The sequence below is a fragment of the Jaculus jaculus genome, chromosome 13 (assembly GCF_020740685.1).
Source record: "Jaculus jaculus isolate mJacJac1 chromosome 13, mJacJac1.mat.Y.cur, whole genome shotgun sequence".
Classification (NCBI taxonomy): Eukaryota; Metazoa; Chordata; class Mammalia; order Rodentia; family Dipodidae; genus Jaculus; species Jaculus jaculus.
The window spans coordinates 16,235,477-16,307,565 of NC_059114.1; the positions used below are offsets into that span (position 1 = coordinate 16,235,477).

Here is a 72,089-nt window from a genome sequence, read left to right on the forward strand (position 1 = left end):
ATCAAAGATTTCCTGAAATTTACTAAGACAAAAAAAAAAAAAAATTAGATGGAAGAGTGAAACAAATCCCATGAAACATAGCTAGTTTATTCCCAAACTTGGGATGGAGCGGGTGGGTATGGGAGAGCCTGGAGTTGGCCCCTACATGCACTCTTAGACTCTGCGTGGACAATGACATTGTGGCCAAGGAGATGGATGCAGTTGCAAGCAAGAGATGGGGGTTCCGAGGAAAAGTAAGACCAGGAAGTTGGGGTGAACTCTAGGAAGAGGAAACCTCTGCAGAGGAAATAGCTGAAGACTGAAGAGAATCTACAAGACAAAAAGGAAAGGAAAAAACTCCACAAGTTCAACTGTACTCGACACGACTTTAAGCATGCTGTAAATGTTTGTACTTGACATTGTAAACACCAGCATTCACTGTTTCCCCTGGAAACCTCCTGTCTGCCCTCCCCGCCCCCCCACAAGTCTAGACCTTTCCCACCCCAATGAAAAGCAATGAGATTTATGGAGTTCATCTCTGGAGAAGAGGAATGGACGCAAAGAACTTTGCTTCATGGAGACAGTGAGACACCATCTTCTTTTTCACCCATCGATGACTCTGGCGGCTGTGGCTGGACTGCTTGGACTTCCTAAAGTTTGGACTTTTTGATGGTGGTGTTCATTTGCCAGGGACCTGCCTCTGGAGGGTCCTGGAGGAACAGACCTCACAGTCCAAAGTCAAGGATCCATTCCTCAGAAACTTCTTTGGGGAGTGTGTGGGTGAGGACCATCCTCCGTGCTCCCAGCTGGCCAGCCGTGGGCTCCTCAGGAACTGTGTGATAGAGAGGGAAGGAAGGGAAGGGAAGGAGAAAAAGGGAGAGAAAGAAAAAGAGGGAGAGGAAGAGAGAGAGAAAGAGGAGAGAGAATAAGAAGGAATGAGAGAGAGAAAAGGGGAAGGAGAAAGAGAGAAAGAAAAGGGGATAAAGAAAGAGAAAATGTGAGAGAAGGAAAGAGAGGGAAGGAGGGAGGGGACAAAGAGAAAGGGAAGGGGAGGGCAAGAAAGAAAGAAAGGGAAAGAAAGAGTGAAAAAAGGAAGAAGAAAATAAGAGAGAAAGAAAGGGAAGGATGGCGAGAGACAGAGGGAGGGACAGAGAGGAGAGAAAGGGAAAGAGAGAGCCAGAGAGAAAGAAAGGGAGAGGGAGAAAAAGAGAGAAAGGGAAGAGAGTGAGAAAGAGAGGGAGAGTGAGAAAGGGAAGGAGGGAGTGAGAGAGAAAAAAAAAAGGGAGGGAGAGAGAGAGAGAGAGAGAGAATTGAGCTTCCATGGCATTCAGGATGTGCCACCAGTCTCCTTGTATGACGGAAATGATTACCCTGGCTGGACAGATGCCAATGCTCACACGTGCTGGCAGGCCGTGGACTTGGTTTGAAACGCGTTTTCTTCTTTTTAAAAATATATTTTAGAGCTGGAGAGATGGCTTAGCGGTTAAGCGCTTGCCTGTGAAGCCTAAGGATCCCGGTTCGAGGCTCAGTTCCCCAGGTCCCACGTTAGCCAGATGCACAAGGGGGTGCACGCGTCTGGGGTTCGTTTGCTGAGGCTGGAAGCCCTGGCGCACCCATTCTCTCTCTCTCCCTCTATCTGTCTTTCTCTCTGTGTCTGTTGCTCTCAAATATAAAATAAAATAAATTAAAAATATATTTTACTTATTTGTTTGAGAGTGAGTGAGAGAGAAAGAGGCAGATATAGACAGAATGGGTGCTCCAGGGCCTCTAGCCAATGCAAACGAACTCTAGATGCACATAGCATGTTAGTGCACCTGGCTTTGTGTGGTTACTGGGGAAATGAACCTAGGTCCTTAGGCTTTGCAGGCAAGTGCCATAACTGCCAATGCATCTATCTGACTCTGAAATACATTTTCTATTTGGAAAATCTATTTTATTTTGCACATGATGCATGCAAAAAAAAAAATGATATCAATGCAACCAAATACCTTGGGCATTTCGGAATCTCACTCGTTTCCCTACAAGTTTTTAGTTAGCATTGCTGGTAATAGTCTAATGCACCCGCCAGACACTTTCCTCTGTGTTTACAACCATAACTATGCATATAGAAGTTATATATATATCCAGGACTGGAGAGATGGCTTAGTGGTTAAGGCACTTGCCTGTGAAGCCTAAGAACGCATGTTTGAAGCTTCAGGTCTCACGCCCCCAGGATGCACTGGACTCCAGCTATTGGGCCAGACACTGGTAGGCTTTAGGGCTCACTACATGATTCTCATGTGCAGCCAAGGCTGGGAGCCACAGATGTGCAAGGATGCTTCTAGAAATTTTGCTTGAAATAAGGAGCTTCTAGACCTCTCAGAATCTCCTGGATAATGAAATCATCTTTTATTCTAGCAGATGACTCTTGGTCCTTCATATCCTTGGGATTAGGGAATGAGGGCTGGTTTCCATAGGAACCAACCAACCCTGAGGAGGGAAGAGGAAAGGAGCTGAAGGCAGAGTTGGTCACGTGGCTGATGATGTCACTATCCTTGTAAACACATGCCTGGAGGGTGTTGTGCATGCAAAAGGGGTTCCCACAGCTTTCCTGCACATTTTACCCTATATGTTTCCTCCATCTGGATGCTCCCCCACGTTTTTGGGAATGCGCTTCATAGTAAGTGAGTAAACATCAGTATTCCCCCGAGTTCTGTGAGCCCCAGGAAGTGGACCACCAGGGATCTCAGCCATCTGAGCTCCTATCTCCATGTTGGTTAACCGTTTTCTTTCAAAACATTATTTTATTTATTTACTCGAGACAGAGAGAAAGAGAATGGGCTTGCCAGGGCCTTTCAGCTACTACAAATGAACTCCAGATGCACGCACCACTTTGTGCATCTGGCTCTATGTGGGTTCTGGCGAATCAAACCTAGGCCAACAGGCTTTACAAGCAAATACCTTTAAGCACTGAGCAACCTCCCCAGCCTGGTTATCATGTTTTTTAAAAAATTATTTATTTGTTTATTATTTCAAAGTAGGGTCTCACTCTATCCCAGGCTGACCTGGAATTCACTATATAGTCTCAGGGTTGCTTTAAACTCATGGCAATCCTCCTACCTCTGCCTCCTGAGTGCTGGGATTAAAGGCGTGTACCACCATACTTGGCTTAATATTTGTATTTATTTATTTTCAAGCAGAGAAAGATGAGAGAGAGAGAGAGAGAGAGAATGGGTGCTCTGGGGCCTCTAGCCACTGCAAACAATCTTCAGATACATGTGCCACTTTGTGCATCTGGCTTTATAAGATCCTAGAGAAATAACCTGGGTCATTAGGCTTTGTGGGCAAGCACCCTAACCACTGAGCATCTCTCCAGCCCCTGAGCATGTGCTTAGCAGCTATATTCCAAGCCAAGACTAATCTTTTTATTGAGACAGGGTCTCAAGTAGCCCAAATTAGCCTTGAATTCATTATGTAACTGGGGATAAACTTGAATCCCTGATCTCCGTGCCTCTATTTCTCATGTGCTGAAGTTGTAGGCATGTACCACTATGCCTGGTTACTAACTTAAATTTTTTAAAATTTATTTTGAGATAGAGAAAGAGAGAGAGAGAGAGGAAGAGAGAGAGGCAGATAGACAGAGAGAGAATGGGCATGCCGGGGCCTCTAGCAAACGAACTCTTGATGCATGCACCATCTTGTGCATCTGGCTTATGTAGGTCCTGGGGAATCAAACTGGGATCCTTTGCTTTGCAGGCAAACACCTTAACTGCTAAGCCATCTATCCAGCCCCAACCCCCATTTTTATGTATTTATTTTTGTTTTTTTTGAGGCAGGGTCTCCCTCTAGCTGGGGCTGACCTGAAATTCACTATGTAGTCTCAGACTGACCTCAAACTCACATCAATCCTCCTACCGCAGCCTCTCCCCACCTTCCAGTGCTGGGAGTAAAGGTGTGAGCCACCACACCAGGCAGAGAGAGAGAGGGGATGGGCACACCAGGATCTCCAGCTACTGCAAACAAACTCCAGATGCAGGCGCTACTTTGTGCATCTGGCTTTATGTGGATACTGGGGAATTGAACTCGGGTTGTTATGTTCTATGGGCAAGCGCCTTACCTGCTAAGCCATCTCTGCAGCCCCAAGACTAACGTTTCGAAGGCAAAGACATCATAGTTTTTAAAAGATGGTTTAGTGGTTAAGCGCTTGCCTGTGAAGCCGAAGGACCCCGTTTGGGGCTTGATTCCCCAGGACCCACGTTAGCCAGATGCACAAGGGAGCTCACATATCTGGAGTTTGTTTGCAGTGGCTTGAGGCCCTGGTGCATCCATTGTCTCTCCGTCTGTTGCTCTCAAATAAATAAATAAATAAATAAATAATTTTTAAAAAGGCAGCAGTTTACTCCTGATGGTATGTTTTGACTCCTGCTCAGAAAACTCACTTTCCTTGCTTCTTGTCTCATCCCCAGACCGGATGCCCTTGGCAGTTGCATCTTCCTAGTCCTTTCATGAAAGCCTCGCTGCTCTCCAGACAGTTACAACAGAGCCTGCTGTGGGGACATCTGCTGGGCAGTCAGTCACCTGATTCCTCTCCTTGGCACTAACTTAGACATCACAGAATAGGTTGAGGCGTTTGCTGATGGAAGTGAAAACTGAACACGCAGTGAGCAGCCACCCTGGTAAAGTCTTCCTTTTGAAATTGGGGAGGCAGGGGGGAGAAGCTTTGCCAGGATTGGACAGCGAGAGTTATTATGCTCATGCCGTGCACCCGAATCCCCTGGGGGGGAGGTCCAGGAGTGGAAGACTTACATCCCACCCATTTAGTGAGTTGGAATCTTTGGAGGTGGGACTTTGATGAGAACTTCTTGAAGCCTCCCTAAGTAATTCTTATGCAGTTCAAAATCTGGGGGCCTCTACCCCTTAATACTTTATATAGCCATTCGATCCTTAGAGTAAAGTCGGGCTGCGAAATTTTATTTCAAAGGATTACCAAAAAATTGGTCATATTATTCAGCTTAATGGAAGATTGGAAGATAGAATTGATTTTTTTCACTGTATGGGCTACTCTCTCTGTCTCTGTCTCTCCTTCTCTCTCGCTCTCTCACACACACCAAAGCATTCATTTGGTACAGGGATGTATGTAGCCTGGGTTGTTGGTTTCTCTCTCTCTCAGAGTGTAGGCCTTAAACTTATTTTCCTACTTCAGCCTCCTGAGTGGGTCATGATACCTTTAAATTCGAGTTTCACCATTGGATTCTGTGCTAGAAACCTTTTTTGTTTCCTTTCATATCATAGAGGGAAAGGTATCTAAAAGGAATGTGACCTTATAGACAGGAAAATAATCCTATATTTTATAACTAGGAAGAGGAATCACTGAGGTTTTTTTTTTTTTTTTTTGGTTTTTCGAGGTAGGGTCTCACTCTGGTCCAGGCTGACCTGGAATTAACTCTGTCATCTCAGGGTGGCCTTGAACTCATGGCAATCCTCCCACCTCTGCCTCCCAAGTGCTGGGATTAAAGGCATGCACCACCACGCCCGGCTAAGGAATCACTGAGTTTTTAATAACTTTCCCAAATGGTCTTTTGTGTTATAAATAAAAATTGGGGCTGGAGATATTGCTTAGTGGTTAAGGTGCTTGCCTGCAAAAGGACCCAGGCTCATTTCCTCAGTACCCATGTAAAGCCAGAAACACAAAGTGGCACGTGCATCTGGAGTTAGTTTGCAGCAGTTGGAGGCCCTGGTGTGCCCATGCATTCTCTTTCTCTCTCTCTCTCTCTCACTCTCTTTGCTTAAAAATAAATAAATAAAAATATAGAAAAGAACTAACATTTGAATCCCAGTGAAGCTGATACCAAAATCCAGGCTCTAATACTGTGAGACACAGCTCTTTAGATCGAAGGAATGGAGAGGTGTTCCCCCAATCCCTTCTCAAACCTTTTATTCCCACCAAGAAAAGTTCAACCATAGCATATGTACATCAATATGTCACCTCCGGATGGAGAAGTTTATATTAAGAATGAGGAAAGTAGGGTCTGGATAGATGCTCAGCAGTTAGGGCACTTGCTTGCAAAACCTGATTGCCTGGGTTCCATTCCCCAGTACCTACATAAAGGCAGATATACAAAGTGACTCATGCATCTGGAGTTTGTTTGCAGTGGCAGGAGACCCTAGTGTGCCTATTTCTCTGTGTCTCTCTCTCACTCTCTCTCTCCTTGCAAATAATCAATAAAAATATATATATATTTTTAAATTATTTATTTATTTATTTATTTGAGAGCGACAGACACAGAGAGAAAGACAGAGAGAGAGAGAGAGAATGGGTGCGTCAGGGCTTCCAGCCTCTGCAAACGAACTCCAGATGCGTGCGTCCCCTTGTGCATCTGGCTAACGTGGGACCTGGGGAACCAAGCCTTGAACCGGGGTCCTTAGGCTTCACAGGCAAGCGCTTAACCGCTAAGCCATCTCTCCAGCCCTATTTTTTTTTTAAGGATAAGAAAAGTCCTCAATGATGTCTTTTAAGTCCCTTGTTTAAAAAAAAAGCTTGCTTAGCATGGTGGCACACACCTTTAATCCCAACATTCCGGAAGCAGAGGTAGGAGGATCGCTATGAGATTGAGGTCAGCCTGGGACTACAGAGTGAGTTCTAAGTCAGCCTGGGCTAGAGTGAGACCTTACCTCAAAAAAAAAAATAAATAAATAAATAAATAAATAAATAAATAAAAAAGACAAAAGAGGGGGGCATTGAATACTACCTTATGAACAGATTGATCTTTGAAAGCCAAATGTCCCCTACAGATTGCAATGCAGACAGTATCCAGGCTGGAAATATAGTTGTTTTCTGTTTCAATGTTGGCCCTTACTAAGTGTTTTTACAATATGGATTTGTTGTCAACATCTAAAAAACTCAAGACTTTACATAAAAAATCAAATCTCTAGCGCCTCTTAAAAATTGGAGCCAACTTGCTCAATGTTGGCCGCTTTCTCTAAACTGTGCTGAAATTCACCATAGCCCTCACTGCTTCCTATTGCCCTCTAAATAAGGCTCATTTGCACGTGACCTGCCCAACCCCTCAAGTCCTCTGAGGCTGTGACTTGGCTCTGACATCACACATTGAAACCTCCCTACACCATCCCCCTCATCCATGAATGGCCAAGTGAGTTGTAAGGCCAGCCCTGTTTTGTCTGCGTTACGCCAAGCACCCATGGAGGTCTGCTGTGAAGTGTGGCTAAGAACACAGCATGAAGAGCTACATTTAAACCCTATCTCTGTGTCTCTGTGTCTGTGTGCGTTCATGTGTGAGAGGCACATATAAGTGCAGGCACACATGCACATATGTGTCATGTGTGTGGAGGCCAGAGGTCAATGTTGGGTTGTTTCTCCACCTTTTTGTTTTCTTTCCAAGGTAGGGTCATGCTCTCTAGCTTGGGCTGACCTGGAATTCACTATGTAGTTGCAGGGTGGCCTTGAACTCACAGCCTCCTAAGTGCTGGGATTAAAGGCGTGTGCTACCATGCCCAGCTCCTTCACCTTTTTTTTTTTTTTTGATTTTATTTTATTTTTTTTAAATTTTTTTTAAAATAGATACAAAGTTTATTAAAAATAGGCTGCATACTATATGATTTTTTTTTAAAATTTTTATTAACATTTTTCATGATTATAAAATATATCCCATGGTAATTCCCTCCCTCCCCACCCCCACACTTTCCCATTTGAAATTCTATTCTCCATCATATTACCTCCCCATTACAACCATTGTAATTACATATGTACAATATCAACCTATTAAGTATCCTCCTCCCTTCCTTTCTCTACCCTTTATGTCTCCTTTTTACCTTACTGGCCTCTGCTACTAAGTATTTTCATTCTCACACAGAAGCCCAATCATCTGTAGCTAGGATCCACATATGAGAGAGAACATGTGGCGCTTGGCTTTCTGGGCCTGGGTTACCTCACTTAGTATAATACTTTCCAGGTCCATCCATTTTTCTGCAAATTTCATAACTTCATTTTTCTTTACCGCTGAGTATAACTCCATTGTATAAATGTGCCACATCTTCATTATCCACTCATCTGTTGAGGAACATCTAGGCTGGTTCCATTTCCCAGTCCTTCACCTTTTTAAAAAAATTATTTATTTATGAGAGGGTGCAGATAGAGAGAGATAGAATGGGCACACCAGGCCCTCTAGCCTCTGCAAATGAATTCCAGATGCCTGTTCTACCTTGTGCATCTGGCTTACGTAGCTACTGGGGAATCAAACCTGGGCCCTTAGGCTTCACAGGAAAGTGCCTTAACCACTAAGCCATCTCTCTAGCCCTTCCACCTTATTTTTTATGAGATATAAACCTGACACTCACTGATTCAGCTAGACTAAGCTTGGGTCTCTGTTTTATCAGTACTGGGATTATAGGTGCATGCCTAGAATTTACACAGGTGCTGGGGATCCAGATTCAGGTCCTTCATGGCAAGTACTTTATCCACTGAGCCATCTTCCCAGTCCTTAAATCCTACCTTTTCTAGAAATTATCTTTGAAAGTTATTATTATTTAGAACATATTTTATTTATTTATTTGAGAGAGAGAGGGAGAAAGAGAGAGAAAGAGAGAATGGGCACGCCAGGGCCTCTAGCCACTGCAAATGAACTACAGACACATGCACCACCTTGTGCTTCTGCCTTACATGGGTTCTGGGGAATTGAACCCGGGTCCTTTGGCTTCCTAGGTAAGTACCTTAACCACTAAGCCATTCCTCCAGCACCTATTATTATTGTTGTTTTAAATATTTTATTTATTTATTTATGAGAGGGAGAGAAAGAGAGAGAATGTATGTGCCAGGGCCTGTAGCCTCTATAAACGAAGTCCAGGCACATGTGCCGCCTTGTGCATCTAGCTTGTGTGGGTTCTGGGATAATGGAACCTGGGTCCTTAGGCTTCACAGGCAAGTGCCCTAACCGCTAAGCCATCTCTCCAGCCCTGTGAAATTTATTTTATAAGACAAGTCATTCTGTCCTTCTGGGCCTCAGTTTCCTTCTCTACACAATGGGGGTGATCATATATCTGGGTTGCTGGGAGGATTTGATGAGGATTCATGATGGGAGAGCTCTGAATGGCACCTGGCACATGGCAAGCTTCATGGCCACATCAGCTGCTATTATTATAACAGACTGAGCTCAAACACTGATCCGGGCAGTGTGTATTTTCACAAGGCTCCAGGAGAGAAGCCAAGGCCTGGCCTCTTTCCCTTGGAACAGGGCTTTGGAACTCGGCTCATGGGTACAAAGCCTTGAACTCTCTTGACTTGTAGTCATAGGGTTAATAAATGGTCTGCATTATTATAACTACTATTATTAGTACACCAACTAACAGACAGTTACCAGCTGTATATATTCCATATATTTCAAGGGTCAAGGGTCACCTTCTTCTTTTTCTGTTTTTTGGCTTTAAGGTAGGGTCTCACTCTAGCTCTCGCTGACCTGGAATTCACTATGGAGTCTCAGGGTGGCCTCGAACTCATGGAGATCCTCCTACCTGTGCCTCCCAAGTGTTGGGATTAAAGGCATGTGCCACTGTGCCTGGCTTTCTTTTCTTTTCTTTTCTTTTCTTTTCTTTTCTTTTCTTTTCTTTTCTTTTCTTTTCTTTCTTTCTTTCTTTCTTTCTTTCTTTTTTTTTTGGTTTTTCGAGGTAGGGTCTCATTCTAGCACAGGCTGACCTGGAATTCACTATGTAGTCTCAGGGTGGCCTTAAACTCACAGTGCTCCTCCTACCTCTGCCTCCCGAGTGCTGGGATTAAAGGTGTGAGCCACCATGCCCAGCTCTTACCTTCTTTTTTTAAAAAAAATATATTATTTATTTATTTGCAAGCACAGAGAGATAGAAAGGAGACAGACAGAGAACATGGGCACACCAGGGCCACTAGCCACTATGAACAAACTCCAGATACATGTACCACTTTAAGCATCTGGCTTTATGTGGGTGCTGGGGAATCAAGCCAGGTTATTAGGCTTTGTAGGCAAGCGTCTTAACCACTGAGCAATCTCTCCAGCCTAAGGGTCACCTCCTTAACCTTGATGGCAGCTTTATGAAACAGAGGCTCTAATCAATTTGATGACATTGGCATCAAAGTCCTCCAAGGCAATAAACCTGGAGTTTCCTTTGATGTCTTAGTGTTCTTTTCTCTCTTCTTTGGACATGCTACCTATTTTGCCCTGGGATACATCCTGTTAGGGTAAGAGCTCCCCTTCCCTCCACCTGCCCCAGGATGCTCCTGGATCTGGCTCGTTCTACAGGAAGTCGGTCTCCTGTGACATCCACTAAACCTCTTGATTGCCAAGGTTGGGCTGGCTGATCTGACAGGAGGAAGGGCGTCAACGCTCTCCCTCACTCACCCAGGTGAGTCAACCAAGCCAACATAAAGGTTAGCCATCTCAGCTCAAGAGACAAAGTGCTTTGCTCAAGGGCATAGAATGAGCTGGGCTGCCCAGGCAGAAAACTGAAAGATCTGGGAGTGGTGGCGCACGCCTTTAATCCCAGCACTCGGGAGGCAGAGGTAGGAGAATCGCCGTGAGTTCAAGTCCACCCTGAGACTACATAGTAAATTCCAGGTCAGCCTGGACTAGAATGAGACCCTACTTCAAAAAAGAAAAAGAAAAAAAAAAAAAAAAAAAAAGGAGAGAGCTAGCTGAGTAGACGCATTCATCTCCCTCTACTTCCTGCCTGCTGATGTGACAATGTGATGCCAGCTTCCTGTTCCTGTCATGCTTTACCCTCCATGATGGATTCTGCCCTTTGGAACTGTAAGTCAAAAACCCCTTCCTTTCATAAGCTGCATCTGGTCAGGTATTTTGTCCTGCCATAGAAAAGTAACTGAATCTGGGCGTGGTGGCGCATGCCTTTAATCCCAGCACTTAGGAGGCAGAGGTAGGAGGACCACTGTGAGTTCTAGGCCATCCTGAGAATACATAGTGAATTCCATGTCAGCCTAGAGTGAGACTCTATCTTGAAGAAAAAAAAAAAACAACAAAAATAAAAGGAAAGTAACTTATACAGTTGTCCATTGTATTACCTTGTCCTCTGTCAAGACTTTGATGGAAAATGCCACCAATTCTAACAGGAGACTCCTGCCTTATCACCCTGAACATGCCCAATCTCATCTGATCTCAGAAGCCAAGCAAAATCTGGCCTGGTTAGCACTTGTAAGGGAGATTCCAATAGGAGATGCTCATCTTGGCTAATCAGAAAAATCAAAAAATGAGAAATACGAAAAAAAGCCCAAATACAAAGAAGCCTACCAGCAGAATCCATTTCTTCCTGAGATGAGAGTTCACTGGTGATGCCCACAGCACACAGTGCTTCTGACCTTGAGCTAAAAGCAGAGGCTACTTTAATGTAAAAGCATGTAGGGAATGGTTTCACAGGTACATGTTAGGACAATCCTAAATTTACCATTCGGTCCCTCAGTTTTCCTACCCTCTGACAGACAGGTGGGACTGGTTTTAGTCATTTCACTGTGAGCCCAAGTGAATTGGTGACAACTGCTCAGGTAAAGAAAAGTCTACATGGCTTCACTGACTTTCCTCACTCCCCACTTTAGTGTGAAGACATCATTCTAGGTCAGAGATTGGCGAATTGTAACTCACAGACAAAAATGCTCATGATGGGCTGGAGAGACGGCTCAGTTGTTAAGGTGCTTGCCTGTGAAAACTAAGGACCCATGTTCGACTCTCCAGGTCCCACATAAGCCAGACGCACAAGGTAACATAAGCACGTAAGGTTTCACATGCCCACTAGGTGGTGCAAGAATCTAGAGTTCGGTTGCAGAGGCTGGAGGCCCTAGTGCACCAACTCTCTCTCTCTCTCATAAAAACGAACAAACAAAAAGTCTATTTTTAGCCAGGTATGGTGGTGCATACCTTTAATTCCAGCACTTTGGAGGCAGAGGCATGAGGATCGCTGGGAGTTCAAAGCTGGAGGTTTTATCTTTTTGGAGTTTGCTGGGAAGCTGAGAAGGAAAATGGACTAGGGTCATTCCCTTCAGTTGTGGTGTGGAATGGCAAGATGGCTACAGTCATGTCAAGCTGATTTTTTTTTTTAATTTTTATTTGAGAGCGACAGACGGTGGGGGGGGGGGGCACGCCAGGGCCTCTAGCCACTGCAAATGAACTCCAGACATGTGCGCCCCCTTATGCATCTGGCTGATGTGGGTCCTGGGGAATCGAGCCTCGAACCAGGGTCCTTAGGCTTCACAGGCAAGTGCTTAACCACTAAGCCATCTCTCCAGCCCTCAAGCTGAATTTATACAACCCTTCTCTGGATAGAATAGCTACAGGGCGGTGTCGTCTAAGGTCAGCCTGGGTTTCTGGATGACTATATGGAAGGGAGAACTTGTTCCCCTTTATGTAGTCCATGTAACGTGAAGAAAACATGAAGACCCTATGGTTAGGAGCTGTCACCAAAGCATATCCTAAACTATTCTAATAGATCCTGGCGGGCATTCAACAAAAAGCACTGCACATGGGGAGGGGGTCAGGAAGCCCACTTACTTCCTTGTGAAGTGCACCACACAAGAAATACCGATGATGAGGAGGCCGATGATGATGGAGGCGATGGCTACCCACTTGGCATTCCGCCCCAGCCGCCTGGCTCCTTCATAGTCTCCGTCGTTGTAGCTGTTCAGAGACTGGGGGACACAAGGGAAGAGCTGGTGAGCACAGAGGCCCCTCAGGGGAGGGCGTGAGGGTTCGCAGGCTGGCCTGCTGAAAGGGACCCGAGGGACCTGTTGTCACTTCTCATCTCAGTGGAAGACTTAGCCTGATTATTTATCGCACAGTACAACACTTTAACGGCTAGGAGAAGCTTGTGAAATATGCGTGGATTGAATGCATGTCTATTTCTCTATAGTAGGTGAGTTTATGGAGGGTATCTTGGGGTTTTTGGAAGTCAGGCTGCACGCTCAAGTCCCTGGATTTCCTGGTTACGTCTTTCCTTTTAGCATCCACCACAGCGTGTTTTAGAAGAGGGGTGATTTGGGGTCTGGGGAGATGGGGGTAGATTGTCTTGAGTTTGATTCCCCAGCATCCTCGTCAATAGCTGTGCATGGCCACACATGTCGGTAAGCCCACTCTGATAGGGAGCAGAGACTAGAGATTTGCTGTGACTCAAAAACTGCATTTTTTTTTGTGTGGGGGGGGTTCAGAGGGAGGCTTGTCCTAAGGAAATCAGTAAGTGATAGGAGGAGGATATTCAACATTCTCCTCGGGTCTCCACTTAAGGGGTGTGCACATCTGCACACACATGTGCGTGTAATACTTGCACTACATCACACATGTACACACACAAAAGGAAAAAAAAAGCTTAAAAATAAAAGGATTTGCTAGGTGTGGTGGCACACACCTTTAATCCCAGCACTTGGGAGGCAGAGGTAGGAGGATCGCTGTGAGTTTGAGGCCAGCCTGAGGCTACATAGTGAATTCCAGGTCAGCCTGGACTAGAGTGAGACCCTACTTCTTAAGACCAAAAAAAATAGAAATAAAAAATAACTAAATAAAAGGAATGATTTGGTCTTTCTCACTAGAACATCCTGACTGTCTGAGCAAGGGATGTTGGTACCAGTGGAATGCCTGTCCTGTGGGAGATGTGTAACGCGCATCTGCAGAATGATGTGTTTGTGTATTTTTCTGAGTCGGGGTCTTGCTCTGTAGTCCATGGCTGGTCTGGAACTCACTATGTAGTCCAGGTTGGCCTTAAACTTGCTGTCCATTCTCCTGCCTTAGTCTCAGCTTCTAAGGCTGATTTATTGCTTTGGGTCTGGGGATTGAACCCGGGGCCTTACACATGGTAGAGAGGTGTTCTACCAGAGTCACATCCCTAGCCCTCATACATGTAGAATGAAAGCTATGTCTGTCATATCTACTAGAGCAAACGTTGCAGGCTATGACCCATGACTCAGGCCAGCCTTATGTCAGCTGAAATGATTTCTTTGGAGCAAGGCCAACTCCGCTTTTCTTTCTTTCTTTCTTTCTTTCTTTCTTTCTTTCTTTCTTTCTTTCTTTCTTTCTTTCTTTCTTTCTTTCTTTCTTTCTTTCTTTTTTTTTTTTGGAGGTAAGGTCTCACTCTAGCCGAGGCTGACCTGGAATTCATTATGTAGTCTCAGGGTGTCTTTGAACTCGTGGTGATTCTCCTACCTCTGCTTCCCCTGTGCTGGGATTAAAGGTGTGTGTCACCACGACCGGCTCCACTTTTTTACTGACAGAAGTGAGTTTTTGGAACAGAGATTGTAGGGTCATAGAGTCTAAACCGTAATTTATAAACAAAAAGTCCACTCTTGCACTAGGTCAGGAACTTTGTGGTTTGGACTGAGTTTGGATCAATTGTTTATCTCTATGCCCAACCCACACTCATTTAAAAAGTATTTATTTATTATTTTTGAGAGAAAGAGGCAGATAGATAGATGATAGACAGAGAGAATGGGCACGTTCAGGCCTCTAGCCATTGCAAACAAATTCCAGACGCATGTGCTACTTTGTGCATCAGGCTTTATGTGGACACAGGGTAATCACGCCCTGGGGGTCCTTAGGCTTTGCAGGCAAGTGCTTTAACCACTGAGTGATCTCTCCAGTCCCTACATTCATAACTGGTACCCTCAAACAGTTCTAGCCATTAAAGTGTTGTACTGTGTGATAAATAATCAGGCTAAGGCTTTCATCTCCTTCCTCAATCTTCCAACCGTCCGGCGGCTCCTCTGCATCTCCCACAACTTGACCTCTCCATGCTAAGGGTTCTTTTTTAGGCTCAGGGGAGCTTCAGTTCTGGCTGTGTCCAGGCCAGACTTGTTAAATATTTTAAATATTGTCCTGGTTACTAGCACTTTGAGCAGTGTGTTGGGCGGAGCGCAGAAGCTTGTGAAATATGTATGGATTGAATGCATGTCTATTTCTCTATAGTAGGTGAGTTTATGGAGGGTATCTTGGAATTCTCCAAGCAAGTACAGTGTCCAGTACACAGAGAACCCTGGCTGCGGAGCTGAAGGCCAACTCTGTTCAGTGACTCCTCCTTGCCTTCTGCTGTAGTTCCGTTTATGTTGCAGACCAAAAGCCGTTGCTGGGAGGAAAGTTGTTCATTTTGGCTTACAGTCTCAAGGGCAAGCTCCATGATAGGAGGGGACAGCATAGCATACACAGAAGTTGGACATCATGTCTGCCACAGCAGATGGAACATGGTACAGTATGAGACTAAGCCTTCTCACAGGCTTAGGCAGACAAAATAAAAAAAAAATTCTCATGGTCCAACCCCAGCAACACACCTCCTCCAGCAAGGCTCCACCTCTCAAATTGCCATCAGCTGGGGTCCAAGCATTCAGAATATATCAGTTTATTGGGGACACATGATTCAAATCTCTATACTGCCTCATGCTGAGCATCACCAGTAAATTGTTCTTCAGATCTAGAAGTTTCCATCAGCTTTCCAAAGCATACCTCCATACCTGCTAAATAACTCTCCATTTTGTCTTCCCTTTGATTCCCAACAACCACCACTCTACTTTTGGTACTGAGTTTCAATGTTCTGGGTACCACCTACACATATAAGCATATTGTATTTGTCTTTTTTATTTATGGCTTTTTAAAATTGATAGCTTGCATTTGTCCTTTGATGGCTGGCTTCTTTTACCTAATATAATGTCTCCTCTGTTCATTCATACATTTGGATTCCATCTCTCTCCTCCCTCCCCCTCTCTGTGTTTTCAAGGTAGGGTCTTGCTGCAGCCCAGGCTGACCTGGAACTCACTCTGTAGTCTCAGGCTGGCCTCAAACTCAAGACAATCTTCCTACCTCTGTCTTCCAAATGCTGGGATTAAAGGTGTGTGCCACCATGCCTAGCTGAATTCCTTTCTTTTTTTTTTTTTTAAGTTAATTTATTTGAAAGTGAAGAGCCCAGACCAAAGTAACACCATGATAGACTTTAAATAAATATATTAATAGGCCTAACTTTCTGTTTCCCTACAAAGTACTGACACAGCACTTTGCAGTGACTGGGAAAAATAACCACAAACTTCTCAGTACCCAAAATAATCCCTGTAATGGGCCAATCAAAAAGGAACAAGTAAATGTTATACATTCCTGTGGCTCTTGTGACTATAGATAAATTTGCTTAACGGTCCTCAGCTACTATGTAACCAATCAGCTTGCAACATATATGCTCTTGCTAAATGTCAACCAATCATGTAACTGCTATGTGGGAAATTCCCCTTTTCTTTGTTTGAACCTAATAAAAGCTCCTCCCAGATGCCATTTGGGGCTCTTAGATGGACCCACTGTGTTGGTAAAGTCTGAAGCCCGAGCTTAAGACCAAAATAAAGCTCTTTGCTGTTTCATACTTGTCTGACTCTCTTGGTGGTCTATGGGGACTCCGTGATCTGGGCATAACATTTGGGGGCTTGTCCAGGATCCCAAAGACCCCTGAGACCCCCCCCACCACAACATGCAGAGCTGAACTGCTGGCTGGTAAGTGTCTATGGTTTGTTGGGTGGCTGACTTGAAGGCACTTTTGACGTACTGATAATTGTTTTAGGTCAACTTCAACTTACATAGAGGATTATTAAAAACAACAGAATTCCCTCTGAAGAGGTAACTTATAACTTGTCAGGTATTAAAAAAAAAGTTGTAATGTCCTCTTACTTAAAAGGAGGAGGCAACTGACCTGACTTCTAGGCCAGCCTGCCTCAAGAGAGCAACAAAATTTGCCTTAATTACTCCTAATAAAATCATTTCCAAGTGTGTTATTGGTATTAATGACATAAAATTGTCTTTAGACTATTTTCTTGTTAGTGAGTAATAGCACTAATCAATTTTGTGTAATTTTTCTTAATAGCCTTATAAGAAAGTTGGTTAATAATGGGGTGAGATGAATTGATTGAAGGAACTGGGAAGGAATTTTTCAATGTTGGGACATAGAATGCTTGTTAAAAATGCTTTTTGAGTGGTACTTAGATCAGAATGTTAAAGGTGTGCAGATGTAAAAATGAAATTTTCAGGCTAAACCTAAACACCATGCCTAATGTTAGAGATTTTTCAACTGTTTACAAACTCTTAAGAAACAAAAAACTAATTTTCAGGCTAATATGTGTTGGGATAGCTTTCTTAAGCTTTATCAAATTTAAGTCATGGGTAAAACAAAATTGTTTTATGTTAATAAAAATTTCTGTGGTACATGAAATCAATAGCTATCAAGTTTAAGCCAAAATCATTGGTTGTCAAATAATGTTTTATCTTTCAAAAAGATTTATCAAGGGTTATATTAATATTTAGCTAGCTGTTTTGGCTCAGAAAAGACCAGATTCTACTCTATTGTATGCAAAGTAACTGTTTCATTTTTGGCATCTTCAGTCCAGTGCTTATAACAAAATTAACTCTTAAGACATATTCCCTACTTTAGGGCACAGCCTCATGCTCAAACAATGGTCCTCATCTAACAAAACTAATTTCAAGCTCTATGGTTCTGTTTCCAAGGTTCTATGAGTAATTGGTACCCACACAGGTATCTGAACTAATCAAAGATGTTTTCAAACACAAGTGCTACGAGTTTATATTGTTTTTTTTTTGTCCTTTTCTAACAATTTCTAGGTTAAATTAATTAGTTAATTTATAAATTAATTAGTATTATTTTCAAGACTGGTAACAGGTTTTGCCTATATTTATAAATGTTAGATATTTAAAATGTGAGATGTGCCTACTTTCTATACCTCAGATATATGGCTTATGCGGCCACAGTACAACAAAAATTTAAAAGATTGGACAAAATGATTTTAGAAGCCCTTGTGCCATTCTTTAACTAAGTCTATTTCAGTAATCAAATGTGCTCTATATGTACATACATCCAGGCTGGTGTAACTTCCTTTCTAAGTGTGATAATTACCTATGTAGAAGCCAAAAGCCAATTGGAATCATCAGAGAAAGAGGTGCCAACATTTTGGCCCGTGCTCCCAGGTCATGAGGCCACTGGAGGTGATGGGACACTTCTACACTGGCCCCCTGGTAAGTCACGTGTCTTCCTGAGCAGGGAGGACACGGAGACCCAAACAAAACTGGTGTACAGTCTGAAATAGGAGAGTCATAATTGAGGAGCAATCAGTCCTCCTGACTTCCCAAAGAAGGGAAAACTACTTGGCCAGCATGGCCCTGACTCATCCTAACAGACAGAAAACATCAGTAAGCTACAGGGCTACTCCTGGGTCCCTAAAGTCTCTTTGGAGAGCCATTAATGACCTTCAAAATCAATCCTTAATTAAATTTTGGCCATCTGCATGATCTGAAACCCTCAGAGAGAAATGTATAACCAAAGATAAAAAATACCTTAAATATATGAATGGCCTATTAAGTAATACAACAAGAGCTTTTCAAGAGGGGAACTGAACAAACTTTAAGAGATCTTTTCCCCATAGTTCTAATTCTATAATAAAGAAAAACAACTATAGATGTCAAAAGGGTTATTTTCAAATCTAGAATGTATAAGTAAATTCAGAGACCAAAACAATATATTTGTACAGCCTTTAATGACACCCAATAGCTATCCATTATCAAGGGTAAATGTTATATATATGTTTCTGATAACTCTGCTAATATCTCATCTGTTTTATAAGCCATGTCGAATACTACTGTGCCATTTAATGAACAGTTCTGAAAGAAAATCCCAGCCAGCTCATCCTCAGATGGTCCTGAGATGATCCAAACCTGTCTACCTGAATTCCCTTGACCTCCAAAAGGACCAGTTTACTATGTGCTCACTTCTCATTAACTCCTTACTTTTATTCTTTCTCCCCATGTCTTCTTCCAAGACTATCTTCCTACACTCTGGGTCCATTACAATAGTTCTTCTTTCTGGGAGAGACTCTCTACCTGCAACAAGTCCCCACTTCATGTCCCATTCAGCAGGAGACAGTAAATAATCTGATGTCTTCGTCCCAGTCCCCTAAAAGCAGTTGGAATGTCTTCTCATGAGAGGGAAAAATAAAGGAAAATAAAATTAGGTGACTAGACCACCACCAACACCCCACAATTACCAACCAGAGAACTGGGTCTTCATGCGTCGCCATTGCCGCAAGATCCTTAAACCTCGTTGGAAAGGGCTAAGGCTAGACAACAAAATCAAAATTGGTAACAACCTTGCTTTCAGCCATGGCTGGACCCCTGGTTTGACTATTATTATTATTATTATTAACCCTTGGACCCTGCATAATCAATAAATTAATCTCCTTTGTCAGGGAACAAATCAACACAGTGTGACTCATGGTTCTTAGGACACAGTACCATCCCTTGCAACCTCTCCCCTAGTAAGGACCCAAGATTGGGTTCTCTTAAGTTACAAGCAGAGAGGGGAATGAAGAGCCCAAACCAAAGCAATGCCATGACAGACTTTAAATATATTAATAGGCCTAAGTTTCAGTTTCCCTGAAAGGCCCAAATTACTGACACAGCACTTCGCAGTTACTGGGAAAAAACGACCACAAACTTCTCACTACCCAAAAGAATCCCTGTAATGGGCCAATCAAAAAGGAACAAGTAAATGTTATACATTCCTGTGGCTCTTGTGACTATAGATAAATTTGCTTAACGGTCCTCAGCTACTATGTAACCAATCAATCAGCTTGTAACATATATGCTCTTGCTAAATGTCAACCAATCATGTAACTGCTACATTGGAAATTCCCCTTTTCTTTGTTTGAACCTAATAAAAGCTCCTCCCAGATGCCATTCGGTGAGAATCAATCTCAGCATGTTTGCATCTCACCTCTCCCTGGGCCAGGACATTCCCTTCAAAGAGCCACTCCCAGGAGGAGTGGAATTGAGCCCTATTTCTGCCTAACTGATGGCGATGTCAGGAATGTTTCTGAACCTTCTTCATTCTCAGAAATGGGGCTATACCTCTCCTGCTCTGCCTGGGGCCTTCAGCATGTCTCCTCAGTGGATGATTACCATAGTGAGGTGGGGTAAGGTCAGACTTGAGCAGAGCCTGTGCAGTCACTGGGTGTAGGGTCAGGTCAGGAAACTTCCTGGACTAAGATAGATAAGGATTAACATAAGAGAGAGAGAGAGAGAGAGAGAGAGAGGAGAGATGTAACCTTCAAGGACCCCACACCGCAAAGGTTCCATAATCGCCCAAAGTAGCTAGGAGCAAGTGTTCACACATACGAGTCTATGGGAGATGTTTCACATTAAAATCCTAACAGTGGAGAACTCACAACAAAATGACAGCAATCTTCCCCTGCCTGGTGCTGGGGAAGCCAGGGCCAGCAGCACCTCGGACAAGTGCGGGACTATTGCTGAGCTACATCATCGCTCTCAGCTGTAATTCCTTTCCTCTTCCTCCTCCTCCTCTTCTTCTTTTGAGGTAAGATCTCGCTCTAGCCCAGGCTGAACTGGAATTCACTATGTAGTTTCAGGGTAGCCTTGAACTCATGGTGATCCTCTTACCTCAGGCTCCCAAGTGCTGGGATTAAAGGCGTGCACCACCACCCCAAGCTATTTATTTATTTGGGCGGGGGGCGGAGGAGAGAGAATGGGTGCACCAGGGCTTCTAGCCACTGCCAACAAACTCCAGATGCATGCACCACCTTGTGCATCTGGCTTACATGGCTGCTGGGGAATCAAACCTGGATGCTAGGCTTCTCAGACAAGCGCCTTAAGTGCTAAGCCATCTCTCTGGCCCTGTAATTCCTTTCTTCTTCCAGTTGGAATGTCACACTGAGAATCCCTGGGAAGACCGGAGAGACAGAGTGGTGGCAGTGAGTTCTAGAGAAAAGCATACTTTACAGATTTTTTTTTTTTTCTGAGCTTAGAATACAAACTGTTCCAGGTGGGATGAAGAAACCAGAAAGAATCCTGGATGACATTAGATATTTAAAATTTATAGGATCCTATTTATTCTTTCCTTAAAAATAATAGTTTTTTTATTTGAGAGAGAGAGAGAGAATGGGTGCACCAGGGCCTTCAGCCACTGCAAACAAACCCTAGATACATGTGCCACCTAGTACATCTGGCTTATGTGGGTCCTGGAAAATTGAGCCTGGGCCCTTTGGCTTAGCAGGCAAGCGCCTTGACCACTAAGCCATCTCTCCAGCCCTTATGTATTCTTTTAAAGCAATGGCTAATGCGATTTGTGCACAGGTGAGGCATTTAATCTAGACAGAAGCACACATAGGAAACAGTGAACTTTTCCTTTAATCTTATTTTCCAGCTTTAGCACTTGGTGCTTTTTGTTTTGTTTTCCCCGTCAGTCCTTTGTTGAAAACACGGACACTCTCCCTGCTTCCATGATGGTGAAGCCACATTATGGATCACAGAGAAAGAAAGCAGTTTGTGCCCCGGGATAAAAGCAGAACAGAATCAGTGTTCCGTCAAGGCAGCTTCCTCCCCACATCTGGCAAGATTGATGTCAGAGCCTGGGCTGCTTCCCGTGGGATCCCATAGACTCTTGAAAGAGATGATTTTCTTTTCATGAAGATCAGATTCCCATCCAACTGGGTAACCTGAGCAAGGCTGCCTTTGCTGTTTCCTTTAAATTTTTGTCATGTGCTTTGCATGTGGCTAGATGGACGTTTTGATGATCTTTTTTTTTTTCTTCCGAGGTAGGGTCTCACTCTAGCCCAGGCTGACCTGGAATGCACTATGTAGTCTCAGGGTGGCCTTGAACTCATGGTGATCCTCCTACCTCTGCCCCCCGAGTTCTGGAATTAAAGGCGTGCACCACCATGCCCGGCCACAGATGGACGTTTCAAATTGGACTTCTCTGCATTTCTTTTGTAAGTAAAATATTTTCTTTTAAAAATACTTTTGCCGGGTATGGTGGTGCACACCTTTAATCCTAGCAATTGGGAGGCACAAGTAGGAGAATGGCTGTGAGTTCAAGGCCAGCCTAGGACTATAGAGTGAATTGCAGATCAACCTGGATTAGAGCAAGACACTAAACCAAAACCAAAATTATCTATTTATTTGCAAGCAGAGATAGAAAGAGAAAGGTAGAGAGAGAAAGAGAGAGAATGGGTGTGCCAGGGCTTCTTGCCAGTGCAAACGAACTCCAGAGGCATGTGCCACTTTGTTCATCTGGTTTTATATGGGTACTGGGTAATCGAGCCTAGATGATCAGGTTTTGCAAGCAAGCAAGCACCTTTATCCACTGAGTCATGTCTCCAGCCTATCTTCTTGGTCTTTTAATTTTTCCTCTGGGATGCCACTGTGCCTTCATCCGAATATAGAACAAGTGGAGTCTCATCACACAGTTTGCAAGATGCTCAAGAACCCCATGTTGAGCTGGGCGGGGTGGCACGCGCCTTTAATCCCAGAACTCAGGAGGCAGAGGTAGGAGGATCGCCGTTAGTTCGAGGCCAACCTGAGACTACCTACTGAATTGCAGGTCAGTCTGAGCTAAAGTGAGACCCTACCTCAAAAAAAAGAAATTAAATAAAATAAATAAAGAACCCCTTGCAGCGCCCTTTCCCTTTTCCTGCTTGGCAAAGTTTAATAGTTGTCACATAGCCTAGCTACGGCACTTGAGTCTTGGTCAGGTGCCTTGAATTTATAAAGGTCACACTAGAACAGAAACGCAGGCAAGGCCTCTCTGCTGTAGTAATCTGATGGTCACCGCGTAGTTACTTCAAGCTTATTTGCACACGCCTCCCATGGACAGACACACACCCCTTCCAGAATGGACACACGATACTCCCAACACCAAGGAAAGGAGAGCTGGTCGGGAGCCTGAAGTGGGGGAAGGGGTGACTGTTTCTAGCTGAGCCTCAAGAAGGCTGCAGCAGAGGGCAGCTAGCCAGTCGTGGGCCTCTGCGGTGGTGACTTCTGGATCCTTCTAAGAGGGTCCGGGCAGCTCCCGGCATTGGACCTCAGATGAGGGACACCAGAATAACCCTGTATATTTTGATAACTGAATATGGATACCAGTGGATCTGCCTCCCAAGTGCTGGGATGATAAGCATACACCATTACACCCAACTGCCTAAAAAAAAAAAAAATATATATATATATATATATATATATATATATATACACACACACACACACACACACACACACACACACACACACACACCACACACATATATACTGAGAGAAAGAGAGAGAGCGCTCTCCCAGGTCATTTTGGAGTGGCCAGATTGACAGCTACTGTCTTAGATGGACAAGCATTCATTCATTTCATTCATTCATGCATCCATCCCCTCCATTCTCCATGTATGCATTCATTCATTCGTCCAGGAGCAGGCAGACTGAGAGGCGAAGGTCTGAGGAGGCAGGCCTGCAAAGAGCAGGGGACGAAGAGCCCCGTCAGGGACAGCAGTTAGTTCAGAGGCCTGGAGGTCAGAAGCAGCTTTTCTGTGAAAGCAGCCAAGAAAACCCAGTATGGCTGAAATGTAAAGCGGGGAAGGGAAGGGAGAGAGAGGGCTGAAGGGGGAGGAGGAAGAGGAAGCAAGAGTTGTATTAATAGTAATTATCAGCTGGGTGCAGTGGCACACACCTTTAATCCCAGCACTCATGAGGCAGAGGTAGGAGGATCGCTGTGAATCTGAGGGACTACAGAGTGAGTTCCTGGTTAACCTGGGCTAGAGTGAGACCCTACCTGGACACCTGCCCCATCCTCCTCCCCCCAAATCCACAAAATAGTAATGATTATGTTAACATGAACGTTCATATTTACTGAATATCTATTCCCTGCACTAATCATTTAAGTCCTATGATGCAAATCAGAAAAGCAGACTCAGAGAAAGGAATTGTAACAATGCTACTGCTTTCAAAGGCAACATATTATGGGGTCTAAACACTTAAGCCCAAGATGCATTGACTAAACCCTACCATAGCTGCTTCAGCCTGCCTTCCAGAATCTAAGAGTTAAATGGGACATCCTGTTTGATGTGCCAGCACCAGGTAGCCAACTTGATTCGAACTCAGAAAAACTTTGGCCGCTCATCAAGAAGCCTGGGGAAACATTCCAAGCTGAGCATCTAATCTCACTGTGTGGACAGTCATTCATTTCTTTGTTCTTGCCTACTATGAAATTTCTGGGTTTTTTTGTTTGTTTGTTTGTTTGTTTCTTTGAGGTAGGGTCTTGCTGTAGCCCAGGCTGACCTGGAATTCACTATGTAGTCTCAGGGTGCCCTTGAACTCTTACCTCTGCCTCCCAAGTGCTGGGATTAAAGGTCCATTGAACCTGGAACTCATTGATTAGGTTAGACCAGCTGTGATCAACCCCCCACCCCAAGTCTCCCTCCCGTCTTTGGCTCCCAGGGCTGGGATTACATACTTGTGCCACCATGCCTAGCTTTTACGTTGGTGCTGGGGATCTGAACTCAGGTCCTCATGCTTACATGGCAAATGCTTTACGATTGAGTCATCTCCCCAGCCCCTAAATACACTTCCTGTGTTCTGCATTCTCCTTTCCTAAGTATTCCCTCTCATAGTTACTCCCCGGGTTAGAAATAGATTCCACAAAAGTTCGAAGTTCTGTTATTAAGACCTCCTCCTCCTTGGCATGACCCAGTAGGTATATTTCTGCTACCTGGGCTAGGTGCAGAGTGAAGCCTAAAGAGTCAATGACATCTTAGTGTGAAGTAGCTTTTCTGGAAAGTTCTTGATATGTGATTATTCTAACCCTGTCAGAATAGAAAATTGAGCACAGGTCATCCACATGGGAGCCCATGTGGCCTCAGCCACATGCCCTCTCTCTTTTTTATTTTACTTTTTTTGAATATTTTATTTATTTATTTATGAGAGAGAGAGAGAAAGAGAGAGAGACAGAGGGAGGGAGGGAAGGAGGGAGAGAGAGAGAGAGAGAGAGAGAGAGAGAGAGAGAGAGAGAGAGAGAGAGAGAGAGAGAGAGAATGGGCATGCCAGAGCCTCTAGTCACTGTAAATGAACTCCATACACATGCACCACCTTGTGCATCTGGCTTATGTGGGTCCCGGGGAATCAAACCTGGGTCCTTAGGCTTCGCAGGCAGTAACTTAGCTGCTAAGCAATCTCTCCAGCTCTACATTTATTTTTTAATTGCTTTGTTTATTTTTATTTCTTTGCAAGTGACAGAGAAAGAGGCAGAGAGAGGGAAGAGAGAGAGAGAGAAAGGGAGAGAGGGAGAGAATGGGCGCGCCAGGGCTTCCAGCGACTGCAAACGAACTCCAGACGCGTGCGCCCCCTTATGCATCTGGCTAACATGGGTCCTGAGGAATTGAGCCTTGAATGGGCATACTTAGGCTTCACAGGCAAGCGCTTAACGGCTAAGCCATCTCTCTAGCCCTACATTTATTCTTTAATAAATGTTTTTATTTATTTATTTGCAAAGAGAGAAAGAGAACATGCCAGGACCTCATCTGGCTTTACGTGCATACCGGGAATTTGAATCCTGGCCACCAGGATATGTAAGCAAGCGCCTTTAACCACTGAGCCATTTCTCCAGCCCAAGGCTCACATTCTTTTTTATTTTTTTGTTGTTGTCATTTATTTATTGATTGACAACTCCCACAATTATTAACAATATCTCATGGTAATTCCTTCCCTTCCCCCAACTTTCCCCTTTGAAACTCCACTCTTCATCATATCCCCTCCCCCTCTCAATCAGTCTCTCTCTTATTTTGATATCATGATCTTTTCCTCCTATTATGATGGTCTTGTGTAGGTAGTGTCAGGCCCTGTGAGGTCATGGATATCCAGGCCATTTTGTGTCTGGAGGGAGCACGTTGTAAGGAGTCCTACCCTTCCTTTGGCTCTTACATTCTTTCCGCCACCTCTTCCGCAATGGACCCCAGGGCCATGGAAGGTGTGGCTAAGACATTTCAGTGCTGAGCACTCCTCTGCCAAGACTCACATTTCTTATGGCGGCCTCCCCACCTCTGCAGGGCTGGCCCCAGCATGCCTTGCTAGCCTTGTGTGTGATTTCCTCCTTGCTCAACACTTCCTTCCTGCCCTCTAGCTTCCTTCTGGTCACTTCCCCTGCTTGGGGTTCGCTTTCATCGTTGGCTCAGGTGGCAGAGCCTGAGCCCACTTATTCTTCCGGTCTCAGGTTTACAACTCTGTTTCCTCCGGCTACTCCATCTTCATCAGGCCTCCTGGCTCTAGTCACTGAGCTGTGAGACCTGTGACGCAGTGGTGGGTTAACACAGGTCACGCTTACGTTGTTTGGTTTGGCCTGTGACTTCTGAATGCTTTGCCAGCTGACACTGAGCTCTGAGGTACTGACATACCTTGCTAAACCTGGCAGTCTATTTCCAGGACCTGGTGGAGGGGCTGGCCCACAGCCTTTCCTCATATATATTTTTAATTTAAATGAAAAAAAAATTCAGATGGCCAGTTTTCATTCCCTCTTGTTGGCATGCTTAGTTTAGAAAAGCCTTAAAAAAAAAGATTTAAAATTGCCTCTTTATTTGAAGTCAAATTTGTATAAAATTAAACATAAAAATCTTTAGTGTGGGCTGGAGAGATGGCTTAGCGGTTAAGCACTTGCCTGTGAAGCCTAAGGACCCCGGTTCAAGGCTTGATTCCCCAGGACCCACGTTAGCCAGATGCACAAGGGGGCGCACACGTCTGGAATTCATTTTCAGTGGCTGGAGGCCCTGGTGCACCCATTCTCTCTCTCTCTCCCTCTTTGCCTCTTTCTCACTCTTGTCTGTTGCTCTCAAATAAATAAATAAATAAACAAACAAACAAAATTTTAAAAAGAGTTTTTTTTTTTTAAATCATTAGTGTACGATGGCATATTTGGCAAATACATATACCCCACTTTCCCTCTCACAGATCCACCCTCCATCATATCCCTTCCCCCTCTCAAATAGCCTGACGTGATGCTCACACAAGGGCAGTGGTGGCGCACAGCCATGGCAGGTTACCAGCTGCTCTTGATTTGGCTAACGGATCCACTCAGGGGAACAGAACCCATACCTGGAATGGGGAAACAAGTCAGAACCATATCCAAAAACGAGCTCACTCTCCAATATCAAGCTCCCACCAATAGTGGGCTACAAGAGGGCCTACACCTATTAAATTCTCTCTAAAATAAGAATAAAATAAGAATGTATCTTGCACTGACCTCACTCTCCGTTGGAGAATTTGCTTCTGTTTTTCAGATGGACGGAGCACCTGAGAAGGGAATCAGCCCATCACATCCCACCGGGGCACCAGCTGAACCATAGAGTTAGTGCGGTAATGAGCAAGAGCTGCTTTCTTGGTGAACTGGGTATCGGTACAAGGGTAAAGGAGACAGACACAGAGAACACTCAGGTCCTACCAAATCAGATATCCAGAGACACAAAGACTCCCAAGACCTCCCGTCACTGAAATAGACCTAAAATGAATGCAACAGGGCTCAGGGAAATTCGCAGAAGAGGGAGTGTAAAGATTGTTATAGCCATAAGTTGGTCATTATGCACAGAGGCATTGCCTCTCCCCCATAACTGATGGCCACCCCCCACAATGCAACACCCACAATCCTCATGGGGGAACGACAGGGAGAAGGCTAACGATGGTACCATCCTGGCTGTGTACATACTATATACATAACTATAAAAAACTTTAAAAAATTTATTTGAGAGAGAAAGATGCAGGGAGAAAGAGAAGAGGGGGGGAGGGGGAGAATGGGGCGTGATAGGGACTCCAGCTACTGGAAACAAACTCCAGATGTGTGTGCCACCCTGTGCATCTGGCTCACATGGGTCCTGGGGAATTGAACCTGGGTCCTTTGGCTTTGGAGGCAAGTGCCTTAATCACTAAGCAACTTCTCCAGCCCACTTCTATTTTTTTTTTTTTTCGAGGTAGCATCTCACTGTAGCCCAGGCTGACCTGGAATTCACTCTGTAGTCTCCGGATGGCCTCGAACTCATGGTGATCCTCCTACATTTGCCTCATGAGTGCTGGGATTAAAGGCTTGCGCCACCACACCCAGCCACCTCTATGTTTTTATTGGACATTTGTGTATCATCATTGAAGAATGTCTACTTGGATTCCCAGCCAATTTTTTAAAATGCTTATTATTTATTTGCAAGGGAGGAGAGAGAGAGAGGGAGAGGGAGGGAGGGAGGGAGAGATGGAGGGAGGGAGAGAGAAAGTGAGTATGGGTGTACCAAGACCTTTTGCCACTGCAAATGAACTTTAGACACATGCACCACTTTGTGCGTCTGGCTTTATGTGTGTACTGGGAAATCAAACCCAGGCCATCAGGCTTTGCAAACAAGTGCCTTTAACCACTGAGCCATTTCCCCTGCTCTCCCTTTATTCCTCCCTCTTTCCCTCCCTCCTTCTTTCCCTCCCTTCCTCCCTTCCTTTTGACAGGCTTTTGCTATGCAATCATGGCTTGCCTCAAACTCATGCCAATCCCCTGTCTCAACCTCTTGAGTGCTGGGCTTGCAGATGTGTAACACCATGCCTTGTTAGGAACATGGAATTTCTATACTGATGCAAAAGTTGAGATTTTATCAACTTATGGTTCATAGATTTTACTGATGCAGGGAGTTACTCTGCAGCTCTGGCTGTTCTCAAACTCATGATTCTCCTGCCTCAGCCTTCCAGTGTTGGGATTACAGGTCTGTTCCACCACCATGTCCAGCTGGATATGACATTCTCTTTAAAATATTTAATTAATTAACTTATTATTTATTTATTAGAGATAGACTGAGAATGGGCATGCCAGACCATCCTGCCACTGCAAACGAACTCCAGACACATACTCCTCTGTGCACCAGGCTTTCCATGGGTACTGAGGAAACAAACCCAAGCCGTTAGGCTTTGCAAGCAACCACCTTTAAACACTGAGCCATCTCTCCAGCCCTGGGCCTGGCATGGCATTCTTTTTTGGCGTGTAACAATGGCTGGGATCAAATAGTGGTGATGGTTGCATAGCCTTTTAGATATACTAAGCCCTGCCTAGCTATCTGTCATTATTGTTGGTTTTAAAGAAACAAGGCTGGGCTGGAGGGATGGTTTAGCAGTTAAGGAACTTGCCTGAAAGGCCAAAGGACCCAGGCTCAATTCCCCAAGACCCACGTCAGCCAGGTACACCAGGTGGCACATGCATCTGGAGTTCATTTGCAGTGGCTATAGACCCTGGCACACCCATTCGCGCTCTCTCTCTTTCTCTCTCAAATAAATAAAATAAATTAAAAGAAAAAAAAAAAAAGAAAGAAGGCCCATTGTCTTTGAAGGCCCCAGGACTATGGTCCCCTAAGGATGGCTCCCACATAAGATGGTGGTGTTGGCTACAAGATGGTGGCAGGGCTCAGAAGCACCCTGAGGACACGTGATAGTTACCCCAGTATCCTCTGAAACCTACAGCCAGACCATAAAAATGTTATAATTAGCAGATCGGATTTTTGTTGGCACACCTAAAAATACTTTTGATTCTACTTACTTATATTTTCAAGTTTAAATTATTATTTAATATTTATTTTTCTTTATGAGAGAGACGGCGAGAGTGAGAATATGGGTGCACCAGGGCCTCCAGCCATTGCAAATGAATTCTAGACGCATGCATCACCTGGTGCATCTGGCTTAGGTGAATACTGGTGAATTGAACCTTGGTCTGTAGGCTTTGCAGGCAAGCACCTTAACTGATAAGCTATCTCTCCAGCCCAGTGTTTTTCAATTTTAATCTCTTCGTTGAATTTTCTTTGTTTAGATCTGATATGTGTGCTTTGTTTCTAGTACTTAATTTTTTTTTTTTTTTACTGTCTTTGTGAATATGCCAATATTCTGATGTGTTGACTTGTACCATTGAAGAACGTTTTCACAGGGAGGAGGTGGGCAGGCAGTGGGTGGCATGAACCAGCGACATCCTGGCTATTGCCGATGAATGAAAGCTCCACTTAAACTCATAGGTCATGAACACCCAAGGAAACTGGACATAAATGGATCCTGATCCTACAAGGACCAGGTTTAGCTTAGAGTAATTGTTCCAGCTTGGAATGAAGGACATGAATTGGTAGCAGGATGGATTGAGCCCAGGGCAAAGGAAGTCCTGTTAAGACCTCTTTGGAGACACTATTAGGTGGCGGACGACTCAGCTCTTGATGTCAGAATATAGTCTGAGGTCCTTTTGTTTCAGATGCGAGAACTCTATATGGATCACTACTGTTTTAGATACTAAATTCCTAGATAGCAGACTCCTATCAAAATAGCTCAATGAGGGCTGGAGAGATGGCTCAGCGTGTTAAGGGACTTGCCCGCAAAGCCTGATGACCTGGGTTCGATTCCCCAGTACCCACGTAAAGCCAGATACCCAAAGTGGTGAGTGCGTTTGGAGTTCATTTGCAGAAGCGGGAGGCCTTGGTGAGTCCATCCTCTCTCTCTTTTCTCTTTCTCTCTCTCTACTTGCAAATATATAAAAATATAAAACAAAAGAACTCCTACAGTAACTTTAGTTCTAAGTTCCCAAATATTAGTTGTCGATTGCCACTCTCTCACATGGTGAAGACACTGATGACAATGATAGGCAAGGGATGCTCAGGCAGCTGCAGATGCATAAAAGTATAGGGATCGAGAAGAGAGCTTCCCCACAATGACATACTTCAGGCATCACCTGGAACCTACATGCTCTTCGGAGCTTCAAACTCAGAAACAAATGGGAATGAAGTCACAGATGCTGGGGAGATGGCTCAGTGTCCAAGCATGAGGACCTGAGTTCAAGTCCCAGCACTCATGTAAAAAGCCAGGTATAGCTGCACTTGTCTGTGACTCCAGGAGACAGGAGGATGACTGTGGCTAGCTGAAAAAGTTGGCCAGCTCCAGGTTCGGTGAGAGACTCTGCCTCGAGGAAATATGGTGGAAGAGCAGTAGAAGACCCAGCCCCATGTCCTCCCTTGGCCTCTCACAGGCTTCTTTGGGTCAGATGTTTGTCCCAGAAACATAAAGATAAGTACAAAAACTACAATTATCACTGCTTGTACCATCATCATCAAAATCACCATGACCATCACTACCACTATCACTACCATCATAATTAAGACCATTGTCATCACCACTACCATCACCATCTCTGCCACCATCATCAACATTACCACCACCATCACTACCATCATAATTAACACCATCACCACTACCATCACCATCTCCACCATCATCAACATCACCACCATCACTACCATCATAATTAACACCATTGTCATCACCACTACCATCACCATCACTACCACCATCATCAATATTACCACCACCATCACTACCATCATAACACCATCACCATCACCACTACCATCACCATCTCTACCATCATCATCAACATCACCACCACATCACCACCATCACTACCATCATAATAAACACCATTGCCATCACCACTACTATCACCATCACTACCATCATCATCAATATTACCACCACCATAACTACCATCATAACACTATCGCCATCACCATCTCCACCATCATCATCAACATCACCATCATCACTGCCATCATAATTAATGCCATTGCCATCACCATTATCATTACCATCTCTACCATCACCATCAAATCACCACCACCATCTCCACCACTATCAGTACCATCATAATTAACACCATCACCATCACCACTACCATCACCATCTCCACCATCATCATCAACATCACCACCACATCACCACCATCACTACCATCATAATAAACACCATTGCCATCGCCACTACCATCACCATCACTATCATCATCATCATTATTATCACCACCATCATCACTACCATCATAACATCATTGCCATCACCACTACCATCACCATCTCCACCATCATCATCAACATCACCATCATCACTACCATCATAATTAATGCCATTGCCATCACCACTATCATTACCATCTTTACCATCACCATAAAATCACCACCACCATCTCCACCACTATCAGTACCATCATAATTAATGCCAACACCATCACCAGTACCATCACCATCTCTACCATCACCATCAACATCTCCACCACCATCACTACCATTATAATTAATGCCATTGCCATCACCACCAATACAGTAGCAATACTGAGTGCTGCCTGTGTTTTAGGAAGTGATCTGAAAACTTCAAACTTTCATCCTTTAATCTCCATAGTCGCTCTTGGGTGAGTGACATTACACCCCCATCTTATGGAAAACCAAGCTTCAGTATGAGGAAGACTTACATGGGGTCACAAACACAGAAGGTAGCAAACAACTTGAACTTTAGTGGGAAGTCTCTAGAGGTGTTCCTGAGGTGTGAGGCAGAGAGGCCTTTTTTTGGTGTGTGAGGCAAGTCCAACAAGCTGCCTTTTTTTATGTGTGTGTGTGTGTGTGTGTGTGTTAGTGAGAGAGAGAGAGAGAGAGAGAGAGAGAGAGAGAGAGAGAGAGAGAAGAGAGAGAGAATTGGCACACCAGGGCCTCTAGCCACTGCAATTAAACTCCAGACATGTGCATCCACTTGTGTGCATGAGTGGCTTTGTACATTTGTGTCACTGTGCATCTAGCTTACGTGGGACCTGGAGAGTCGAGCATGGGTTCTTAGGCTTCGCAGGCAAGTGCCTTAACCATTAAGTCATCTCTCTTGCCCAGAAGAGGTTCTGATAGAAGAAGGCTTATAATCCACCCAATCAGAAATCCTTGACTATTTTGTATCTGGGACAGGAGTGGCCGTTTGGTTCAGTTGTACAATTCTTTGCATCAGAATGTCATGGAGAGCTGAGACTTAGCATGGACTCAGACAACAACTTCCAAATACAAAACCAATAGATAATGAACTCAGCCAAAATTTGACAACATTTCTGCAACTTGCTGAGACCTCACTTCTAGCTCTAGGAGGGCAGAGACCTGGCTGGCCGTATTTACCACATGATAGAAACAAAGGAATGCACCAATGCTTGGAACAAAGCCCAGACATAATATTTGGTGAAAAAGCAAATATTCTTCTTCCTGAGTAAGGGGTTACATTAGGAAATTATGGTGTTCCTTTCAGATGGGAGAAACAGAGAGAATTGGGATGGAAGGGAGGATACTAAAAATGAAACCTGAGAGCTAGCCTGGGCTCTGCTTAGCAAGCTCTGTGCCCTGGTTCAGGGGTCTGTCTGCAAGAAGAGAGGAAGGTGCCATGTTCAAGTTTATAGGAAAGTGAAACATGGAGCACTGCCAGGGGGAGAAGTCTTGGGGTATATGTGCCCCAAGTTGAGCACAGGTCAACTATATCTTTGGCAAGTGCACTTTTGTGTGTATATGTGTGTGTGTGTGTGTGTGTGTGTGTGTGTGTGTGTGTGTGTATTTAGGTCAGTGGATAATCTGGGGTGTCATTCTTAGGAATAAGATCCACTTCTCTTTTTTTAAAGATATATATATATATATTTATTTGAGAGATAGAGTATGGGGCACACCAGGGTCTCCTGCCACTGCCAATGAACTCCAGATACATGCACCACTCTGCATCTGGATTTATGTAGATGCTGGGGAATTGTGCCTGGACCATCAGGCTTTGCAAGCAAGCACCTTTAACCACTGAACTATCCCTCCAATTATTTATTTGCAAGCAGAGATAAATAGAGGGAAAAGAGACAGACAGAGAGCACGGGTGCTCCAGGGCCTCCAGCCATTGCAAACAAACTCCAGATGCATGTGCCACTTTGTGCTCTGTCTTTCCATGGGTCCTGGGGAACTGAATCCAGGTTGTTAGAATTTGCAGGCAAGTGCCTTAACCAAGGAGCAATCTCTCCAGCCCACTTCTCTCTCTTTCTTTTTGACAGGGTCTCACATTACCCTGGAACTCACCAAGTAGGTTAGACTTGCTGGCAAGAAAGCCCCAGGGATCCTCCTGTCTCTGCCTCCTTAGCACTGGGATCACAGGCACACACTACTATTCCTAACATTTTTATATGTTTACTGGGAATTGAACTCAGGTCCTCATGCTTGCAAGGCAAGCACCTTACTCACTGAGCCATCTCCCCAACCTGATAGACTGTCAATACACTGAGGATTTTTTTCAATGCTCTTTCCACTGGTGATGCTACACTCGCCAACATTCCAATACAGCAGCCATGGTATATCCTCTGCGGGGTGCTGTGTCACTAATTCAGCATTCCCTAGCTCCACATGGATGGCAAAAACAACAACAACAACAAAAAAACGAACAAAGGTGCCCACAGCTTGAAGAACATGTTCTGTTTTAAAAAATATTGGGCTGGAGAGATGGCTTAGCGGTTAAGCGCTTGCCTGTGAAGCCTAAGGACCCCGGTTCGAGGCTCGGTTCCCCAGGTCCCACGTTAGCCAGATGCACAAGGGGGCTGGAGGCCCTGGCGCGCCCATTCTCTCTCTCTCCCTCTATCTGTCTTTCTCTCTGTGTCTGTCGCTCTTAAATAAATAAATAAGATGTAAAATATTTAAAAAAATATTTATTTAGTTACAAGAGAGGGAGAGAGAGAGTGAGAGAGAGAGAGAGAGAAAGAAAGAGGGAGAAAGGGAGAATGAATATGGGTGTTCCAGGGCTGCCAGCCACTGCAAATGAACTCCAGATGCATGTGACACCATGTGCACCTGGCTTATGTGAGTCCTGGCGACTTGAACCTGAGTTCTTAGGCTTTGCAGGCAAGTGCCGGCCCATGAGCATGCTCTTTTTATTGGCACATGTGTAGTATGTGTATCTGTAATGCACGCACGTGTGTGCAGGTGCGTGTGTCCCCTGTGTTCATGGGAGGAGGCCAGAGGAGGCTGCCGGGGTCCTCCTTTATTGCTCTCCTGCATTGTTTTCATGAGACGGTCTCTCGCTGGACCTGGCGCTGCTGTTGTCAGTCAGATTGGCTGACCAGTGAGCCCCAGCCATTCTCTGTACCCGCCACAGGAATGGGGTGACAGGTGTGCGTGGCCACACACGGCTTTAAAAAAATTTTTTTTGGTTTATTTTTATTTATTTATTTGAGAGTGACAGACAGAGAAAGAGGCAGAGAGAGAGAGAGAGAATGGGCATGCTAGGGCTTCCAGCCACTGCAGACGAATTCCAGACACTTGCGCCCCCTTGTGCATCTGGCTAACGTGGGTCCTGGGGAATCGAGCCTTGAACCGGGGTCCTTAGGCTTCACAGGCAAGCGCTTAACTACTAAGTCTTCTCTCCAGCCCACACCCGGCTTTTCATGTGGGTGTTTGGGTTCAAACTTAGGCAGTCTCAGGCCCTCCCGGCTCTCATGCTGAAGGGCTTTTACCTGCTGAGCCATCCTTCTACTCCTGAAAATTCTCTTCATGTGTATTTTCCTTCTTAAAAATTTATTTATTTGCACACACACACACACACACGCACGCACATCAGAACCGCTTGCCATTGCGAATGAACAACAGATCTTGCACTACATTTTGCATCCAGCTTACTTGGGTGTCTTGGTAATTGAACCCAGACCATCAGGCTTTGCAAGAAAGCACCTTTAACAGTTGAGCCATCTTTCTAGTTCTCCTGCTTCTCTTTCCCTCCCCTCCCCTCCCCTCCCCTCCCCTCCCCTCCCCTCCCCTCCCCTCCCCTCCCCTCCCCTCCCCTCCCCTCCCCTTCCCTTCCCTTCCCTTCCCTTCCCTCCTTTTCCTTCTCTTTCTCTTTCTTTCTTTCTTCGTTCCTCTCTTTTTCTTTCTCTCTATGTCTGTATAATATTATTGTGTGTGCTATGTGCACGTGTGTGTACAGATGCACACTTACCTCTTGTGCCTGCACACGGAGGCCTGAGGAGAACGTTGGGGGTCCCTCCTTTACCACCTGTTGGCTTGTTTCCTGGACTTGGAGCCTCTCACTGACTCCAGAAACTTGCCTCTTCTGCATGCCCCGACAATTCTCCCATCTCTCCTGCCCACCAGACTAGCATTAGAGGCATGCGTGGCCATGCCCACATGTCTACGTAGGTGCTCAAACCATCTCAGGCCCCCTTCGCCCCTCGTAGGTGTGTGGAAAGCGCGTTTAACCACAGAGCCATCTCTCCAGCCTCCAGACATACTTTTCCAAGTGGTTTTATTTTCCAAACATCTACTACAACCTTATAGTTTTAGAGAGTTCTCTTCAGACTTGGTTTAATAAATAAAGATATTGATTGTTTTGGGATTCCTGGCTTTTTATAGAGTCATTTTGGGAACTAGTTATTCTGAGTCTTGTCAATATTGTCAGCACATCAGTGTTTACTTCAGCTTTCATTGTCATAGAGCATCTTTTTTTTCCTACCTCTTTAAACTTGTTATTGACAACCTCCATACATGTAGACAATATACCACAAACAAAATCCCCTCCTACTACCCCCCACTGAATCTCTTCCTTCCAACCAGTCTATTTTGATGTCACCATTCCCCCCCCCCCCACTATTATGCAGCCTTGCGTAGGTAGCATCAGCCACTGGACAGTCATGAGTACCACAGTCTCTTTGGGTCTGGAAGACTGTATTGCAAAACAGCCTTTGTCTTCCTTGAACCCTTACATTCTTCCTGCCACCTCTTCTGAAGTGGTCCCTGAGCCGTGAAGGGTGATTTAATTATTAAGGAGATAGATACAAAAGCAAAACCAAACACTTTCATAAGCCAGGTTCAGTTGTAGCTGTCCACACAAGGTTGTGAGCACTGCCTAAAGATCATAGTCCCCCAATTTCAGTAGAATTCAGCTCAAAGCTGTGGAGTTTCCTCTGAAAACTCACAATAGGAAAGAAAATAGCTATCATTGGCAAGTGTCTCCATGACACTCCCAGAATTACAAAATTTGTCATAGCACATCAGGATGAGCAAAGGATGTATTATCTTTTTTTTTTTTTTTGGACAGCATTTCTTGATTAGGGTTCTATTAGTATTTAAAGCAAGTGCATTTAACTGCTGTATCCTCTCTCCAGCTCAACTATTCGTATATGAAATGGATCAGTTCTTCATTGGAGGAAAACCTGTCTAGCCTTTCAGGACATTAGTAGTTTGGTTATTTTCACAAAATACCTATAGTGGGGCTAGACAGATGGCTTAGCAGTTAAGGTGCTTGCCTGCAAAGCCAAAAGACCCAGGTTCAATTTCTCAGGACCCACATAAGCCAGATGCATAAGGTAGCACTTGGGTCTGGAGTTTGTTTGCAGTGGCTGGAGGCCCTGATGTGCCCATTCTCTCTTTCTCTCTCTGCTTCTCTCTCTCAAATAAATAAGCAAAAAACAAACAAATAAACAAAAAAACCCAGCCAGGTATGGTGGTGCACGCCTTTAATCCCAGCACTGGGGAGGCAGAGGTTGAAGGATTGTCATGAGTTCGAGCCACCCTGAGAATACATAGTGAATTCCAGGTCAGCTTGGGCTAAAGTGAAACTCTACCTTGAAAAACCAAAAACAAACAAACAAAACCAAAGATCTATAGTGTCCAAAAAGCACACATGCTCCTCCACATTTCTAAATATCTCCACAGGGAATAGCACTACACTCACTTAGCATGCTCTCCCCAAGTTGTATTACATCTGTATTTGAACTTGTCACTAATTACTGATGAATGAGCTAGAAAATGGTCAGAACAGCACAGCACATGACACCTTAGGAAAAAAAAAAACATGTGGCAGAAGGACCATATGGTTTGAATATGACATGTCCCCTCTAAAACTCATGGTGAAGTTTATTTTTAAATATTTATTATTATTTATTTATGAGAGAGAGAAAGAATGGGTGTGCCAGGGGCTCTAACCACTGCAAACAAACTCCAGATGCATGCACCACCATGTACATCTGGCTTATGTGGGTTCTGGGGAGTTGAACCTAGGTCCTTAGCCTTTGCAGGCAAGTGCCTGAATAGCTAAGCCATTGCTCCTGCCCTCATGTTGTAATTTAATCCCTGTTAGGAGATATGAAAAGATGAAACCTTTATAAGGTGATCAGGGTTTTGTTCTCATGAATGGATGAGTCCATTCATATGGTTGACAGATTAATGGGCTAGTGAGCGAAGTTATGCAGTTATACAACTCCTGAGCACTATTTATCCAAAGGACTCCAAGTCAACATGCCACAGACATATTTGCATGTTAATGTTCATTACTGTAAAGCTCACAATAACTAAATTATGGAAGCCATTTAGGTGTGCAGCAACAGAGAAATGGATAAGGAAATTGTGGTATGTATACACAGTGGATTTTTGTTTTTCAGTCATGAAGAACGAAGATATATCACTTGAAAGAAAATGGATGTGACAAGAGATTAAGTGCATTAAGCCAGAAAGACAAATGTCAGGGCTAGAGAGATGGCTTAGTGGTTAAGGTACGTGCCTGCTAACCCTAATGACCCCAGTTTGATTCTTCAGTTCCCACATAAAGCCAGATGCACAACATGGTACATTTATCTGGAGTTTGTTTGCAGTGGCTAGAGGCCCTGGTGCACCCATTCTCTCTCTCACTTCCCCCTCCTCTTTCTCCTGGAAACTAACTAACTAACTAAATATTTTTTAAAAGAAAGACAAATATATGTTTTCTCTCATTTGTGATTCCTCAAAAAAAAAATAATCATGTGTCTTGTCTTGCAAAAGGAACCCACAGGAGAGGGGGCAAGAAAAAGGGAAGGTAGATAGTTGGATATGGAGGAGATCATGTTCAACACACAATGTGTACTTGTATGAAAACAAAAATTCATTTATTAATTTAAAAAAGTCTATCTGCTAAAAAGCCAGTTTGTCCAGGTCTTTTGCATGCCCCCTATTCTTAGAATGTCACGCCTGTGTCATCTCATGACTACAGCTAAGAAGAACATCATGGGTAGGAGCCCTTGAACTTGGACCAAAGTAAAAACTCCCTCTATTATTTTTTGTTTATTTATTTATTTGAGAGCAACAGAGAGAGAGAGAATATGGGCGCATCCGGTCCTCCAGCCACTGCAAACGAACTCCAGATGCATGTGCCACCTTGTGCATCTGGCTTATGTGGGTCCTGGGGAATTGAGCCTTGAACCGGGGTACTTAGGCTTCACAGACAAATGCTTAACCATCAAGCCATCTCTACAGTCCCCCCACCTCTTTTTAACAAGTAACTTACTCAGTCTGTGACATGGTGTTATTAACAACTCAGACAGTCACCTTCCCTGGCATACCCTTTCTTCCTCTTTGAAATCTTTGTCACACAGCTTACTTCCGGGGAAAACACTACCAGCCCTTTAGAGACAGTACAGAAAGGAAGGAATGCTGCTTAGAGTTCAGGTGTCACTTCTCTGATGCTCTGCTAGTTTTCACAGGTGACATGTGATGTCTGCAGACCGCAGATCTACCCACCTGTGTGACAATCATCACATGCCCCTAGCCCAATGCTACATTCCACATTTTGTCTCATACTTATGACAGTGTTGACCAATGTAAAACAATGTTCACAAGCCAGGTGTGGTGGCACGTGCCTGTAATGCCAGCACACAAGGGGTTAAGGCAGGAGGCCCGTTAGTTTGAGTCCAGCCTGAACTACACAGTGAGACCCTGTCTCCAAACAACAGCACCCTAAATCAAAACCAAAAGCCAATGCAAAGCACCACCACAATGATACAGAAATTTTTTTTGAAGGGGGTCCCTCTGCCAATGCATCAACATATGCCAATGCACCAAGAATTTTGGGGGTTTCCCTGGATTCTTGTCTTATGAATTCAAAGAATTGAAATCCACAGACCAAAGGGCAAGGGTTAGAGAGATCCTATTAGAGTAAAAGAAAGAAAGAGGAAACTGGGCGTGGTGGCGCACGCCTTTAATCCCAGCACTCGGGAGGCAGAGGTAGGAGGATCACCGAGAGTTTGAGGCCACCCTGGGACTACATAGTGAATTCCAGGTCAGCCTGAGCTAGAGTGAGACCCTACCTTGAAAAACAAACACACAAACAAACAAACCAAAAAAAAAAAAAAAAAAGAAAAGAAGGAAAGAGGAAGGAGTATAAAGAGCTCATGCCCATGAGAAGGCAAAGCCCACTTACAGACCCAAACTGGCATCACTTATAAGTTCTGAATGGGGGCTGAGCTAACCAGTCACAATATCAAGTTCAGGTTTAATCTCTCCAGAAATCTGAATTCTAAGAAATGAGCACTCCTTCCTAGGAGGGACAAGGAAAGAGATCATGGAAAGCTGTATGTTTTTCTGAGCTCTAGCAAACTGGAGACTGTAAGGGCAGCGCAAAGACATTCCCTGCTTTTGCTTTGAGGGACCCTGTTACCCCCTGAACTGCCTCAACACCCACCACACACCAACACTCACTTTTTCCTATGAAGAACTAAAGCTTAAAAAAGCAAAGTATGGGCCAGAGAGATGGCTGAGTGGTTAAGCGCTTGCCTGTGAAGCCTAAGGTCCCCCGTTGGAGGCTCAATTCGCCAGGACCCACGTTAGACAGATGCACAAGGGGGCGCACACCTCTGGAGTTCGTTTGCAGTGGCCGGAGGCGCTGGTGCACCCATTCGCCCGCGCGCTCTCTCTCTATCTGTCACTTTCAAATAAATAAATAAAAATGAACAAAATAAAAAAAAAGCAAAGTATGAAACTGTCCCTGTCAGTCACCAATGTCTGGATGCTGCCACTAGGATAGTGTCTTTTGATAAAACTATTGAAATGGGGGCCTGTAGAGATGGATCAGCAGTTAAGGCACTTGCCTGCAAAGGCTAAGGACCCCGGTTCAATTCCCCAGTGCTCATATAAAGCCAGATGCACAAGGTGGCGCACGTGTCTGGAGGCCCTGGTGTGCCCATTCTCTCTCTCTCTCTCTCTCCCTCCTTCTCTCTCATAAATAAATTAAATAAAATTAAAAATTAAAAGTCTTATAAAAATAAAAATCTATCAGAATGGGTTTGAGAGGTGAGGAGCGAGGCTTTGGTTGCTACATGAATCATGCATAAACCTTACCTCCCTCCCCCCCCAGGGAACCCCGGTGACATCATTGGTATTCAACCAGTCACACCATTCATTTTGGACCAGTGATGTGAAAAGCCTTTGCAGGCATTTTTCCCCCAACTAAGTGTCACCAGGGAATAGGAAAATTGGCTGTTTCATGAATAAACCAGGATGGAGTGTGGGCACTAGCGCCAGCCAGAGAGCCTGCTTCTGCCTAGAGAATTTGGCTTCCGCGTCATTTCCCCACTTCTCTATAAAACTTCCAAGAGTGGGTACTGGGGGAGAGAAAGGAAGGAAGGAAGGAAGTTGGCTGGTTAGTGGTCTTAAAGAACCTGATTCTATAGTCTCTGCTTCTGGAACTCCAGTATGGGCAAAGAAACAGGATGAAAGCAGCCCCAAGGATTCATGACCACCTTCCTTCAAGGATTCATTCACTTGAAAATATTTAGTCAGCTCTGCCACGTGGCAGGTTCTCTTGTGGGTGCCGAGAGGCAGCTCAATGCAGCCAGGACACATAGCCTTGCCCTCAGAGAGCTTACGGTCTTAACACTGGAACAGATAGTAGGCTTGGTACTAAATAAATTAATATGCCAGATGGGGAGGAGGGCTTTGCCCCAAGAGCAACAGGGAAGGGGAGGGCATTTGAATAAAGAAATAATAATACCACGTTGAATGCCATTCCCTGCTCACCAAATGCTCACAACGACCCAGCAAGTCTCGATGATTCTCATTTTACAAAGAAACCGAGGTTCAGAGCTAAGCAGTGATTTCTGGACATACACAGCTAGCAAGTGTTGGAACCGGGATTTGAACCACAGGGCTAAAACGTCAGCAGTTCAACATCCGAACACTGGTGTAGGCAGCCAGGTTTGGGCCAGAGCGGTATGCCCGTGCAAATGGCATCTCTGTGGGTACCCACGAAGTGAATAGGGTTCTACTTGTGGGCAAGTGTGGGCGGGCTTGTTGCGGGCAGTACTGTCTTCAGTGCACCTTTGCCCAGCTGCAGGTGAGATGGGGCGGTGGCGGAGGGAGCGCTACCGCAAGGGGTTGTCCGGGGACAGTGCCCATGCCAGCCTCCCCCTCTGCCACCCAGACCAGCTGCTCCAGTCAGTAAGGCGTGGACCTAGTTCCTACGAGGGTTGGAGATGGCCACGGAGCTGAGCTGAGAAAGAGGGGGAGGGACCGACTCAGCGTGGAGCTGTACCCCACGTGGAGGTCCCTGTGCATCCCTGGGCCCTGGATGCCGGCGGAGGGGTGCCTGGGAATAATAGTCTGTACGCAGCAATCGGGAGGCAAACTCTGATGCGATCAAGTCAAAAGCGAGCTCGTTTTGCTTTTCGCTTGGGAGATGCGCGCCCGGGGAAGTGGTGGTTGTGGGTGGGGGAGAAAGGAGTGATCGAGAGAGTCCCAGAGAGGTGGCAGGTGTGACTCAGCCTCGGGCACGCTGGAAAAGGGGTGCCAGAGAGAAAGAGACCGGGGAAAGGTGCTGGGTGTGAGGGGCTGGGGGACGGAGAGGAAGAAGCAAGAAGGAGCTGTGGGGAGGGAAACCGCATGCTGTGTCAAAGCACCGGTCCTAGGCTCAGCAGGGATGTGTCAGGAATGGCCTGGGGACCCCCCCACACACACCCCAAGAGCAGCGGAGGCGATGCCTGGAGCGCAGTCGGGAGAGGAAATGATCTGCCAACTTGGAGACGATGCTGGGCACTGGACACCAGTGTGGAGGCAGACGTAGAGACTCACGGGCTCAGAGATGGGGCGCACTGTTTTCTCCTGGGGTGGTGCGCCTTTGGGGGGGGAGGGGTTCTAGAAAAGGGGACGGGAGAAGACAGTGGCGATCCTAGGAACCCCAGGAGAAGTCAAGCTCATCAACAACGTCCCCGATGAACTTGCTGGGGTTGGAGAGGGAGCGCAGAGTGGAAAGAAGCAGGAAAGGTTGTTTGGGGGTGCGGTCTGGGCTGGCGCCCCGAGTGCCACAGGGAAAGCAGGGGTGCTGATGTTTATGGGCGAGAGGGAGGAGCAGGGGGTGGGGTGAGGGTGGGGAAGGGTTCATCCCCACAGGGGTCTCTCCAACCTCGCGACTTCTGGCCCCGTTTACTCACCATGATGGAGAAGACCAAGGCGACGATGTTGATGGGGTACGCGGGGCAAAAACACGAGATGATGGTGAGCCACAGGTAGTTTCTGGGCATGGGCGCGTCCTCCTCGGTCTTGTCATCTTCCGTGTTGGCTTCGGGGCTGCTCCCGTCCAAAGCCCCCTTGGAGTCGGAGCGCGGTGGGTACTGAGACATGGGCGAGGGCCGCGGAGAAGGGAGGGAGGAGGCGCGCTGGGTCCGCGCGGGCTGCGCCTGCGGCTGGCGGCTCATGGCGAGCCGAGAGTCTCTCTGGAAAGCTTTGCAGCTCGGAGCTCCAGGGAGATGTGACTTCACCCCCCCCACCCCCCCACTCCTGCGTCCTCGGCTTGCACCCGGCTGGGCTCAGGGACGGGGGCCAAGAGCCTCCCCGCAGAGAGGGAGGGAGGGGAGGAGAGAGGGAGCCGGGCACCCAGAGGAGCAGAGGGAGGCAGTGGGGTGGGGGTGGGGGAGACGTTGCACTTTCCAGGCGCACCCAGAGACCCGGGATCTGCGCTGGGAAGTGGGGCGGGGGAGAGAAAGACACAGCCCTCGGGAAGTTCCAAACTAGCCGGCCAGCAGGCTGCAGCTCGAATTTTAAGCCACCCAAACGGAACGTGAATAAATACATTAGAAGCGATCCTCTCTCTGTTCCTTTGGGTGGACAGACTACTTTGGGGTGCAGCTCTTATGCCACAGGAGACCTTAGAAAGCTGGAGTAGACGCTCGTCCTTGGGCCTTTCACAAAGTCTCTCTCCCCAGGGTGGAAAGAACAAAATAAGTTTTATTTTATTTTACTTTTTAAATTTTATTTTATTATTTTTCTTCTCCAGTTTCCAACTTCCAGCATCTATGGGGAGACACATCTGCCAGGCGTAGACACCCAGGATCCGTAACAATCCTGGACCAGCAGACGAGAGGGATCCGCTTGGAGAACTGGTGCCAAGAAAGCAACTACATCAGGCCCCCTCCCCCCAAGCCATCCATGAGGGACCAGAACTGAGTCGCTGGGTCCAGACAACGCTGGGAAATGATCGCATGGCAGGGGGCAGACAAATGACCCCAGGAAGGAAGGTCCCTTCTTCACCTTGCTCAATTTCGTCACCTGCCAAGAGGCGACACTGGTTCATTTTTCATCAGGACGTAGCAAGGGCGATACGAAATTCCAACATTTACGGTTGCAAAGATTTCACCTGGAATCCAGCTATCCCCAGCTTGGCAAGGGCCATAAAAAATGGAATGGATTGAAGGGCACAGTCCCGAAAGCAATGACATCATCACCTTCAAAATCGCTAGTCACCTTGTATCATCGTTTGAAATATCCTCACTTATCTCATGGTGGGGGCCGGGAGGGTCAAACGTCACTGGACTGCAAATTCGCTGAGAGAGGGGACCACGTTACTCACGCTTGTGCGAGCAGGAAGCACCGAGCGCCTGGTACAAGGTGTACGGTTAGCGTGTCTTGTGGGGCTGGATGGGGGGAGGGCATTCAGAGATCAGTCTTGTCTTCTCTATCATGACCTCCTTTCTCACCTCAGTTGATTAATCAAGTCTGAGAAAACCCAAGATTCAATCCAGCCATTGTTTGTTTTATCTTGTTTTTGAGACAGGCTCTCACTCTGTGTAGCCCAGGCTGGCCTTGAACACAAAGTGATCTTCCTGCCTTGGCTTCCCAAGTACTGAGATTACAACTGAGTGCCATCAAAGCCAGTTTTTTTTTCTTAAAAAAAATTATGGGCTGGAGCGGTTAAGCGCTTGCCTGTGAAGCCTACGGACCCCGGTTCGAGGCTCGGTTCCCCAGGTCCCACGTTAGCCAGATGCACAAGGGGGGGCACGCGTCTGGAGTTCGTTTGCAGTGGCTGGAAGCCCTGGCTCGCCCATTCTCTCTCTCTCCCTCTATCTGTCTTTCTCTCTGTCTGTCACTCTCAAATAAATAAATAAAAAATGAACAAAAAATATTAAAAAAAATTATTAGGCCAGGCATGGTGGCGCACGCCCTTAATCCCAGCACTCTGGAGGCAGAGGTAGGAGGATCATTGTGAGTTCGAGACCACCTTGAGACAACATAGTGAATTCCAGGTCAGCCTGAGCTAGAGTGAATCTCTGCCATGAAAAACAAAACCAAAACCAAAATTTATTAGGATACAAAGAATGAGGTTTCATTATGGTGTATCCAAACTATTTTTTTCTTTTTATTGTTATTATTGTTAACAACATTTTGTATGGATACATCATGTGTCGGTACCCTCTTTCCCTCATACAAGTCCCTATTCCGCTGGGAACCCTCCTCAGTGGGGTTGCAAGTATTCCCAGTGGGGTTGTGGGTTATGCATTGTGAGAGCAGCAGTAATTTTGGGGGGAGGGAATGCCTCTGGGCATGATGTCTCAACCTGTGGCTCTTCCAATCTTTCCACCTCCTCTTCCCCAAAATTCTCTGAGCTGTGGTGGGTGAGTTTTAAGTCTACTTCAGGGATGAGCTCTTAGGAGTCTCTGTATCTATGCAAAGCCAGTTTGTTGTTGTTTGATTTTTGCTTTTTCAAGGTTGTGTCTCGTTAGCCCAGGCTGACCTGGAATTCACTATGTGGTCTCAGGTTGGCTTCAAACTCATGGCAATCCTCCTACCTCTGCTTCCTGAGCACTGGGATTAAAGGTGTATGCCACCATGCCCAGCTTTCAAAGCCAGTTTTTGCTTTTATACTGGCTCTTCCCTCTGCCTGGGATGCTGTTCTCCCAGATGGCCAGGTAGCTTCCCCTTATCCTTCCCATGTCACTTCAAAGTTCTTTGCAAAGACCAAGTACATGTCCAATAATATGTTACTATGCATGGGTCATAACTGTGTAAATATTTACTTGCTCACTGTGTATTTTTCTCTACATTATGAACTATTTTACCTGTTTAGAGTTTTGTCTTGAGCACTTAGATCTATCTTGACATACACTAGGAATGCAATAAACATTTATTGAATGAATGGACCATTATCAGGGAATATTGAACAACAACAACAAAAAATAACTCCCAGTCTTGGCCAATTCTAGGGGGCTAGGAACCCCTGTGATCTATATTTTAAGACCCGAGGAATATGTATTTTTAAACCACTGCTTGGAAGTTCTGATGCAGTGGACAATTTCTCTAATCCCAGTACTGGCTCGTTCTTAGGATATGGCCCTGCTCCTTAGTCTTTAAGCTCCTCATCAAGTGGCCTACCTCTGCCTGACTAAGGGAATGGATTTTCTCCCCTCAGAACCTACTTCTTGAGGCTAACCCTTGGTTAAATGGCTCTATTAATTTCTGCAACCTTCTCTTCTGTCAATCCTCCTTCCCTGTATTTCTGTCACATTGGCATTTCTTCTCCTTTATCAAACACAGCTATCCTTTCTCCACACCTATCCTTTCCTCTCAGGATGGTGCTTTTCCTCCCTATCCATTGGCTCCTTCTCATTCGGGACCGACTCACTTCACGCATAACCTTTTCAGAGAGGCTCATCCTATCTAAAGATACCTCTATCTCACTGTCCTGTATCCCATTACCCCTTGTCACAGTCATCATGGTCAGGGCTGGAGAGATGGCTTATGGCTAAGGTGTCTGCCTGTGAAAACTAAGGATCAAGGTTCGACTCCCCCAGTACCCATGTAAGCCAAATGCACAAGGTGGCACATGCGTCTGGAGTTTGCGGTGGCTAGAGGCCCTGGTGTGCCCATTCTCATTCTCTCTCGCATCAATAGATGAATAAAATATAAAAGAAAATTAAAAAGTTATCGTGATCAGGTGTTTTCTTTGTTTACACCAACAGGGCAAGGGCTTCATGGCACTCTCTTCTCTCTCTCTCTCTCTTTTTCCCCCCTGAGGTGGAGTCTCTCCCTCTAGCTCAGACTGACCTGGAACTCACTACATGGTCTCAGGGTGGTCTTCCACTCACAGCCATCCACCTACCTCTGTCTCCTGTGCTGGGATTAAAGGTGTGCGCCACTACGCCCAACTTCTTTTCTTTCTTTCTTTTTAAATATTTATTTATGTATTTATTTCAAAGGGGAGAGAGAGAGAGAGAGAATGAATATGAATGGGAGCACGAGGGCCTCCAGCTACTGCAAATTAACTCTAGATGCATATACCACCTTGTGCCTCTGGCTTTAGGTGGGTACTAGGGAATAGAACCTGAGTTGTTAGGTTTTGCAGGTACATGCCTTAACCACTGAGCAATCTCTCCAGCCTGGCACTCTTATTTTTTTTTTATGGCAAACTTAACTGGTGTGATTAAGCTCAAGGTGTGGGATCAAGTGCCTCTCAAGGTCATGAACAGTATCATCCATCCTAACCCCCTAGTCTCAAGCAGGGAAGTACAGAGAAGGGCTTGTTGTCCCTGCATAGATCCCTTCTGGCAGAGAAACAAGTTATTCAATCCTCCAGTTTCACCAAACATGGCACTTCCTATTTACATCATCTCATTTCACTTCTACAACTCTTGGAAGCTAGGCACATCAGGAAGCTCAGGGTGAGAAAGATGAGAGGCGTTGCCTTGGGTCTAAATGGAAGTGGAAGGATTTGAGTGAGGTCTAAAACACATATTCAGCTAGTAGATTCACACAAGAAAGTTAGGTGGGCATCTCCAAAGTTTGCTGTTGCTATGACATCCTGCTTGGGGGAGGATGGATTAATAGCTTGTTGGCTGGTCTAAAACGTAGCAGTGAAGGGCTGGAGAGATGGCTTAGTGGTTAAGGTACTTGCCTGCAAAGTCGAAGGGACCGAGTTCAAAATTGCAGGTTTCACATAAGCCAGGTACACCAGGTGGTGCATGTGTCTGGAGTTCGTTTGCAGTGGCTGGAGGCCCTGGGGCACCCATTCTCTTTCTATCTGCCTCTTTCTCTCTCTCTCTCTCTCTCTTTCTCACACACACACACTCTCTCAAATAAATAAATAAAAATGTTACAAAAGAAACAAACTTAGGGCTGGAGAGAAGGCTTAGCAGTTAAGGCATTTGCCTACAGAGCCAAAGGATCCTGGTTCGATTCCCCAGGACCCACGTAAGCCAGATGCACAAGGAGGGAGCATGTATCTGGAGTTTGTTTGCAGAGGCTGGAGGCCCTAGCATTCTTTCTTTCTCTCTCAAATAAAAAAATATATACTAAAAAAGAGAAACAAACTCTTTAAAGACAAAATTTAGCAGGGAATTGCAATCACTTGAAACATTTAAGATTAAAATGAAAAGAAAGTGCTTGCACCAGCAAGTGTAATGTATGTGGCTCTAGTTCTTGAGGATGCGCATGAGATCATTGGGTTGGGGTTTCCAGGTCTAATTTTCTGAGCCTCGCTGCTTTTCTCTTGAGAGGATAGTTTATTGCTCTTGGACGAATCCTTCTGGCTGATGACTTAATACTATGGCAAATGAGACGAAGAAGAACACCAGGTCCTAAGAGATATAGGCTAGGAGATGGGAAAACTTCTGTGTCTCAGCCTAGCAGTTTGCCTTTATGATGTTTGCAAATAAACTAACGTTTAGCTTTTTTAAAAAATTATTTATTTGTTTGGGAGAGAGAGAGAGGGAAAGAGAGAGAGAGAGAGAGGAAGGGAGAGAATGGGCATGCCAAGGCCTCTAGCCATTGCTAATGAACTCCAGATGCATGTGTTGCCTTGTGCATCTGGCTTATGTGGGTACTGGGGAATCAAACCTGTGTCCTTAGACTTTGCAGGCAAGCAAGCATCTTTAACTGCTAAGCCATCTCTCTAGCATCTGAAAACAATTTTTTTTTTTAAATTTCTAGTGTGAAACTAACATATGCCCAGTCTAGAAAAGTAAATGAGGAAAAGCATAAAAAAGAAGTGGTATTACCTGGTGGTCACCACCACAACCCCAAGCCACTTCCTTCCTTCTAGTCTTCTTCCTACGTGTGCATAGTATCCTTCACCACAATGTGACTTATATTCTGTGAAAAATATTTTTATTTATTTATTTGCAATCAGAGAGAAAAAAAGGGGGACAGAATGAGAGTACCAGGGCCTCCAGCCACTGTAAATGAACTCTAGATGCATGCGCCACATTGTGCATCTGGCTCTACATAGGTACTAGAGACTCAACCTGGGTTGTTAGGCTTTGCAGGCAAGCTTCTTAACCGCTGAGCCATCTCCCCAGTCCCCCCTCCTTTTTTTGAGGTAGGATCTCACACTAGCCCAGGCTGAGTGGATGTCTCTCTGTAGTTCCAGGCTGGCCTTCTTCCTCTGTCTCCCAAGTGCTAGGATTAAAGGCGTGTGCCATCATGCCCAGCCTTGAGACTCATAGTTTTATGTCCCTCTTCTCTTCCTCAGTGTTACTTGACCAATGACATTCTTTGTCTGTTTTCATAGTCTCTGTGACTTTCTACTGATTGCATGGACTAGTATTTATATTACCATGCCCTTGTCAATAGGATTTTGCTTAATTTGGGTGTTTTTTTGTTGTTTACATTTTGAAAGATCTCAGGATGAGTGTCTTTGGTCCCTACATGTCTTCCTTTGTGATAATTTCTTTAGGATTCATGCTCTTACCAGGTAAATGCCAATCTTTGGAAGGGCGGAAGAAAACTCAGAATGGCTGGTTGAGATGTATGGCAAGACCTGAGCCAAAGGAGACATGAAACTTTATACTGAGGACATGAGCATGGGTTCCATAGACTGTAGAAATGAGGTGCTTTGAACGACATGAACCGAGAGAGACTCAAAGAACAAATTCCAAGGGTCCAGTGTATCCTCGAATCTATGATATGCAATGGGGTGATGTTGAAGCAATGAGCTTGGGCCAGAAATTGTAGGGAAAGAGAGAGAGAGAGAGAGAGAGGATGAATCTGCTGATCTTGAAATGCAAAGGGGACTCCATCCAAATCTTTAGGAAATGGTATAAGAGGTCGAACGCATTTGCTGCCAAGTTTCACATTAGTCTCAAGTACCAGCCTTTAGTTGTCATAAAGTAACTGCTGTGGTCTCGGGGGGTTTGCAGCACAAGAACAGTGTCTTTTTTGGCTAATATTATTAGAGCACCTTGCTGGTTTCCAGCAACTTTGGTCTTCTTGCAAGGGAAATAAGCAAAAAGCTAGAGAAAGAACGGGGCAACAGACTTCTGTATTGTTAACTCTTTAACTATCTATTTTACTTAAACCGGTCCTCTCCATGCTTAAAACGCAATTCTGTCCTACTTGTCCCCTGCTTGAGTCAGTCAGTAAGTGTCCACCCACCCCATCACCGATGGCCACTTGGATAAGGTTGCAGTTACTTTTGTGTTGCTGGGACAAAGCACCAGACCAAAAAGCAGCTGATGGGAGGGAAGTTTATTTTATTTCAGCTTACAGTCTCAAGGGGAAGAATCATGATGGCAGGGGACAGCATGGCATGAGCAGAGACTGGGCATCACCTCTGCCACAGCAGGTGCAAAACAGCAGCAGGAGAGTGAGCTGAACTCTAGCAAGGGGGATCTGGTTAGAACCCCCATAAGCTTGCCCCCAACAGCACAACTCCTCAAGAAAGGCTCTCCCTCCCAAACTGCCACCATCTAGGGACCAAACATTCAGAACATAGTTTATGGGGATGACATATGACTCAAACCACCACACAGGATATAAAACCAGCATCTTGGACCATAATTAGCACAATATGACAATGATAATGAACTTTAAGCATCCCCAGACATTTAATAAGTGTCTACTCTGTATACACAAGGCATTTTCTTTTCTAATATATATATGTGTATATATATATATGTATATATATATATATATATAAATACATACATATATACACACTATATATATATATACATATACATACATACATACATATATACACACATATACATACATACATACATATATACACACATATACATACATACATACATATATATATATATATATATATATATATATATATATGGTTTATTTTTTTTTTATTTCTTATTTTTTTGGTTTTTCAAGGTAGGGTCTCACTCTAGCACAGGCTGACCTGGAATTCACTATGTAGTCTCAGGGTGGCCTTGAACTCATAGTAATCCTCCTACCTCTGCCTCCCGAGTGCTGGGATTAAAGGCGTGCGCCACCACGCCCGGCCTTGGTTTATTTTTATTTTTAAAAATTTTTGTACTCAGAGAATACAGTCAAGTTGGTACCATTGTTAGCCTCCTCCCTGTCCTCCCCCCTCCACAGGGACCCTCCTCATTGGGGTATATGGGTCATGCATTGTGGGGTTAGCCATCAGTTTTGGGTAGGAGGAAATGTCTCTGCATGTCATGACCCAACGTGTGGCTCTGACATTCTTTCTGCTTCCTCTTCCGCAAACTTCTCTGAGCCATGTTGGGTTCATTTTAGGTCTGCTTCACTGTTGAGATCTTGGGAGCCTGTGTCTCTGATACTCTGGATATCTGGTTTGGTAGGGGCTGATTGTTCTCTGCATCTAGCTCCTTCACCATTTTGCTGGTTCCCCGTTTGAGGTAGGGTCTCGCTCTGCTTGAGCTGACCTGGAATTTACTATGTAGTCTCAGAGTGGCCTCTCAAACTCACAGTGACCCTCCTACCTCTGCCTTCTGAGTGCTGGGATTAAAGGTGTGCACCACCATGCCCGGTCTCTCTCTCTCTCTCTCTCTCTCTCTCTCTCTCTCTATATATATATATATATATATATATATATATATATTTTTTTTTTTTTTTTGAGGAAGGGTCTCACTCTAGCTCAGGCTGATCTGGAATTCACTATGTAATCGCAGGGTGGCCTTGAACTCACAGCAATCCTCCTACCTGTGCCTCTGTCTCCCAAGTGCTGGTATTAAATGTGTGTGTCACCATGTCTGGCAAAATATTTTATTTATTTATTTGAGAGAGAGGCATAGAGAGAGGAGAGAGAGAGAGAGGGAGGGAGAGAGAGAGAGAGAGAGAGGGAGAGAATGGGTGCACTAGGGCCTCCAGCCACTACAAATGAAGTCCAGATGCGTGCGCACTCTTGCACAACTGTCTTGTTGTTCCTGGGTAATTGAACCTGGGTCCTTTGGTTTTGCTGGCAAATGCTTTTACCACTAAGCCACCTCTCAGCCCACCACAATGCATTTTCTATATACACCATTTCAGTTCATTCCTGTAGTAAACTTTGTGAGCTGAGCGGCAAGGTTTTCTTTTACAAATGAGGAAATCTAGATCAGATGGGCAAAGAAACTCTTGTAAGATCTTATAGCTAAGTAGACGTGCCAGGTTTGAACCAAGTCTCAGGTACTTGGCCAGTTGGTTAGGCCTAAGGCAAGAACAATTGGAAATCTGGCTGGAATGAAATCACGCATTTTCCATGCTCTCCACAGTCCAGGAACAATTTTTGCACCCATGCAATGAAATGAGTCTCAGCTTTATTTTGCGTGTGTACGTGAGCGTGCATGCGTGTGTGTACGAGCACGGGTGTGCACGCACTGTGGTGTGTGGGTGTCAGTTCTCACCTTTCATCTTGTTCGAGTCAAGGTCTTTCGTGGTTTGTCGCCTTGTACACCGGGCTCGCTGTCCTGCAGGAGTTGCTTCTGTTTCCACATGCCATCTTGTAGAAGGGGGGCTGCCTTGTAGACATTATTACTATTGTATTGGGTGCTGGGAAACCGAAATCTATACTAACACTCCCCAGAACTTATGTCTTCCTTTCTTTTTTTTTTCCACCCCAAGGTAGGGTCTTGCTCTAACCCAGGCTGACCTGAAATTCACTATGTCTTCTCAGGCTGTCCTTGAACTCATGGCGCTTCCCTTAGGTCTGCTTCCTGAGTGCTGGGATTAAAGGTGCACACCACCATATCTGGCTGTCTTAATTTTTTTTTAAATATATTTTTAAAATTTATTTATTTATTTATTTGAGAGTGACAGACACAGAGAGAAAGAGAGGGAGGGAGAGAGAATGGGCGTGCCAGGGCTTCCAGCCTCTGCAAACGAACTCCAGATGCGTGCGCCCCCTTGTGCATCTGGCTAACGTGGGACCTGGGGAACCGAGCCTCGAACCGGGGTCCTTAGGCTTCACAGGCAAGGGCTTAACCGCTAAGCCATCTCTCCAGCCCTTAATTTTTTTTTTTTAACTTAGCGCTTTATACTATAGTCTTTCTATATAGCAATTCTCTGCTTAGGCCTTTGTTTTTTTAAATGAATGTATTTTGTTTTTTTTAATCAATTAATTAATTGTTTTGTGGTTGTTGTTTGTTTTTCAAGGTAGGGTCTCCCTCTGGTCCAGGCTGACCTGGAATTAACTATGTAGTCTCAGGGTGGCCTCAAACTCTTGGTTATCCTCCTTCCTCTGCCTCCCAAGTGCTGGGATTAAAGGCGTGTGCCACCATGCCCAGCTTTTTTTTTTTTTTTTTTTGAGTTAGGGTCTCACTGTAGTCCAGGCTGATCTGGAACTCACTATGTAGTCTCAGGGTGTCCTCGAACTCATGGCGATCCACCTACCTCTGCCTCCCGAGTGCTGGGATTAAAGGCATGTGCCACCATGCCCGGCTTTTATTTTGTTTTTTCATTAATTAATTAATTAATTTTATTTTATTAATGGCTCTAATAAGTTAACTGTTTCCCTCATATTAGATAATGTTTGGGAGCTCTCATCTTTTGTGATAAAAATAAGGATTTAGGGAATTCCAGAAAACCTACTCCTTCCCCCCCCCCCATCACTGCCCTGTCAAGGAAAATACCTTAGCTTCACTGGATAAAACGGAGGCATGCAAAACAAGTTTTCCCCAGCTCACTACACTAGGAGGAGGAGGGTGGTGGTGGAGGTCTCCTGAAGCAGGATGGTTTCCAAAGCATTTGGACTCTAAACCACTTAGAGCCTAAAAGGCTGAAAGTTGACAAAGGGAATTTCAACCTACAGTAATGGATGGTGGAGACACTGGGGGTGAGGGATGGGCAGCCTTGGTCTGCAGAGGCATTTGGAAGACAGGAATGAAATCAAGAATTGCACTTAAGTGGGGGCTAGAGAGAGGGAGAGCTGAGTTTCTTTGAGCATATCATTTTGCACGTCTAACTCAAAGAGACTAGAGACTCTGGATTTTTGTCAGCGGTGTCATATATTCTGTTAATTATTATTGATTCAAAGATATTTATTTTTCCCACTTTGTATCAGGCATTTTTTTATTGACAACTTCCATAACTATAAACAATATCCTATGATAATTCCCTCCCTCCCCCACTCTCCCCTTTGAAACTCCACTCTCCATCATATCCCCTTCCCCTCTCAATTAATCTTTCTTTTATTTCGATGTCATTATCTTTTCCTCCTCTTATGATGGTCTTGTGTAGGTAGTGTCGGGCACTGTGAGGTCATGGATATCCAGGCCAGTTTGTGTTTGGAGGGAGCACGTTGTAAGGAGTCCTACCCTTCCTTTGGCTCTTACATTACCTCTTCCACAGTGGACCATGAGCCTTGGAAGGTGTGATTGAGATATGTTAGTGCTGAGCACTCCCCTGTCACTTCTCAGCACCATGATGCCTTCTGAGTCATCCTAAGGTCACCGCCATCTGAAAAGAGAAAGTTCTCTAATGAAAAAGTGACAGTAGCATTAATATATGGGTATGAACATTAAAAGAAGTGCTTACTGGGCCATTTGATGAGCATAGTATATACATTTAGCCAGACACCTGCAGACATTATATCCCTAGGACTCCTGACTACCCCTGTTGTAGGTTTTCAGTATCAGGGATATATTCCCTCCCATGGATCAGGCCTCCAGTCAAATTAGAGGGCAGTTGGTTTCCCCCATAATAGACGTGCCCCCATTGCACCCTTTGGCTCATTTGGCCTGGTTGGACAAATATAAAGCTCGCAGTGCCCACTGATGAGTATCTTCACTGGTGAGTTCTCTCTCTCCCATTGAACTGCATGCAAAGTGGCCTTTTTCAGCTTTCTGTCAGTTGGCCTACATGGAAGAGGTTTTCAGCTCAGCCCCAGCAGGATTTTTCAGTTACCTTGCAGCCCAAGTCTGTGTAGTCTTCAGCAATAGGGTCTTACCATCTATTTCTGGTGGGAAACCAAGGGCCTTGGCAATGACCTATATCAGGCATTATTTTGTGTGACAGTCACAGGACACAAGCAAAAGATCCATGATTCCTATGCTATAAAGAAATAAGATACTTGTAATTTACGAGGAAGGACAAAAAAATAGGATGTAATATTGACTTAAGAGGTAGAATATTGTATTAGACATATTTTATGTCACAATAACATATACCTGAGTGTGGTGGTTTGGATGTAAAGGGTTCCCCATAGGCTCTTGTGTTTTGAATATTTGGTCCCGAGTGGATGGAAATTTGGGAAAGTGATGGAGCTTTGGGAAGTGGAGACTTGCTGGAGGAGGTGTGTCACTGGAGGCAGGCCTTTGGATTAATAGGTCAGGCCCTTCTTGCCAGAGCTGGATGGATTACTCTTGCTAATTCCTCCCGTCTGATGTGACAAGATGTGATGCCCTGGGTCCCTGCTCTGCCATGCTTTCCTTATTATGATAGAACTTCCTCTCCTCTCAAGACTATAAACCCTTTCCTATCATATGCTCCTTCTGTTCAGGATTTTTTTTTTTTTTGTCCCAGCAACATGAAGATAACTGTTAACAGAAAATTGGTACTGAGAGGTGATGTCATTGCCACAACAAACCTGATCATGTGGTTTTGAGTCTTTTGGAACTGGTTTGCAGGAAACTTTGGACTAGAGAATCCTGCCAAAATGCAGAGATGCTTTTGGCTTAAGAGGCTTTAGAGGGGAAAGAAGACTTTCTTAGGAATTGGGATAGAAGCAGTTCATGTAATGTTCTGTTAGAAAGGTTGGCTGCTCTGCCCATGTCCTGGTAACTTGAGCAAAATCCAATTTAAAAGTGATAGACTGGTATGCCTGGTGGAGGAAAATACAGAGCAGAAGGATATGAAAGATATAAAGTTTGTCACAGAAGGAAGTATGGACTGGGTTAAGACATCTTCAGCTATAGTTGTTTAAGATAATGCTACCATTGAGGATGGGCCAGCTGCTCTGCATTGGAGCACAATAGGAAGAGTACGGACTCCTTTCATAGGAGAGGCCCAGAAGAAAGTCAACTGAAGGAGTTTCCTCCTACTCAAAGTTTTATCCCTTGCCCTCCAGAATTCACAAATCTGACCTGTTACTTGTTTTTCAGACTATGACATATGCAGGCAAAAGGCCCATTGAATTGCAACACAGTTTTGGACATGGCCACCAGCTGACGTGAACTCAGATTTGAGGCCCTTGTAAGGAGGCCTTGTGAGATTAGTTATTTTATAGGGCTGTGGACGTGAGCGGTGGGTTGCAGTGGAGTGCCCAGGATGTTGGATGCTGAAGAGACTGTCTTGTCTCCAATGAGTATTTTTGGCATTTTTATCAAGTATCAGGTGGCTATAGCTACTCAGGTTTACATCTGGGTCCTCTATTCTGTTCCACTGCTCTACATGTCTGTTTTTGTGCCAGTACCATGCTGTTTTTGTTACTATGGCTCTGTAGTATAGGTTAAAATCAGGTATGGTGACACCACCAGTCTTATTTTATTTATTTATTTATTTATTTATTTTGGTTTTTCGAGGTAGGGTCTCACTCTAGCCCCAGCTGACCTGGAATTCACTATGGAGTCTCAGGGTAGCCTTGAACTCACAGTGATCATCCTTCCTCTGCCTCTCAGTGCTGGGATTAAAGGCATGCACCACCATGCCCAGCTACCAGCCTTATTTTTGTTGCTCAAAATTGTTTTAGATATTCGAGATTATTTTGTGCTTCCAAATGAATTTTTGGATTGATTTTTCTATTTCCATAAAGAATGCCATTGGAATTTTGATGGGGATTGCATTAAATATGTAGATTGCTTTTGGTAAATTGCCATTTTCACAATATGGATTCTTCCACTCCAAGAACAAAGCATATTTTTCCATTTCCTAGTGTATTCTGCAATTTCTCGTTTGAGTATTTTAAAGTTTGCATTGTAAAGAATCTTTACTTTCTTAGGTTTATTCCAAGGGACTTTTTTTTTTTTTTTTTTGAGGTAGGGTTTCACTCTAGCCCAGGCTGACCTGGAATTCACTATATAGTCTCAGGGCAGCCTTGAACTCATGGTGATCCTCCTTACCTCTGCCTCCCAAGTGCTGACTTTTTTTTTTTTTTTTTGATGTAATTGTGAATGGGAATGATTCTCTGATTTCATCCTCTGTGTGTTTGTTGTTAGCATATAGGAAGGCTACTGATGTCTGTGTGCTTATTTTGTATCTTGCTACATGTCTGTAGATGTTTATCAGCTCTAACAGTTTGCTTGTAGAGTCTTTAGGGTCCTTTATGTACAGAATCATGTCATGTGCAAATAATGATAACTTGACCTCTTCCTTTCCAATCTGTATCCCTGTTATGTATGCCTCTTGCCTTATTGCTATGGCTAAGACTTCCAGTACTATATTAAATAAAAGTGGGGACAGTGGACACCCTTGTCTTGTTCCTGATTTTAGTGGAAAATCTTCAAGTTTATCTCCATTTAGCAGTATGTTGGCAGTAGGCTTGTCATAAATAGCTTTTATTATGTTGAGATATGTTCTTTCTATTCCCAGTCTCTGTAGGATTTTTATCATGAAGGGATGTTGGATTTGGTCAAATGCTTTCTCTGTATCTAATTAGATGATCATGTGATTTTTGTCCTTCAGTCCATTTATATAATGTATTACATTTATCAATTTGCAAATGTTGAACCATCCCTGCATCTCTGGGATAAAGCCTACTTGGTCAGGGCGAATGATTTTCTGATATATTCTTATTCTGTTTGCCAATATTTTGTTGAGAATTTTTGCATCTATGTTCATGAGGGAGATTGGTCTGTAATTTTCTTCTTTTGTTCTATCTTTGCTTGGTTTTGGTATCAGAGTGATGCTGGCATTGTAGGAGTTTGGTAGCATTCCTTCTTTTTCTATTTTATGGAAAAATTTAGGAAGCATTGGTGTGAGTTCTCCCATGAAGGTCTGGTAAACTTTACCAGTGAATACATCTGAGCCTGGACTTTTTTAGTTAGGAGATTTTTGATAACTGCTTGGCTCTCCATACTTGTTAAAGGTCTATTTAAGTGGCTAATTTCTTCTTGATGTAATTTGTGTAGGTCATATAGATCAAGGAAATCATACATTTCTTTCAGATTTTCAAACTTATTGGGTATATGTTCTTATAGTATGTCCCTATGATTTTTTGAATTTCTCTGGTATCTGTTGTGATGGTGGCTTTTTCATCTCTAATTTTATTAATTTGTGTCTTTTCTCTCTTTCTTTTGGGCAGATTTGCTAAGGGTTTATTGATCTTGTTTATCCTTCCAAAGAACCAAGTCTTTACTTCATTGATTCTTTAGATTTTTTTTTTTTGTTTCTATTTCATTACTTTCTGCCCTAATCTTTATTATTTCTTCCCATCTGCTGATTTTCAGTTTGCCTTGTTCTTCTTTTTCAAAAGCTTTAAGGTGAAGCAATAAGTTGTTTACTTGTGACCTTTTAAATTTCTTAATATAGGCACTTAAAGCTATAAATTTCCCTCTTAGGACTGCTTTTATTGTGTCCCAAAGGTTTTGGTATGTTGTGTTCTCATTATTATTTGACTCTATGAATCTTTTGATTTCCTTCCTGATTTCCTCATTGACCCATTCATCATTTAGTAGTGTATTGTTTAGTTTCCATGATTTTGTATATGCTTTATAGCTTTTTTTTTGCCATTGATTTATAGTTTGATCCCATTGTAATCAAATAAGATGCAAGGAATTATTTCAATTTTCCTGTATTTGTTAAGATTTGCATTGTGTCCTAATATATGGTTTTTTTTTGTTTGTTTTTTTTTTTCTTTTTAGCAAATGTTCCATGTGCTGCTGCAAAGAATGTGCATTCTGCAGTATTTGGATGAAATGTCCTGTATATATCTGTTAGGTCCATTTGTTCTATGACCTCATTTAATTCAGATGCCTCTCTATTTTATGCCGGATGACCTGTCAATTGATGAGAATGGGGTGTTGAAGTCACCCACTACAACCATGTTTGGTGTTATATGTGATGTTAGTTCTAATAGTGCTTGTTTGATGAACTTGGGAGGCCCTGTGTTAGGTGCAGATATGTTTAGGATTGTAATGTCCTCCTGTTGGAGTGTTCCTTTAATCAATATAAAGTGACCTTCCTTGTCTTTCCTAACTAATATTGGACTGAAGTCTACCTTGTCATATATTAGGATAGCAACCCTGCTTGTTTTCTAGGCCCATTTGCTTGAAATACTGTTTCCCAGGAGAGGAAACAAAGGCAATATAAATCAGGAAGCAACAAATGACAAGCCCCAGATGTAGCTTATTTAAGAATGGAAAATCTGACCGTCCATCAGATTTAGCATATAACTTATCCTCACATGGATGGTACAATTAGCACTTCTGATTCAAGCTTATATTCAGGCTTCTTTGGTGGGTACTGACCTGGTGTAATCCCAGTTACCTTTTGGGATTGTTTTGATCTCAGTTATGCTGTGCTCCTGTTTGGGTCCTTATTTGCTGCATTGTGGGCTCAGGTAGGTGGGCTGGGTTGTTGGATCACTGCCAGGCTGGTGTGAGTGGAGAATCCCCTTACTTGGCTTTTCCTGTGGCTGTGGCTGAGCCTGGTGGTTGTGGCCATGCGTCCCTGGTGCCTCCGCTGCTTCTGCCTGCTTCTGTGGACTCTAGATGCTCTGGATCTCTCTCACTTCTCTGCTATAGTTGATAATTTCTTATATACCTCACTTTTTAGTAGAAGAGTGTATTTTGATTTTTTTTTTTTTTGGCTTTTTCTCCCCTAGGCTGATTTGGTGTGGTTCCTACACCACCATCTTAACCGAATGGGGACTTGTAAAGTTTCTCTGCATGTATTTTGCATCATGAGATGACCCTGAGTACATATGGGAGCCAGGGGCAGAATGTGGTGGTTTGGATGTAAAACTGTAAAATGTCCCAAATAGGTTCATGTGTTTTGAACACTTGGCTCCTGATTGGTGGCAATTTGGGCAAGTTGTGGAGCCTTTAGGAGGAGGAGGAGGAGGGGGAGGACTGTGTCTTGGGATTTATTTGCAGGAGCTTGCTAGCTCACTCTTCCTGTTTCCTCTCACATGATGTGACAAGATGTGACGCCCTGGCTCCCTGCTCTGCTCTGATTCCCCTGCCACAGTGAAATGTCCCTCAAAACTGTGATCTGAAATAAAGCCTTTATTTCCATAAGCTGCTTCTGAAGGGGTGTTTTGTCCCAGCCAGCAATGAGAAGGTAACTGTGACCCTGAGACAATCTACTTGTAAACGGAAAAAGGTTGTTTTGTCTCACAGTTTTGGAGGTTTCAGTCCACAGTCTGTTGGTAAATTGCTTTGGGCATGTGGCAGGACATCATGGTGGAAGTGTGTCTCTGAGTCCCACAATCTATTTTGAGGTCATGCCTCCGGTGATCTGAAGACCTCTGGGTAGACCCTGCCTGTTAAAGGCTCTGTGACTTTCCCACTATGGCAAACTGAGGACCAAGCTTTTAACACATGGGCCTTTGGGAGACACTTAAGATCCAAACTATAACGAGTACTTGAGATGTTTGTACTTAAAGGCACACCGAGTAAAGAATCTAAGTATGACCAGGCATGGTGGTGCATGCTTTAAGTCCCAGCACGTGGAAGGCTGAGGTAGGAAGATGGCCATGAATTTGAAGCCAGCCTGGGGCTACAGAGTGAGTTCAAGGTCAGTTTGGGCTAGAGTAAGACCCTACCTCATAAATGAAATAAACAAAAAAGAATGCTAACTGTATTTGGTTTAACCCTAGGGTCACTCTCCACCTATTTCTACCTCTCTATTTCTCTCTCTGCTTGCAAATAAATAAAAAAAATTTTTTTAAAAGACAGCCCTCAGATATGATAGCTATGGTGAAAATAATCTATGGCCTACTCAAGTTTTTCACCTTTTATTTGATGGATGTGAGAAAGAAAATCAAGAGATGGCAACACAATGCCCAAATCTCAAAGCTCCAGGCCAATATTTTCTGTTCTTCTTTTAAAAAAGTCTCTTTAATGTGCATTTTCCCTTGTTACTAGTAAGATCAGGCATTATTTTTTTCCTTATTTTATTTATATGAGAGAGAGGGAGAGAGAGAGCAATGGATGCATCAGGGCCTCTAGCCACTGTAGCAAACTCCCAATGCATGTGTCGCCTTGTGCATCTGACTTGCGTGGATACTGGAGAGTCAGACCTGGGTCCTTACGTTTCATAGATAGGCACTTTAACTACTAAGCTATCTCTCCAGCCCATCACACCAACATTTTCTTTTGCATTTTTTCTTCTTCTTTTACTTGTGTTCTGCAAGAGCTTGAAGCAATTTCCTTCCCACCCTACTGTTTCTGACTGACAGTTCTCTCAATCAAGGTTTTTCAATCTTGGCCTTGTTGACATTTTGGGCAGGAAAGCTTTCCATTTTGAGGGGTGTCCTGCATGTCATACGATGTTAAGCAGTAATGGTCACGACTCACTGCGTGTCAGTAACAGCTCACCACCCTATTAGAGACATCAAATGTCTGCAGGGACCTGGGGAGATTGCTCAGTGGATAGAGTGCTTGCTGTGTAAGCATAAAGACCTGATTTCAAATCCCAAGCACCCATGTGGTGGTGGTGGGGCTGGTGGTGCGCCTATAATCCCAGCACTGGGAAGATGGAGATAGGAAGATTCTAGCTGGTCCCCCTGAATCAGTGAGCCCTGGATTCAAGTGAGAGACCTTGCCTCGGTAAATAATGTGGAGGGGATTGTGGAAGATGCTTGACATCAAACCTTGACCTCTACACACAAGTGCACCCACACATATACAAACGTGCACACACGCATACATGCACAGCACACATATACACGTGCAAAACCACCCCAGCTGTACATCACCGTGTGTAAACAGTGTTTTGCATTCCTGTAAGTTCCCAGATGCGGCTAGATTATGGAGCAGGCATTGAACAACATTACTCTATGCATAATCAGACAACCATTTCCCTCCCATCTCTGGAAACTCATTATTTCACAGTTGCAATGCAAAAAGAACTCTCCAGGGCTGGAAAGATCGCTAAGTAGTTAAGGCGTTTGCCCGCAAAGCCTAATGACCCAAGTTTGATTTCCCAGTACCCATGTAAAGCTAGATGCACAAGGTGGCGCATGCATCTGGAGTTTGTTGGCAGTGGCTGGAGGCCCTGGTGCACCCATTCTAGCTGTCTGTATTTCTTTTCTATATCTCTCTGTGTTTGCAAATAAATAAATAAATAAAAATATCCAAAAGTCTCTCCAGTGCAATGTCTGCTATGAATTAAAACAGGTCTGGTATATGGGAAGTGAGATTCCATCATAAACTCTCAAAAACAATCAAGTTTCCAAGGGGACAAGACTACACATGATTTTTTACTACACTAGGAAAATTGGATAAATGAATAGGAAATGCATACCAAAAGCAGTCTTTTTCATAACTTGTGTTATTGTTTTTTAATATTTTATTTATTTATGAGAGTGAAAGAGAGGAAGAGGCAGAAAGAGAGAGAGACAGAGAGAATGAGAATGGGCATGGGCATGCCAGGGCCTCTAGCCACTGCAAACAGACTCCAGATGCATGCACCATCTTGTGCATCTGGCTTACATGGATACTGGGGAATTGAACCTAGTCCTTAGGCTTTGTAGGCAAGTGCCTTAACTGCTGAGCCATCTCTCCAGCCCTTTATAATTTTTTTCATTTATTTATGAGACAGAGAGAGAGAGAGAGAGAGAGAGGTAGGTTGTGTTATTTATTTTATTTTGTTTTTAATTTTTTTAATTTTTTATTTATTGATTTGAGAGCGACAGACACAGAGAGAAAGACAGATAGAGGGAGAGAGAGAGAATGGGCGCGCCAGGGCTTCCAGCCTCTGCAAACGAACTCCAGACGCGTGCGCCCCCCTGTGCATCTGGCTAACGTGGGACCTGGGGAACCGAGCCTCGAACCGGGGTCCTTAGGCTTCACAGGCAAGTGCTTAACCGCTAAGCCATCTCTCCAGCCCAGATTGTGTTATTTTGACAACATAAATTCAGGACCATTATCTTCACATTAAGCCTGTGCTAGTTGAGGATGCGTTGCCAGGTCTGTACAGGTTAAGTAAGTCTGTGTGTGCATTGTTGGGGTCCACACAGAGGCTGAGCCGGGCCCAGGATTAACCACTTTTTTTTTTTTTGGTTTTTCTAGGTAGGGTCTCACTCTGGTCCAGGCTGACCTGGAATTAACTCTGTCATCTCAGGGTGGCCTTGAACTCATGGCAATCCTCCTACCTCTGCCTCCCGAGTGCTGGGATTAAAGGTGTGTGCCACCACGCCCGGCGATTAACCACTTTTAATTGCTACAGAGAAGCTTCTTGAGAGAGATTCTCTCCACATTAGCAAAGGCTTGGAGGCTGATCTGCATACAAACAGGAAGGGTTCTAATGCCATATTAAATGTCTTCAATTATTCATGAAGGAGTGGGCTTTCTATGATAAGGAAGCTCTTCTTGGGCTCCTGGGGAATTTTTATGCATTAAGGATTAAAACGTTCTTGAATTATTTTTTTTTTTTTTTTTTTTTTTTTTTTTGCCCATGAGGCACAGTGTGTTCTTGCTGAGGGTAGAATTTCTACTGTTTTCTGAGCACCATTGGAAGTGGGTCTTACCAAGTCAGAGCCATGGGTCAGCAGAACCCACATTTGACCTGTTCTCCCTTCCTTCCTTCCTCCCTCCCTCCCTTCCTTCCTTCCCTCCTTCCCTTCTTTCTCTTTGTTCCTCCCTCCCTTTCTTTATTTCTTTCTATCTTTCTTTCTTTCATTCTTCATTCCTTTCTTCCTTTCTTTCTTTCTTTCTATCTTTCTTTCTCTTTCTTTGTTCCTCCCTCCCTTTCTTTCTTTCTTAAATATTTTATTTTTATTTATTTATTTGAGAGAGAAAGAGAGAGTGGTAGGTAGAGAGAGAGTAGGGGCACCAGGGCCTCCAGCCACTGCAAAGGAACTCCAGACGCATGTTCCATCATGTACATCTGGCTTACGTGGGTACCGGGGAATTGAACCTGGATCCTCAGACATTGTAGGCAAGTGCTTTAACCACTAAGCCATCTCTCTAACCCCTCTTTCTTCTTTCTTTCTGTCCCCATCCACTGCCTCCTCCCATGCTTTTTCCACCACCATTCATGTGTAATCTTTCTGCCATCTTTTCAATTTTATTGCTAAGTGGATCTATTTATTTATCATTTATCATTATTATTATTTATTATCTATTATCATCATCTATCATCTGTCTGTCTATCTGTCACTGTGTGTGTGTGTGCGCACACTAGCATGCATGTATATGTGGAGGTCAACCTCGGATGTCATTCTTTAGTTACCATCCACCTTTTTTTCTTCTTTTTTATGAGAGAGAGAGAGAGCAACCGAGAGAAAATTGGTATGTCAGGGCCTCTAGCCACTGCAATTGAACTCCAGATGCGTGTGCCACAGTGTGTGCATGTGTGACATTGTGTGCAAGTGTCATCTTGTGTGGCTGGCTTACGTGGATTCTGAGCAGTTGAACCTGGGTCCTTAGGCTTCACAGGCAAGCATCTTAATCATTAAGCCACCTTTCCAGACCTCATCTACCTTTTTAAAGATAAGGTCTCTGACTGATCTGGAGCACACTAAATGCTCTTCAGTCTCTGACCCCCAGATCACAGATAAGTGCCAGCAATCAACTGTTCTTTTCAAGGTGGGGTCCTACCTCTGCCTCCAGAGTGCTGGGATTAAAGGTGTGCGCCACCATGCCTGGCTTATATTTGTTTTTTTTTTTTTTTTTTGAGGTAGGGTCTCATTCTAGCTCAGGATAACCTGGAGTTCACTATGTAGTCCTAGGCTGGCCTTGAACTCATGGTGATCCTCCTACTTCTGCCTCCTAAGTACTGGGACTAAAGGTGTGCATCACTATGCCTGGCTGCTACTCAAGATAAATCTGACTTCCTTTTGAATTGTTTTCCCAGGTATGATGTCATGGGGATGGAAAGTTGACTGTCATGGTGCCCTCTAGGAGAACTGAAATGTTTAGTGTTGGATAACTGCAGATACCAGAGTGGAAGCAGTGATAAGTAGTTTGTATTACACTAATCTTGGAACCTTGATGTCCCATTGGGATGGCTGCAGGACACTTTGATCACTGGTTGAAAGAGAGGAGCTTACAACATTATATCCTCAGCCCATACATTGGGATGGAAACCTTCCTCCACAAGAGCCATGCAATAAAAGAGGAGTCAGCCACTCTCACCCATTGACTTACTCAGCATAGAGTCATCACATCTCTCCTATGGGCTGCTATGTCCCTTTAAAATTCCCGTGCCAGGATCCCAACCCAGAAGGTGACCCTATTTGGAGGTAGAGCTGTTAAAAGAGGCAGTGAAGCTAAGATGAAGCCAGTGGGTGGGCCTTGCCGTAGAGCCCTGACCCCCCCCCCCCCCCGCATCATAGCAGTCATTACCATCTACCCTTAAGAGACTCTCAAGATTGTCCTGTTGATGTTTCCTTGTAGGAGGAGATGGGCAGGGTCTGAAACCTCAGCTGCTCTGCACCTTCCTGCCCGCTCTGTGCAACTCTGCCTTGCTGCACGGGGTCTCAGGAGGTGACCCTAACGCACCTGCATCACTGAGAAGTCTTACCCTAGCACGGATGATTGGTTGAAAAAAAAAAAAAATTCCGGAGCATCACCTCCAGCAGTACTAGATGAGGAAAATTTGAAGGATGTGCCTTTCCTTAGCCTCATAGATGGAGTGCTTCCTCCCATTAACCTTCATTACTGTCTTAAACTCTTTTCCTTAAAAAAATATTTATATTTATTTATTTGAGAGAGAGGGGGAGGGAGGGAAAGAGAGTAGGAGCACATCAGGGCCTCTTGCTGCTGCAAAGGAACTCCAGACACATGTGTCACCTTGTGCATCTGGCTTTACGTGGGTCCTTGGGAATCAAACCTGGGCCAGCAGGCTTTACAGGCAAGTGCCTTTAACCACTGACCAATCTTCCCAGCCCAACATGGTCTTAATTTCTGCGTATTTATATTACAATCGTCTTCTGTCCACTTCTTAAAATATAGTTTTTAATTGGGCTGGAGAGATGGCTTAGCGGTTAAAGTACTTGTCTGTGAAGCCTAAGGACCCGTGTTCAACTCCCCAGATCCTGCATAATCCAGATGCAATACGGTGAGGCAAGTGCACAAGGTCGCACATGCCCACTAGGTGGCGCACGTGTCTGGCATTCAATTGCAGTGGCTGGAGGCACCAATCTCTCTCTCATAAAAAAATAAAAAAGTAACTTTTTATTGACAGCTTCCTCACTATAAAAAATAAACCATGATAATTCCCTCCCACCAGCCCTGTTTTCCCCTCCCCAATTCACCCTCCAGTGAACCCTTTATTCTTTCCAATTAGTCTCTCATATTTTGATCCCATCATATATTTTCCTCCTATTATGAAGGTCTTGTGTAGGTAGTGTCAGGCACTGTGAGGTCATGGATATCAAGGCCATTTTGTTTCTGGAAGCCAGCATTATAAGCAGTCCTACCCTTCCTTTGGCTCTTACATTCTTTGTGCCACCTCTTCTGCCATGCTGTTTGCCTATTTTGAGGTAGTCTCTCATTGTCCTAGAGCTCACCAGTTAGGGTAAACTGGCTGGCCAGTGAGCCCCAAGGATGTACCCGTTCCTATCTCCCCAGTGCTGGGATTATAAGCAAGTACCACCACAGCTGACATTGTATGTTGGTACCGAGGATCAAAATCAGGTCCTTGGGCTTGTAAGGTGAGCCCTTTACCAACTGAACCATCTCTCCCCGGCCACAAAGACTCTATGTCTCATTAATGTATGTAGATCTTTGGAAATGGATATTTTTCAGCCCTTGCTTGTCTGAATTTACCTCCCTGTGGTGGTTTGAACTAGGTGTTCCTCATAAACTGATGTGTTCTGAATGCTAAAGTCCCCAGCTGGTGGCGATTTGGGAATTGAAGCCTCCTGGAGGCAGTGTATTGTTGCGGGGGGTGGGCTTACAGGAGTTATAGCCAGTTTCCACTTGCCAGTGTTTGGCACACTTTCCTGCTGCTGTTGTCCACCTGATGTTGGCCAGGAGGTGATGTCCACCCTCTGCTCATGCCATCATGTTCCCCTGCCATCATGGAGCTTCCCCTTGAGTCTGTAAGCCAAAAGAAAGCCTTTCCTCCCACAAGCTGCTCTTGGTTGGGTGTTTTCTGACAGCAACTTGAAGCTTACTACAACACTTCTCCTTCATTGTTTATCTTGTTTAATCAGGAAATTATATTGAAGTAATTTCAAACTTAGACTAGGAGATGACTCTTCTATAGTCAGAGTCTCCATCTACTATCTTTCTATGGCACCGATGTCTTATCTTCTCTCTCTGGACAGTATGTCTGTCTCTGTCTGTAATATCATTAGTGTTGGAGTCAGGTGACCATAAACTGTCCACGTGACCTCTAAGTTCTCCAGTGTATATTTCTTCCAAGCAGTAACTCTCCTCTATAGAACCATCCTATAAGCTTTCAAGTCAGGAAAACAACCTGGATACATTATCCAACTTGCAGTTTTTGTTCAAATTTTGCCATCCAATCCCACAGGTGTTCTATAATCCCATGTAAGAGAATCATGGCAGGTCTCTTTAGCTTCTTTCCCTCTGGAGATTGTCAACAGTTTGTCCTTATGATAGTTCATGTTCTTTGCCATTTACATGATATTAACGCTAATAACTATTAGATTCAAGTACTTCATTAATTGAATCTCATAACATTTAATTATGACATTTTATTATTTCTAGTTGTAAGTACTTAAAATTTTCCAATTATTTTTTTCTTTGACTCATGAATTATGTAGAAGCAAGTTTCTTAAATATCCAAAATTTTCTGTTTTCTTGTGGCTATTGACTTCATTGAATTATGATCATAGATCCTATTCTATATGGTTATTGATTCTTCGAAAAATTGTTGGAATATGTTTTACTGTCTGGAATGGGGTCAATTTGCATAAATATTTCATGTGTAATTGAGATGTCTCTAATTGTTGGGTACTGTCTTCTGTGTAGTAGATCTAGTACATCAAGCTTTTAAAATATTTATATGTTTGTTTACAAGCAGAAAGAGAGGTAGAGAAAAGAGAGACAGAGAGAATGAGTGCACCAGGGCCTCCAAACTGCTGCAAACGAGCTCCAGGTGCATGCACCTCTTCATGCATCTGGCTTTACATGGGTACTGGAGAATTGAACTCGGGTCATTGGCTTTGCAGGCAAATGCCTTAACTGCTGAGCCATCTCTCCAGCCTATGTCAAGCTTTTAAACTGTGTTTTTGTTGCCCGGCGTGGTGGTGCACGCCTTTAATCCCAGTACTCAGGAGGCAGAGGGAGGAGGCTCACTGTGAGTTCAAGGCCACCCTGAGATTACATGGTGAGTTCCGGGTCAGCCTGGGCTAGAGTGAGACCCTACCTCAAAAAACAAAAGAAAACAAAAAAAAAAAGTGTTTTTCAAAGACTCAGTTACTCAGAGAAAGGAGCTAAATCTTCCATTTTGAGTGTAGACTTGTCAAGTTCTCATGTCATGTTAATTTTTGCTTCACATATTTCAACATGATTTTATTGTCTATAACTTTAGGGTTGTTAAAGATTTCAGATTGTATCAAATGTTTTACTATTGAATACTGTTTGTTCATCTTTGTCCCCAGCAAACTCAAAAAATGTTTTTGTTTTAAATTCAGATATTAATAGAACTTTGGATATCCTGTGACTATCAGATTTTGTTCCAACCATCCTGTGACTTTTTGTTTCCTAAAGTTGTTTTGAAATAGCCCACAGACAGTTAAAAATGCAGTTAAAAGTCAGACTATTGGGCTGGAGGGATGGCTTCAGGGTTAAGGTGTTTGCCTGCAAAGCCAAAGGACCCAGGTTTGATTCCCCAGGATCCACGTTAGCCAGATGCAAAAGGGGGTGCACGTGTCTGGAGTTCGTTTGCAGTGGCTGGAGGCTCTGGAGTGCCCACCATTCATTCTCTCTCTCTCTCTCTCTCTCCCTCTTTCTCTGTCAAGTAAATAAATAAAAAAAAAATTAAAAAAAAATCAGGCTATTTATATTTTTGGTCATTGATGTATTTTAACTAATTTCTAATTTCTTAGTCTTTCTGTTTGTTCCATGTTTTCTGTGTTTCCTTTTTTCCCCATATCTTTTCTTGTTAGATTACATTATTTTTTCCTCTTTAAAATCTGGATGTTATAGATACTATTTTGATTATTTCATCCTTATCATTTTACAATTCATACTTTATTAATCTGATGTTACTATCTTTCACTTCAATAATGTCGGGTTGTTTTTATGATCATTTCTCTCAGGCTTATATTTACCTTGTGTGTGTGTGTGTGTGTGTGTGTGTGTGTGTGCTCTTTTGTTTTTCAAGAAGGGTCTCACTCTAGCCCAGGCTGACCTGGAATTCACTATGTAGTCTCAGGGTGGCCTTGAACTCACGGTGATCCTCCTACCTTTGCCTCCTGAGTGCTGGGATTAAAGGCGTGTGCCATCACGCCTGCCTGGTTTGTATTGTTTCTTCGAGGTAGGGTCTCAATGTAGCCCAGGCTGACCTGGAACTCACTTGGTAGCCTCAGGTGAACTCACAGCGGTCCTCCTACCTCTCTGCCTGCCGAGTGCTCCCATACCTAGCAGAGGACAACTTCTGGGTGGTGGTCTTCATCTTCCAGATTTTTCTGAGGCAGAGTCTGGTTCACCACTGAAGTTGTCCCACGAGCTTCTGAGAAATTCTCATTTCCTGAAGCCTTCTCCCGTCACAGCTTTTACCTTGTATGGATCGTGGTGGGATCTGACCTCAGACACTCAGGCTTGCATAGTTAGTGCTTTATCCACTAAGCCAGCTTGAAAAATCTAACTTGGTTTTATTTTATTTTATTTTTTGGATCCAAAATCTCAATATGTAGTCCAGGCTGACTGTGAATTCATAATCCTCCCTCCTTAGCCACCCACATGCTGGGATTATTGACGTATACCACTTCACCTCACTTGAAAACATTTTCACTTTCCAATACTTTGTCTATTTTCACACCTCACAAACAAGGTAATTCTGTGATGTCTTCCGTAAGCAGCATTTGTCCGGATTCTGGTGTTTACTGACATCTTTGATATTTCCCTTACATTTCAGCTTTTCTTTGTGGGATCATTTTTATCCTTTTTGAAATATCTTTGAGAAGTTGTATTGGAGGGGTCTGCTGGAAATAAATGATTTCAGTTTTTGCTCTTTTAAAAATGCCTTTATGTAGCCCATATTTTTGAAGGACAATTTTTCTGAGTACACAATGCCAGCATGATGGTTACTTTGCTACGTATTTTAGAAATACTACTAATTTTTTTTTGAGGTAGGGTCTTGCTCTAGCCCAGGCTAACCTGGAATTCATTCTATAGTCCCAGGCTGTCCTTGAGCTCACAGTGACCATCTTACCTCTGCCTCCTGAGTGTTGGGATTAAAGGCATGTACCACCACACCCGGCTTAGAAATACTATTTAACTTGCAGCAGACTTTCAATTATTACTGGTAAAATTATTGGTGGTGCTTTCTAGTTTTTAATAATTTCTTTATAAATAAATGATCTGTCTTTTTCTTCCAGTTGCCTTTAAGTCTCATTTTGTTACCCATAATTTTATTATCAACAGCATATATATATATATTATATATATATATATATATATATATATATATGGTTGGTGGTCTTCTGAATATATAAGTCCATGCCTTTTTTAAAAAACTTTTTTGTTCATTTTTATTTATTTGAGAGTGACAGAAAGTGAGAGAGAGAGAATGGGAGCACCAGGGCCTCCAGCCACTGCAAATGAACTCCAGACGTGTGCGCCCCCTTGTGCATCTGGCTAACGTGGGTCCTGGGGAACTGAGCCTTGAACCAGGGTCCTTAGTCTTCATAGGCAAGCATTTAACAGCTAAACCATCCTTCCAGCCCAAGTCCATGCCTTTTAAAAAAAATATTTTATTTATTTGAGAACGAGAGAAAGAATAGGTGCACTAGGTCCTCTTGCCACTGCAAACTAACTCCAGATACATGTGCCATCTTGTGTATCTAGCTTTACATGGGTACTGGGGAATTGAACCCAGGTCCTTAGGCTCTGTAGGCAAGCACCTTACCTACTAAGCCATCTATCCAGCCCCCATGCCTCTGTGCCCCTCTACCTTTTTTGTTTTTTTGAGGTTGGGTCTCATTCTAGCCCAGGCTGACCTGGAATTCACTGTGTAGTCTCAGGGTGGCCTCGAACTCATGGCGATCCTCCTACCTCTGCCTCTTGAGTGCTGGGATTAACGGCGTGCACCACCATGCCTGGCCCCATGTCCTTTTTTTTTTTTTTAAGAATCAAGGGTGGAAAGCCATAACCATTAAATCTTCAGCTAGGACCCCTTTTCCATCCTCTTTATTCCCATCGTCTACCACCTTGATATTCTCACTGTGTGGAGCCATTTGATTATATTCTTGGTAGAGTGGTTGCATGTCAAAACAAGCACACTTGCAGAGCTTTGGAGACTTGGTGGGGTAAAACAGCCACAGTGTTAATTAGAATGGTACACAGTTATTCCCAAACAGAAGTTACAGGGTTGCGGAGAGGTGGGGGGTGGGGGACCGAGCGCTTCACTCCTAGGGTGAGTTATCTTTCTGCACTCTGAACACCTGAGAAACTCAAAAGAAGCAAGATCCATTTGGTTCATAGATTCAGTGGTTTCCGCGGGCACTTGGCTCCGCTGTTCTTGGGTATGTGATGAGGTGGACCATCACGGCAAGGAGCATAGGGTGGAGCAAACTCACCTCGTGGTTGACAGGAGACAGAAGGAGGGGGAGTGTTGGAGTCACACGCATGTCGCTGGAACAAAACACCTGACCAAGAGCAGCTGAAGGGAGGGCAGGGTTGATTGTGGCTTACGGTCTGGAGGGGAAGCTTCATGATGGCAGGGCAAAGCATGGTCTGGGCAGAGGCTGGACATCACCTCTGCTGCAGCAGGTGCACAACAGTAGGAGGAGAGTGACCCCAGCTAACACCGGCATGCTAGGGGCTAATAAGCCTCCAAGGTTCTCTCCCATCAACACACCTCCTCCAGCAAGCCTCTGCCCTCCAAGTTGCCATTAGCTGAGGACCAAGCGTTCAAAAACACACGAGTTTATTGGGGGGGGGTGTTGGTGGCATCTGATTCAAACCACCACGGAGAGAAAGGGGCCAGGCCAGCAGCA

At 44.3% G+C, this 72,089-nt stretch overlaps 1 protein-coding gene across 1 annotated transcript; it reads right to left on the reverse strand.

Moving 5' to 3' along the window:
• Positions 1-515: 515 nt before the first annotated feature.
• Tmem233 (transmembrane protein 233) lies at positions 516-43,002 on the reverse strand. Its single transcript, XM_012950035.2, has 3 exons — positions 42,814-43,002; positions 12,495-12,631; positions 516-811 (listed from the first exon to the last, which is right to left on the reverse strand). Exons 1-3 carry the CDS (start codon positions 43,000-43,002, stop codon positions 805-807), a joined length of 333 nt encoding a protein of 110 aa, XP_012805489.2. The 3' UTR covers positions 516-804.
• Between the last annotated feature and the right edge of the window lie 29,087 nt (positions 43,003-72,089).

Bases quoted from the DNA above. Each gene is read 5' to 3' on its own strand.
- Tmem233 (XM_012950035.2), bottom strand. From the start codon at position 43,002: ATGTCTCAGTACCCACCGCGCTCCGACTCCAAGGGGGCTTTGGACGGG. The intron at 12,632-42,813 runs GTGAGTAAACGG...TGTGTCCCCCAG, and splicing joins CCTTGGTCTTCTCCATCATG to TCTCTGAACAGCTACAACGA.